General features: G+C 40.2%; 5 protein-coding genes and 1 long non-coding RNA gene across 9 annotated transcripts; 3 read left to right on the top strand and 3 right to left on the bottom strand.

Moving 5' to 3' along the window:
• Nucleotides 1–952: 952 nt before the first annotated feature.
• Nucleotides 953–3887, bottom strand: LOC111272176 (histone H2A.Z). The gene is made up of 2 exons (XM_022853465.2): nt 3793–3887; nt 953–2726 (listed from the first exon to the last, which is right to left on the bottom strand). Exons 1-2 carry the CDS (start codon nt 3793–3795, stop codon nt 2319–2321), a joined length of 411 nt encoding a protein of 136 aa, XP_022709200.1. The 5' UTR covers nt 3796–3887; the 3' UTR covers nt 953–2318.
• Nucleotides 3888–6655: 2768 nt separating this feature from the next.
• LOC111272175 (histone H2A.V) lies at nt 6656–9015 on the bottom strand. The gene is made up of 2 exons (XM_022853464.2): nt 8874–9015; nt 6656–7368 (listed from the first exon to the last, which is right to left on the bottom strand). Exons 1-2 carry the CDS (start codon nt 8874–8876, stop codon nt 6961–6963), a joined length of 411 nt encoding a protein of 136 aa, XP_022709199.1. The 5' UTR covers nt 8877–9015; the 3' UTR covers nt 6656–6960.
• A 1084-nt stretch (nt 9016–10099) lies between these two features.
• Nucleotides 10100–36800, bottom strand: LOC111272177 (uncharacterized). Of its 2 annotated transcripts, none has more exons than XR_015315618.1 (2): nt 36134–36800; nt 10100–11207 (listed from the first exon to the last, which is right to left on the bottom strand). It is a non-coding gene; the product is annotated as an uncharacterized LOC111272177 (long non-coding RNA). The 2 variants fall into 2 exon arrangements; XR_002687348.2 differs by lacking the exon at nt 36134–36800 and adding an exon at nt 12758–12860.
• Nucleotides 11078–24642, top strand: Flo1 (flotillin-1). Its single transcript, XM_022853461.2, has 8 exons — nt 11078–11201; nt 17001–17179; nt 17609–17776; nt 18402–18565; nt 18745–18913; nt 19155–19381; nt 20692–20924; nt 21294–24642. The coding sequence occupies exons 1-8, from the start codon at nt 11150–11152 to the stop codon at nt 21434–21436; spliced, it is 1335 nt and encodes a 444-aa protein (XP_022709196.1). The 5' UTR covers nt 11078–11149; the 3' UTR covers nt 21437–24642.
• Sirt1 (NAD-dependent protein deacetylase sirtuin-1) lies at nt 34551–44665 on the top strand. The gene is made up of 4 exons (XM_022853460.2): nt 34551–34973; nt 37926–38304; nt 38539–39563; nt 39819–44665. Exons 1-4 carry the CDS (start codon nt 34841–34843, stop codon nt 40097–40099), a joined length of 1818 nt encoding a protein of 605 aa, XP_022709195.1. The 5' UTR covers nt 34551–34840; the 3' UTR covers nt 40100–44665.
• Nucleotides 44666–51779: 7114 nt separating this feature from the next.
• Nucleotides 51780–60783, top strand: LOC111272171 (uncharacterized). 3 transcript variants are annotated; one of them, XM_022853458.2, is made up of 2 exons: nt 51780–52321; nt 59043–60783. In XM_022853458.2, exons 1-2 carry the CDS (start codon nt 52224–52226, stop codon nt 60571–60573), a joined length of 1629 nt encoding a protein of 542 aa, XP_022709193.1. In that variant the 5' UTR covers nt 51780–52223; the 3' UTR covers nt 60574–60783. The 3 variants fall into 3 exon arrangements, with proteins under 3 accessions (XP_022709193.1, XP_022709194.1, XP_086829309.1); XM_022853459.2 differs by having other exon boundaries at nt 51783–52433; XM_086973183.1 differs by lacking the exon at nt 51780–52321 and adding an exon at nt 52584–52859.
• The last annotated feature ends 582 nt before the right edge of the window (nt 60784–61365 follow it).

Genomic DNA, 61365 nt, shown 5'->3' with positions numbered 1-61365 from the left:
GTCACGTTAAAAAAATTACTTTTCGAAAATATCAACACAATAAAACCATTACCTTCAGATGACTAAATGTGACAAAATGACGGACGTTTACTTTGACGTAATCATTATCGCAGTATAGCGGTGAGTAGATTTTGTTTTGTTCAATGCAGATACCAAATGGCAGAGCTCAATTTTTCGATTTTGGACTTCGCTGATAATTCAAAGATGGAGACATCCGCAATCGCCAGATAAGACTGCACGACCTATGGGCATTGCGGGCCGCTTGATCACCTCGTACCTGCAGGCTCATTCAGTTGGCTGCTCCCTTAGGTTAACTAATAGACACCATGTAGCGGCGATGTGACTAAAGTCAACATCGTCGTAAGGCTCCAAACTTCTGCTAATCTAGTATAGAGAGGTAGGGCGACATGATCTTTCGTTCCGCTCTTTTACTATCATAGTGAATATGGCCAAGCGATTTTATGGTAAAAAGAACCTAATTCTGCTGTATTTTTAGATACGCAAATCATAGAGAACTAGTGTCATGACATGAGTTAGTCACTTGCGCCTATTGAGCCCAAATGAGATAACAAGTTGTAAACTCAACTTCTAAGCTTTTTGTTATTTCGCAAGTCCATGCGAAATATAAGGGCGGAGTTATACAAAACACTGGCAGGATACGATACACTTTAATTTAGTTAACATATATGTCTATAGGCATTTCTGAAACAGCTTTTGTCTATGCGATGCAGCGCAGTGTTTATCTATCACCAAATGGAAATAAGTAACACCAAATTCAATTATGAAACTGCTTTCCAGTATTTTGACATCTGTATTTAGAATTAACTTATGCCGAAATAATATTAATCATCAGCTTTTTTATTTCTCCATGATATCAGTGACTGTGTTTCATTCATTCAGCTAGTTCTGACGAATAATAAAAGAAAGAGCAAAGAAAACGATGGAATCCAAGTAGTTTTTATAATTTTTTTAAGTTTTATTTTATACATAATACACAGCTTTTCCTCCTGTTTCATTTTTTCACGTAATTTAAACCAGTGGTTGAATTCACAGTTGTCTGGTCCTTATTCTGGTTATTTCAGCTTTTTGTTATTGATTGTATGAGAGTAGAACACCAGCGAAATAGGTGAACTACAGATGTCTGTGTATATACCCGGATTTCGGAACCCGGAATCGTTTTCTTATTAGCCAGCGACCCCCTAATTTTCTGCCTTCCTTCTTTATTTCGTTCTTCCGCTGTTGCCTGTTTGCATTCACTCCCTTCTGGTGAGCCACTACCGCTGCTTCCTTCGATCCGATAGCAGCTGTTTTTATGTAACTAACGTAATAATTAATAGATAATATATTTTTCCTTGAATTAACGAACATCCGTTATTCAGACTTTTAACAATAAAACAATATACGAACTTTCCTTATCTTATCGCTGACAACAGTTCATACATGACATTCGGCCTTGTGTATATGGGCGCTTTTGTGTCAATGTGTTGCATATTTAATTTTGTTAAATGTGTGTATTGATCGTCACGAAGTCTTTCGGCAGAACGCGTCACTAAGGACGCGGGCATTTCGGACGGTTGCGATCTGCGTCGTCATTAAAGCGCCGTGTACTAACATACCAGACGTGAACTGGTAAACTTCTTTTTTATTGATTGCACTTGAGCGATCTCTTTTTTTTTGCTTTGTTGTTATCTTCTAGTTGCTTGTAATTCAAGCGACGCAATGAATGAACTGCAAGTACAATAGAGTTCATCATGCGATCTGACGATATGGTATTGGCTTGTTTCGAAAGCGTCACATGGAAATTCAATACAAATAAGTCTATATTTTGTTCACATTTTTATGTAAGTTGTAGTATTAATTATGGAAAAAGAAGAAAATGATTACTCGTATATAGTACTATCTATGGTCGTTGAAGTTTATGTGGGCCTCGCTTGCGTCGCAGCAGGCCTTTTGGTGAATTTAGCAGCTTAGGCCGCAAACGATTCCGTAGTAGACAAAAGCTTTCTTTGATATATAGAGTGTGTATACATGTAAATATGCTTACGTCATTCATACGTGTTGCTGTTCATAATTATTATTATCTGATACTTCCGTAATGCTACTTCTACGCCTTGTTTACAACAAGTCAGAGGCAGTGTGCTTATAGTACACAAAAACTAAAGGAAAATAGATGCGAGAAAACTATTTGGGAATTGGGAAACATTATCCGTTTGCCTGAGAACTAATAGGGGGTCTGAACTTCGTAGACAAGCGTCATCATCGTGGCGGAGTCAGCTGACACCTGTACCGCCACACGGTGTTACTGATATTAGATGCGTCTAGGAAGCTTTGGGTCCCTGGCCTTGAGGGCCTGGCGGGTTGCCTTTTTTGCCGATAAGCGATTTGTGAATATGCGGGATAACACCACCACCGGCGATGGTCGCCTTAATCAGCGAATCCAGCTCTTCGTCACCCCTGATGGCCAACTGCAAGTGACGGGGGGTAATACGCTTCACCTTAAGATCTTTCGAGGCGTTGCCGGCCAGCTCAAGCACCTCAGCAGTGAGGTACTCAAGTATGGCAGCCGAGTATACGGCAGCAGTGGCTCCGACCCGTCCATGAGCGGTGGTCCTTGTCTTCAGATGTCGGTGGATACGACCGACCGGAAACTGAAGACCAGCACGAGCAGATCGCGAGATCGCTTTAGTTTTCGCCTTCCCAGAATCCTTTCCTGCTTTGCCTCCGGCCTGGAAAAAACAACGTGATCAATAAAGTCTTCTAATTAGAATCCGTCCTGCAGAAACTTTATGGAAAACGACATATCGAATGTGTACATGCTCAGAAGGTCAACTTAATGCGACGGGCTATTAGAATTAATTTTTGCTTTCTAATGTAATATATAGATATTTCAAGCTCTATATTCAGTACGTCAATAATGGCTTCATTGCTTTTAACTTTTGCTAATAGGTAATTAATGTGTGCGTTGATATTCTGATATAAAAAACGTATATAATAGCTAAGCATAATATACATATACAACGAGTTCAAGACAAAGAGTGAGTCAATTATGAGTAAAATTCTATGAGGCTTCTTACAGTAGTAATTCTTTTTGAGTGTAATATCGAGCTCAGTTTTTAAGGCGTAACGATATGTAGACAATAGGTTTGCTCCGGATGACAGAAGGGCATAGGGTGGAGAGCCTTCGGTGTCCTTGACTCGCATGACTTCTCCTTGGCGCCAATGGAAATGCCCGCCAAAATAATCGAGTTCATCGAAACTTTTACCGTGAAATCTCTTCTCACACTCACGATTTACAAATGTCTTAATAAAGAAAAGACAACTCTTCCTAATATGACAGTGATGCCAGCTAATTAAAATAGCTCTGCTCACTATTATTACTTTTCCATCAAATTAAGCCAGGCACTTCTCGTTGACAGTCATGTTAATCACCACGCTAATTACTTGGCACAACAAATATTTACATCAAATCTCTAGACATTGTTAAGTAAAGTAGATTCTAATATCCATATTATCGGGTGAGCTTAATCATACTCGTTGACGTTTGACGCGCACTTTCATTGTTGACAGGCTGTGCGAATAGTTCAGCGCAACGGATTGGTACAAGTTTTTTGACTGGAGTGAGCCAGTACACACAACGACAGCTAAACCGTGTTTTCTTTGAGAAAAAATTCACTAATGTTACGTGAATTTTTCTGTGCACACAATTAGCACAACTCATGCAGAGGGTGCATTGCAGTCTCTGCGTATATATGGAAAGGGGTTAAAAAACCAAACGATGATATAAAAACTCACCATTTTTACAAATGTTTTACTACAGTTCACTCGAGTAATACAACGATCTCGCAACCGTTCATCAGTGACGCCATCCCAGCGGAAGGCCTGAGCAGCCCGCCAGGTTCAAAGCGACACCTGGTGGACTATTGATTTTCTAGTTACCAATTGTCATATTAGTAAAGGCGGAATTCTTATGATAGACTAATGGAGGCGTTCGAGTGATTTACTGAACAGGAACAATTATCTACAATATCAACGATAATTAGCTTCATTATTTACTATCCTTTTTACTATGCTATATTTTTACCTGCTCGATACATATGCAGCAAAAGTGGCGCTGCGATCCGCGCTGCCCCGTCTTTCTTTTCAATTGGACAATAAGGCGCCAAATTTGATTCCTATTTGAGCGCGCTTTACTAAATTCGACCGCATTCTGCCAGCTGTATTTCCGTGTTCCAAAAACGTATTCAATAATCCTGTAACTCCTGTGTAAGTCATACACTGAACGTAACAGCTAAGAGTTGACGGCGATTCAATCTTAAGGAAAATATTCATAAAGGCAGCATATTCATGATAAAGTCTTTACAAAAATAAATGTCAGTCAAGTTCGTGGCAACAACTAGTAGTTGTCAAATTACGAAGGAAGAAGTATTTTAAGCATACTCTTTCATATATATTTGCTTTCTCTTATCAGTTTTTTTTTGTTAATTGAATTTCTTTACTTTTACGAGTTATTTGGAACGATCTATCTGAAAGTAACTTTTTTTTAGAAAATAATGTTTTGTCCTAAGATCTGACAGCTATGTGCAACATAGTCGGCTTCGGTTATATTTTACCACCATTTTTGTCGCCTTTATGAACTTCCCTCAAATAAACAGTAGAACTGACGCTCTGAAATGTAAATTTCTTTATGTTAGAATCTCTTGATTTTTATTTGATTTTTTTTAAAGAGTTACGTAAGGTTAACGTAAAAATTAAAAAAATAGACACATAAGAAATCTTACGAATTGTGTTGTCAATAAATTAATAATGCTAATATTATAATAGTAAGAAACCTTCCTCGAGAAGGAACAGATTTCCAATAGGTTCAAATTAGCGGAATAAAACAAAGCCTGGGTATCATTTGAAAAGTGATTAAAGCCGAAAGAAAATGGAAGAAGGAAGAAGACCTTTCTTACTTAACAGAGCTCCTTTGCTGAGCAAAGAAGTAGAAAAAACTTTATGTGACACAGTCGCTCTGAATCTTGAAGAACAAAAATTCAATTTCATGTCTTATCGTGAATTGTCTTATATCGTGTATATATATATATATATATATATATATATATATATATATATATCGTGAATATCTTAAAGATCATAAAAAAAATATGGGCATTTTGTCTCTTACTTCGTCTTCTGTCATCGTAAGTTAAACTATGGAATCAAAAGTTTCCTACATATTCCATTTTAGTGTTGCCGACAAAAATATTTACAGTGCTTTGCCAATACCAAATAATAATACCTAACTAAAACAAATAAGCACGGCTATTGATTATTAATAGATGGGATATGTACCGCATACACGAATTAAAATAGAAAAATTCTACCTGTGAACATTTGAAATGGAAGGAGTTGCTCGCGGTGTTGCACCCTACTATAAGGTTGTAATGCAATTTAAAGCTAAAGGCAATATAAATAGATAACTAAATCAATGCAATCAACTAAAATACTTTTTTTAATGTACTTGAAATAAATATTTGCCATAAATAATTTCTCGCGTATTCAATCAGCAGACGTGCAGTGTAATAATTATGATGTCTGGTTCTCAGTCTTAACAAAGATGCAAATTGTTTACGACTGTATCTTCGAAATCCCCGAATAACGCTCCAGGAAAAGCCGTAAATCATTTCAGACCACACGGTTATCCAGATGTGCTGAGACAGAAGCTTAAAGTAGGTCAAACCTATACCCAAATCGCTAAGGTTGAAGAAAAAGAAGAGAGCTGTGTACAGCTAATGTGTGATTTATGGTTATTAATGGTATCTTGTGATTATCACATTATTTTATTAGTAGTATGTAATTATAGAAGAATAATCAAACTAATGTGATAAATGACTAAAGAAAAGCATATTTAACTGATAAAAATAATAAAATTGTCGTCAATTAGGTTTGATAATGTCCAAATTCTGTCAACATTTTAGAATTTTCTTGGCAATTATTAACGATGGAAGAAGGAAACAACATGATACCGGTAAAAAAGAGACGATCACCCGAAAAGGGCAGAAGAATTAGAAGAATTCCGAAACAGTGTCGTGATTATAAAATATGCTAGCCATTAACGCTAATTTAACGTTAAAAAACACAGACAGTTAAATGCATTGTCACTGCATTACGCGAGAGCCCGTCTTGCATTTTCTGATGGAATACGCTAGATCAAGCACGAAGTTACAAACATACTAATAGGCTCAAAGGTAATTCCTCAAATTAAACACCGCCTCTAAGATGCGCCGAAGCCGTAGCTAGACCACATCGTATCTGGAATAATGAACAACTCGTCAAGTTCTGCATTCGTGTCCTTTGAGAGCTATTTATAACCTCAACTAAGCTGCATTTTTTGCAGTGCAAAATGCAACTTTTGTTAAAGAACTTTTATAGCAATTTTTAAGCGTATTCGCTGTCCCTTACTCAACTCTAAACACACCTTCACACATATCTGTTCACAACTAAAAGAAGTTATTATTTTTGTGGCGTCCAACTTTTTCTGTTACTAGAATTAAAATTGGATATTTCATAAAATGCTACAGCACCTTATGGTCCCATACCACAAATATTCAGCCCTCTAACTAATTTATATTACACTAACTAGAAGACTAGACCAATAACAATTATGACAAACGAATATGTTTTAATTTAACTGAGTTTTGTTTTATACATTTGTCATTACTCGTCGCTTTTCTTTAAATGATTGAATCTTGTATGGAAATAATACACAATGAGATAGAGATGGATGATGAAATTACGCCGGCAGGATCTTTGCTAGTAGGCGGCCTGCGTGCAATGTACGATGGTCGAAAAACCAGTGGCAGTTATTCTGTTTTCGTTTTGCGTTTTTTACAATTGTTTTCATAGTGAGACGCCAAATAAGATGATGATTACGTCCATCCTACTTGTTTGACGTTTCGCGTGAAGAAAGAGTTATTGTCTCTACGAAGCCTTAGGTCCTTGACCCGGGGCAACCGGCGGGTTACCCTTCTTGCCAATGAGTGATTTGTGGATATGCGGGATAACACCACCACCGGCAATCGTCGCCTTAATTAACGAATCTAACTCCTCGTCACCCCTGATGGCCAACTGCAAATGACGAGGCGTAATACGCTTCACCTTAAGATCTTTCGAGGCGTTGCCGGCCAATTCAAGCACCTCGGCAGTGAGGTACTCAAGTATGGCAGCCGAGTATACGGCAGCAGTGGCTCCGACTCGTCCATGGGCGGTGGTCCTCGTCTTCAGATGTCGGTGGATACGACCGACCGGAAACTGAAGACCAGCACGAGCAGATCGCGAGATCGCTTTAGTTTTCGCCTTCCCAGAATCCTTTCCTGCTTTGCCTCCGGCCTGAAAACCAAATAATGTGAAAAGTATCAATTTAATTAGAATTAAGTTGTTTGACTAACACATTTTACCAAATAGCACTCCAAGGATAGTGGTTAGTAGTAGTTAACTGTAGTCGAGACAAGAATGTAGTCAAGGTAAGCCAACATAAAAAACGAACTGGTTTCAGTATGTTTTTTGGAACAGTTTCAACGACATTTTATGTGACACAATGTATATATATAAGCATAAGACCACCTAATTTAAAAATTAATGTTAACAACTTATAAAAACCAGTTGTGAAGAAACTAGGTGTACACGCATGGTAGTTAAAAATCTAGAGAAAGTAATTTCTTGGGTAGATGATAGCAGATTAGTAGTTTTGACTTATGTCTAACATATATTTAAGCAAGTAGAGCGCAGGTGACAAAATGACACAAGCAGCTGTTAATGCAGGGCTTATGAAAAAGGTTGCTTCATAAAAGAACAAAAAATGTGTAAACATTTTTATTTAATAACAATAATATTAACTATGTATCAACGCAATGAACGCTATGCCGTTCCTTTCGCATAGTGTAACAGCTAAACGCGAAAAAGTACGTGGTAAATGAGTACACGTCCATTGAAAGCAAACTTCTAAGCATGATGAAGTATAAAAGCATGCTAGAATCACCACATATTCAGATTTCCTAAAGATTAGTTTCCATAAAAAGAGACATGCCATTTAATCAAAGACTCCGTGTTTTCAAAACAATTTTATTGTCTGTCGTCATACTCGTGTTTACGACAAAAAATCCTCAACAATAAAAAATATACACTGAATTAAAAATTTAAATACTAATTCGTTCATTCATCAATGCGCGCCAAATCTCTGGGTGAAGCGGTTAGTTGAATGAGTTGCTCCGCTTCTCGGGATAAGAGCCATATGCCTACCTCACTATCTTTGAAAGCGCTAAATTAGATCAGGTCACTTAACCCTTATTAGAATATGTTCAGTAAAATTGCACACGGTATGCCACATATCATGAAACATATAATGACTTTTATACAATGAGCTAAGCGTCAAATTCCATTAGACCAGCTGAGAGTTACAGTAAAAGCAAAATTTAAGAGTTTCAGAAAATCGCCATTACAATTTGGTGATAGATATTAGCACGGCAACACGTGAATGGATACAAGCGAATAAAACATGCTTGAAACGGTGCATGTTGACATCTCTGTTGCACTCCGATTAATCTTAAGCAGAATCCGCGAAAAGCGCTTCGGAAGGACCGATATATATATCCCTTGACGGCAATGTTGAAGTCAGCATACTATGGCGCGGTCCGATTGACCGGTAGAGTAAAATTGCAGGCGGAGGACCGGCGGGAAAGCAAGTAGGTTTGCTTACAACTCCCGTAACATTACAATTCTTTGCTAATTGTATATATTTATAGAACCAACGTTTAGGTCTGATGACTCGTACTGCCTGTACGACGACAATGTGACCAAACACGCAATCAACACGTAACAAATCTCGAAATACGCACCATTTTCGCTGGAGTTTCACAACCGTTCTCTTTTGACGAAGCACAATGAACACAACGAACTACTCCTCAGAGCTACACAACGAATTTATAACCGCTCCTCAGTGACGCCATCTAACCGGAAGGAGCGACGAGCGCGGGCGATTTTGAAATTTCACTTGCTAAGGCGGGCGATCCTGTATATCCAACGACTGTTGAGAGAATTGTGGCAGAGTTCGTTTTAACAAGATTCCGCGGCTGAACATAATGCATGTGGGCAGTTTGATATGTAAGCGGTAATTTTAAGTGGCTGATTTTGTCTACACAGTAAAATATTTTAAATTAGTGAAGGGGCGCGAAATTTAAACGAAGCTAACTATTTGAATTCTTGCTTTAAATAAGCGAAATGTTTTTATTGACTCTTTTACGGTTGTTAAAATAATTTTGTCAGAATAATTTTCTATTTTGCTCAGTTCTTCCAAAGATATATTCGTGTTTTTACAATCAACAGAACTTTCGTGGTGTTTTTTTTTTCGCCTTTCAAAAGCGAGAAATATTGGGCGCGGGTGGTAGTATTTTGCGGGTTTCCGTCATACGTATATTCCATGGACTTTCTCATGCAGCTTTGTTTTTGTTGCCACCCAGTTCCTGGTCAACACAACGCGTATAATTTATTTTACTTCATGAGGCTAGATGCTTGAGTGTCAAACCGCCCCAAAAAAAAGCGCGGACAGATGCTGGATCGTCCGTTCGATTCCACCGTCGGCCGTGTGTCGCTACATCTTGGACGTCAGCTGACAGTTTGTAGTAACGACACACTATACAATTAATCACTTGTGTTATCCATCAGTCTTAGACAACGAGTCTTTGTTTTAACTGCTTATAGCACCATTGCGAATTAAGTTGTTACATGCGTTTCATTGGGTAAGAAAGTAAATAAGGGAAAATAACGTGTTAAAAACACCTCTTAGTGTTGAATGTTAGACGCAAAATAATAAAAAAGCTCCATATTTAGGAGCCATAACATAAAAAAGAGAAAACAGAATTATAGTTGTTGGTGCTACTTTGGGCACTCTAAATGCTTCTAGTTTTTCATGTAGTATAGAGCTTTTGCGCAGCTTCGCATATTGTCAGTATAGGTTCGTAATTGTTTAGTTATTATTTACTATTTATATATATATATATATATATTTATATATATATTTATATTTATATATATATTTATATATACTATAAAATATGTTGCAGAATGACATGCGTTTTCTTTTTATTGTAGATTTATAAACCTTAAGTCCACCGTATTTTTATAATAAGCGTGTTTCCTGGAGCATCATGGTAAGATTCAGTAGTTACCAATGCTTTAAAGATATAGCTCCTTATTACTTATACCTTTACGAAATTTACGTTTATTTTTATACTTATAATTATTAATATTATACTTGTCGAATATTTGGGTTTAAATTCCCATCCGTTTATCCCTATGCACGATAAATTGCTTGAGTGGGCAAGAATCAATGCTAGCAATTATCAGAACGAAGCTTGGTGTATCCCGCCGATGTGATTGCTTGTTTCCTTCGCTAGTTCGTCGGTTAGTTGGTGACTGCTAAGTGAAGCGCGAGAGCAGGGCACCCATTTTACAGCGGTAGCGCCTGCAGAGTCAGCAGCTGCTGAGGCAGTAACAGCTAACATCTATCAGGAGCCTGTCATCGTAAACTTTCGTCTAACTATTATACCGTTTATACAGCACCATCGGTGTGGTGAGGCAGAGATCGATGTTACTTTGGCGGCGCTATCCTGCCCAACCCGTTTATTTGAACATGCTGTGTCTCTGAAGCCCTTTCCTCCTCGGCCTGCGTTCGCACATACAGCCAGAGTGCCCTAGCTTTCCCCCTAAAAGGTTAGGATAGAGGCAGGCGGGGGTAGATAGCTAGATACCGTCAACCAGAAGGACGGGTATCAGCAGCGATTGTAGCAAAAGTAGTTCAACGAGACGAGAACGTTTACACCCGGAGAGGATTCGCCGCGTCTGTTCAACCCGCTGTCAATCTCCGCCAGCTACACTCGATCTACATAGGTACTAGTTTGTTGTGTAAGAGTGAATTTTTATAGGTTTGTGAATTTAACGAAATTTGGTGTATATTTGCCCGCCGTGCATAATTGAGTCCTGGTGAAGTGATCTTCAGTTCGGTTAGCGGTGAACTTGGCAATCGTGATTTGCTTTGAGGTGGGTGCGTTCAGCAGTGGAGGCGCGGCGCCTCCAGGAGTCCATTTATTTTCCAAAGACAAACGCTGCCAGCACCATGGTAGCCGGTTTTGTCGCCTGCGGTCCCAACGAGGCCCTGGTCGTGTCAGGTGAGTCTGAAAATTAACTCAGTATAAGGTACGCGGTAAAAAGGATACGTTTATTCATTAACATTAGAAGTGTTTTCGGTTGCAGTAAAATCTTGTAGAGAAACTCGCCAGCATATGCTCGAAGCGTTCGCGCTGTGGCGAAGGTACTTGTGGGAGCTACGGCATTTAGTGTCTGGGCGGGACCCTTTTACTCCATCGATAGTCGCTATTATCGCGCACATTCTTATGTGGATATTTGTTTCTTCTAGCTGCACCGACTGTTAAGTTTGCTGAAAGAGTAGCAAACAGATATATCAATTGAGTTACAGAGAGTGCTCGAAGCAATATAATATACTATAATAGTCCAAGGATTTGTGCCAGTTCTATATTCTGGATGGAAGCATTGCGCTGCAAACCTGAAATATGCCTTAGCCAACGATCGATGAAGCTTGCCGAAAAATTGCATCTTGGCGGAGGTCACGCGAGGCTTTAAACTCGTACGAAAACGTTGTAGTAATTTTGGTCCGACTAAAAGTATTTTAGCAGAGTAAACTTGCTATTTATTCATTTATGAACGAGTAATTATTTTGCGAGTAATGCACGATCCAGTGCATATGGGTGCAATGATTGCATATCTCGCTTAAGGTAGACATCTGTCGTGTCTTTGCACGGCGACCATGTATCGTATTCATTTGGGGATTAAAATGTCACAACAAGACCCCTTTTTCTACTTGTTCGATCAATGCCTTTAACCATAAAGTGAAAAGAACAACATGTATGATAAAGTCGTGCTGCTAAATAACGCAGAGATACATTGTATAGCAGGTACTGTTGTTCTTGTTGGTCATGAAGCATGTATGCAAAACCTGTATTTTTCACACCAATAGATCTATCAGTGAAACAATTAGAATGCTACATAGTGTTTGGCAACCTACTGACTCCTAACACGGATATTCTTCAATTATGACAAATGTCTTTGTTGACCAGTTGACAACAGAGTTGTTATCGTCACACAAGGTGTGTTATCTTTACCTTCCGTGTGCCTTAAGCCACACAAGGTGATCTGAGCAATCTGATTGAATTTACTACAGTTCCCGTGTAATTGAAATGCTGCTCTATCTCCAGTTCTCGAATTCACTGATTTTCTGAGTCAGTATTATGTGAATTTACGCTCAGTTCACTTATGAGTAATTCACAGGGAAAAAACAACCGCTAGCAAAAAAATCAGCTGATCTCTGTTGATTTTTGGTGTCTTACTATTGATTTTAGTGCCCTAGTGCTTTATGTGCATCAGTTAACCTAAGTTCTACCAGCGATCCACGATCCATTGTTTTATTTTTTCATTTATTGGTTCGCTTTCGCTTATTCATTCGTTCTAAAGATAAAGTTGAATTAGGCCAAATCGTGTGGAAGATCCTGCGGCTCGAACAGAACTTACGAAGCTAGCATAGGGTAAACTCAAGACTGACCTAATGCACTAGACTAGCCATCATTCTTACAAAGATCTACCCAATTAATGACCGAAGTGGAATTTCCATTCCATTGATACAAACGTTATGCGAGCACTTAATGCTTACCGTAACGGACAACCTGGACCACTTAACAGTTCGGTACGCACACGTATACCTAATACGTTTACTACTGTCTCGCAGCGTCGCTGCTGTCGCTTGACGTAATAGCAGAACTTTGTAAAGCACCAACCGCAGGTAGTTGGTCCATTTCAGTTTGTTTCTTGGATTGATTCTGGTGATAGCGAATTATGTTCGACAATTAATCATCAAATATAGTAGTCGCAATTTTCATATCAACGAAAAATATAAAATTCCAAATATAATATTTGTAAACGTTCAATTAAGTTTAATGAAACTTGCACAAATTTCCATGGATTTAGAGGCTGCTAGTTGAGTTAGAATGTCAGATATGTGGAGAGGTGCTAGACGTTTAAATTATGGTATTGAGAGAGTTAGAGGAATAAAATATTTGACACAGGAAGAACCGGTGGACGAGTATTGTAAATGAATATCGGCAGCTTTTAGGCATGACTAGAAAATAGTGCACCGTTTAACGTCTTAATTGGTTCCGCAACGTTTCTCGAAGTGTTCATTCATAGGCCATTTCAGTTTTTTTTTTTCAGTTCTGAATTCGTTTACGTTACAGTTTTAGACTGTCGTGTTTCAATTTCGTTTTTCACAGCATGTGTTTTTTTAATATATATAGATTTAATAGATCTACTACATTCCGCCAAAATATATTTATATCGACTATTCCATAAGCTGACTTGTTTTTTTTCTAATATTTACTAATTAAGCTAATGTGAATATTAACGCATATAAAGAGATCGGTTAATCAACAATATAAAGCGATAATATATACAATCCTCGACGATGTTCGTAGCTAATAAAAATCTACGATACAAGCCAGAGTACTTCCAAGAACGATTTGTTCTGTGCGGATTTCATGCGTGTCTATATTATCGGCGGTCCGTAAAGGCCGCCCAGGACAACTAAGTAAATAGGCGGTGTAAATGGAGCTGACTTGTGTTCTGCTTAGTAGTTATTGTTTGCCGGAGCTATTAATTGTCGTTTTTAGCAGGACACCTCTTTCGGCGGAGTCGTGATCAAACCACGATGGGTACGGCTCTATGCAGATCATTCGGACTTAGCTTGAATACGCTATGTCAGCGAAACGCGTAAAAACAATCAATTTTTATAAACGATAATGTAGTATGCCGTATTGTGTAAGATAAGCAATGGCTTCTTCGATTCGAAATAGGGGCATTCAGGGCCTATGCATCCTGAACGAATACAGAGCATATGCCATTCGAATGTTTAGTTAGGCTGCCTTTTCGATTATTAAGGTCTACTCGAGCATATTATATAATGATTGCCTGCTGCAGGCGCCACCTTGCCAGCCACAGTCATACTCCAATTATCTTATTATATACGGAATGACTGTTTTGCTCGAGTGTACACATAAGTCTATATTTCCTCAATAAATATTAGACAACGAATTAATTATGTCGAAAGAAGCTCATTTTACGCTTGTAATTATACCAGTTTTTCACGTTTTACCGCCCACTGTTTTAATACACAAAATAGTCTAGTTAAGCATTTTGACGTTCATTTGTCTAAAAATGATATATTTACATATGAATTTAGGTTTAAAAAGAGCAAAGCGCCTTTATACAGTTTGTTATTCCTCTTTTTCTTCACCTGTTAACCTAAATGGAGGGACATTTTAGTCATGAACGTTCGAGGGCTCGAGGGCAATGTTACGCTCTGTTAAGGAAATAACTGGCACATCAGGTAAAAATAGCAAAACCTCGTGAAGGACAGTTAAGCAGTTTTTGAATTGAGCGTTTGTAACTTGTGCGAACGTTTCAGCTGATGGACATAGCGATAGCGACATCATTGAGTGGAACGTTAGTTATTGAGTACGCATCGTACTAGGAAGCGCGAGACTAACCTGCATCTACCTGTTAATAACATTCGATTACGGTTCTTTTCAATAGAACAATGTATCCAAAGCTGTGACTGAAATAATAAAGTTCCGTGGTGCAAAATGGTAAACGTGAAGATCAAACGCGTAGATAGCGATTAATATGGGGCGGTCAATGATTGAGATGTCTTCCAAACCCAATAGCTTGCTGCCTTATAAGGCTAGTTTTTAAACGTTCCGAATTGAATAAAACCCAGAAGCCAGAACGGACCGGTAGACTATTCAACGTTCAATTAAATAAGGGGGCAAGAATGCAACGATAAGTAGATCGAAACTTGTTAATTCAATATGTGAATTCTGCCTAAACTTAAACTTGTAAATGTTTCAGATGGCATCCGAAATAAATTTGCATTGCGAATCTTTCATTTTCTCTTACCATCGTTTCAATGTGATAATAACACGTATGAATTCAGCAACTAGAATACAGAATTAATCAGAATGCAGATTTTGTTTGGAATCGTTCTTGTCGATATCATGATAATAGATGCCATGGTTCTATAGGTATTGACACTTGCCCTTTTATTATTTATCGGCCAAGGTAGACATACAGTCAGCACTGCGTTGAAGCTTCAGCTAATTGAGCGTCTGCTAAACGATATATTGACAATCGCCATAACGATCCGATTTTTCGGCGCGAAGAAGCGCCCTTTCGAAGAACAGAGTATCGGTAGACAATTCAGTAAAAAGTGTTATATCTGTTTACGCCGCTCGCGTCTCGACGATGTATACAAGAACGCATTAGCGTAGCATTGCTAATAAATTCAAATATACTGTACAAATGGGCAGGCGTATCCTTGTTTATAACACTAACAAAATGTAATAAAACCCAGCGATGTGTTATTTTGTCGTAACACAGAACTTATTTTATATTACTAACCCTTAATAAAAAGTACAAAAACAGGTGAGAACTGATAACACCAAACGTAGACTGTGGACCTTCATGTATGTCCAATCCTGTACGCTTTCCCCATCCTGTAAAAACTGTTGCAATTCAACAATTTCGCTGTATAAGACATAATGTGTGTTACATACTGAGGGCATGGTACTGGCAGGTATTCTATAACAGTAAAAAATTAAATATGTCCAAACTAAAGATACCTACAACAAATCGACAAATGTGTAATGAGCTTATTATATGATTCACCATTATACACATATATATATATATATATATATATAGAAGAAGATCTCAATTGAAAGACGAGTGTTCGACGTTTATATAGGCATATTGAGACAAGCAGCCTTTTGTTTCAAGTTAAGAGGGCGTCTTAGCATATACCCCTCTTAGGACTTGGGTCGGGTCATATCAACCATATCAGAATACATAGTTCTCTCTACGACAAATCTAGAGTATAAGATATAACCTGAAATGTTTATACTGTCGAATTTTTTTACCCTAATACTTTTCTGCGCGTGGCTGAAGTCCTTTAGCATCAATACTGCCACTACAGGCTTATAACCGAAGAAGCCCTTCTTCTATCACGAATGTTTCAATAAGGAAATGAATATGTACAAAGAGATAAAGAAGAAAGTTACTGTATTATAGCGTTCTGGACAAGAAGATCGATTGTTAAAAAGATATCAGTGAAGTCGCTAGAGGTGAAGCGTGCCTTCCTGTATCTTTTGCTTAGACGAAGCGTTACTCTTATGGGTGACATCACTCCTCACTGAAGTCGCGCTTGCTCTAGTTGTGCCCGACCCATTTTCCTTCCATGCACACTACTTGCACCTGTTTCGAATTGCCCAAGAACTCTGCGTTTTATCCATTGGGCTTGGAGCACTGGCTGAAGCCTAATATACGATTTGAATTGATCAACATAAAATAGTTAAGGCATGCTGAGGACTACGTTTTAGATGGTGCTCATGTAAAATATGTTACTCAGAAAGGAAAGAAGGACGCTCATCGTATCAGAGCAAAACATTTTGTTGATCCTTCTATATATGTAGACTTGATGTGTAAACACCTGCTGTCAAATGTATTTCCCTTAAATAGAGATTTACTTACTAGTCATTCAAACTTGTTCTTAAACCATTTTGCTTTACTCAGCTTTCTTGAAAGCCTTTCAAATTTAGTATAAGAACTAATTATCCGTCTCTTCATATATATGGTTCATATTTTGATATCACACTATAGTCTCTGAAACATCGGAACACTTGTGGCGCAATTCAGTAAATACCAACGGTATCACACATTCTGATTTATTCTATTCTACTAGCACATAAACCTTAATTTAGATATAGTTTACCTTAGGAGGAAATGAAAGCTCTACACTATTTTGCCATTATTAGTAATATTGTTAATTAATTTTTGTATTATCGCAGGATGTTGTCATTCACACCCGCTGATGGTGCCCGGAGGGCGGGTGTTTGTCTGGCCGATAATTCAACGCGTACAGCGGATTTCCCTCAACACAATGACTCTTTCCATAGAATCAGCGCGGGTGTACACACAACAAGGAGTACCCATCTCTGTGACGGGTATAGCACAAGTAAAAATTCAGGTATACCTGCGTCTAGATGTTTTTGCGAAAATGACCATTATCAAAACATTGTATCTAGATGTTTCAGCTATAACGTATCGAACCGCCATATCATATAACCATTGATATTACATCACATTGCTAACATGGCGCGAAACAAACGCCAATTCGAACCTGCACTATTAGCAAACTCGCTACGCACTAAACTACTATGTTTAATGCGAAAGATTGCATCTACTGGGTTAGAAATTGCTTCTTTGCTATATTTGTGACCAATAGAGTTGCCGCGTCAAAAAGCTTTATGGGTTAGATTTTGAAATATCGGAAATAATAATAAGTATATATAGCATATAAATTAGTATTCATACAAAACGGATTAATTATAGCGGTTGTACTTCTTATCACTTATATTTTCTATACCTTTCACAACCGAAAAAAAAACGATAACAGGGTCAAAATGTGGAAATGCTTCGGGCTGCATGCGAACAGTTCCTTGGAAAATCAGAAGACGAAATCATGTCAATCGCTCGAGAAACACTTGAAGGACATCAGCGAGCTATTATGGGCACAATGACAGTTGAGGAAATCTACAAAGATCGAAAAAAATTTTCAAAACAGGTATAAAAAAGGTCACTGACAACCGGATCATGGCAGTTCTTAGCAAATACACTCATATATTATGGATACTATTTCTCATAGCAGTAATCCGTTTCATGGTTTCTGACAAAATCAATTGATGAACGACTCAATCAGAAAGTTTCGGATTTAACTTTATTTATAATTTTCACAGGTGATTAAGTTGAACGAACAAATCTTAAAACTCAAATCATATCCATAAAATATGTAAGCAAAGGCTGCAAAAAATAGGAAAACGTGTCAATGTCCGTCGTCACAGCGCTATACTTGTTGCTTGTTGTTGTTAGTGAATAGATTACTATTGACTACTTTATCTAGTTAGTCATAGCATTAGACTACAGAGATAATTCTACGGAAATGGTGTATAAAACAATCTAGCGGCAATTTATGGAAAGACTAAATCGATCGCTCAAAAAAATCTTATTCCCTGAATACATATTTCTTTAAGCCATCTAACCTCTACTCTCTACGGCGTAAAAGCTATTTTACGCCGTTTTTATCAACAGGGGTTGCTTTGGGACAGATGGCATCTTCTGACGCCAGCACTTTTCAGTTGACACATTATCTTTGATACTGGTTCATTGACACATCCTATGTATGTATACAGGTATTCGAGGTAGCGTCTTCAGACTTGGTTAACATGGGCATTACGGTGGTATCGTACACGATCAAGGATATAAGTGACGATGAGGGATATCTTCGTGCTCTAGGTATGGCCCGAACAGCTGAGGTGAAAAGAGACGCGCGCATTGGAGAGGCCGAAGCTAAAAGGTCAGTAGCAGTATGATGTCGTAGATAATTCACTGTGTCTTTTTACACTATTCATAATGTGTTCAGCGGATTATAGATAATTGGTGTAATTTTTTATTTGATCAATTTATAAATCAAGTTATTGTGCATCTGCGCAAAGATCTTTTTTTAAATTTTTGTTTCATAAATTCGATTTACAGAGACGCACAGATTAAGGAAGCGTTAGCGGAAGAGGAACGATTAGCGGCTAAGTTCCTCAATGAGACGGAAGTTGCCAAGGCGAAACGGGACTTTGAGCTGAAGAAAGCGATTTATGACCAGGAAGTGAACACAAAGAAGGCCGACTCGGAATTGGCCTATAGTCTTCAGGTAAAACCTGACTTATGCGATACTTCTCCACCTCGTACGCGATACACGTCGCTCTAGAATTGTACGAGGCCCTTTTCAAGTTGAGGCTGAGCGTCAGTAAGGAGGGCCTATATTTTTGCTAGTGTTAGTTATTTGGCACTCGCATCTTTATTCATCCAGATAATTCGGCATCTGGGAGCATCTATATTGGTTGTATAGCCCAAACAATTGATTACATGAAAAAATAACCTGTTTTTTTTAGGCCGCTAAGACGCGACAGCGCATCAAGGAAGAACAGATGCAAGTGAAAGTGGTGGAGCGTACGCAAGCAATTCAGGTGCAGGAACAGGAGATTTTGCGTCGAGAGAAGGAGCTCGAAGCAACCATTCGGAGACCAGCAGAAGCAGAAAAGTACCGATTGGAGAAACTGGCTGAGGCCAACAAGAATAGAATCATAATGGAGGCTGAAGCTGAGGCCGAAGCCATTCGGTGCGTCTGATGTAATGTTCACAAGGGCTCATTGCTTCTATGGTTGTGATATATTAGGACATTCAGTACTAAACATGACATTGTAAACTCTAACCTTTCAAACCTTTTTACGGGCTTCGTTCTTTTGGTTTCAATCGAAATCCGGATAAGAGTCTATGATATCTCAAGAGGCAGCTTCGACACGCTGTTGAAATTATAATAACCTTCCTATCAGGATTTTGTAAAATCGCTAGTCTGAGAGATCCATGTCTGGAAAATATAGTGGATATGACAGAAAACTGCATCTTATGTATTTTTGCCACTACAGTTTTTCCGATGTTAGATCGAGCATTGTTGTGCAATATTAGCGGTTTACCTCTGTTCACTAGTCTTGGCTGCCCGAGTAAAGCTTCTTCATCATCTTCTCCGATTGCTGAGGTTACTCTAGCGGTAAGGAAGGGCTATAGCTAATGACATATGCGCTAAACCACTAAACAGACGCCATACGTTTTTGAAACTCTTGTGTATTTGCTCTAGGATGGCTCAGTGACGTCCACCTTTAATGTGACCGTCTACGTCTGTCTATTAGAGAACTCCGTCTCCATTATAAGTTACGACTCTCTCCACGAATGTGTGACTCTACTAACGTGAGACTAAAAAGAAGCAAACGTCTCGACGCCTTCGTTCTTAATCCTTGCTCAAATCATGCGACACTTATTTGTTCGATTCTTTTTCGATATTATTCCAATTGGAGTAAACAAGTACGCTTTCGTACGTGCACCAAATTTGACTCCTAATCGTTGCACACTTTGATATAGGTTGACTTCCACCACAGTTCTCAATTTTTCGTTATCCACCTACATAGTAGTTAACTGCGAGACACGAAATTTTCGTGTTCAAAGTTTTTTTCCTAAAATTTTTCCAACCAAAAGCTCACTATGTTGTTAATACTAGAACCTTTACCGAATATAAGGTTTCTACGGCAAGCGGCTTACGCCACTGTAGTTCCAAAGTGGAACTCATATTCATACAAGTCGCACGGTAGAATTCCGAATAACGATACCAAATAAACAACTCAAACTTTGAAAAAATGTCACACTGTTAAAATAGCGTATTATATATAAAATAGCATGAAATATTATACTGAACGACCTAATATATACCATCTGTATGTAATCTGTTTTGCCCTAATTACAACTTGAACTAAACACTTTTTTAAGATTATCTTTCAATTACTCCTATTGAGACATTTGTGTCAATCCGTCACATATAAATATTTTTATACTTGCTACTTTTGACCTAGATTTTCTCTGTTCTTTACCAACACACAGATTAAAAGGTGAAGCCGAGGCTTTTGCGGTGGAATCAAAGGCGAAGGCCGAGGCGGAGCAACTGGTGAAAAAAGCAGACGCCTTCCGGGAGTATAAAGATGCAGCAATCCTCGATATGATGCTGGATACATTACCACGGGTAGCAGCTGAAGTGGCTGCTCCCATTTCGCAAGTGAACCGCGTCGTAATGGTATCGGGAGGCAAAGGTGACGTTGGAGCCGCTAAACTTACTGGTAAGTCCAATAAGTAATGCAACTCGATTGTCTCCCTACATTATATTGAACTAGGATTAGGAACTTACTTGATTCATTACGACCTTGTCTAAGTAAAGTTAATGAAACTCCTTGAAAACTCATAGTCAGTTTTCTAAACACAACAGTCAGTTTTATCTCATTTATCCTTAGAATCGCTTATCATATTTATGATATACTGTTTGTACGGAGTCAGGAAGCAATGGAAGGAAGACTCTGTTTTGGCGCTTATGAAGAAGACAAGGTTTAAGTGCAACAATGTATCTGAAGCAAGCACGCCTTGAGCTATACGCTTCTATTAGTCCTACGTAAGCAAATACCAAACGTGTTATCTACCTTGACTTTGTGCAGGCGAGGTAATCGATATCATCCAGAAAACGACGACAATGGTCCATCAGTTGACAGGTGTTAATATTGGAGCGCAAAAGCCACCAACGTTTCCCTCCGGAGTTCAAACTACCCCGGCGATGAGGACTAGCCGGGCCGCCATGTAACTGCTATCGGCCACCTGTCGCATCACCAGTCGCGCCGCACACATAATTTTATGGCTGGGAGCCTGCCTAACTGAAACCTATAGCTGCTATTCGTTAGTTGGATCGGCGTATGTGCTAAGCTTTTGGTTTTTTGAATTACGACTAAGTACACGTAACTTAGCTATACCTTTCCTGATGACGTGTTTTTTTTAGATTCATTCTCCCCGCGACCTGCGTGATAGAGATAATAAAATGACCTGCTTGTTCCATTGATTGACTAGAGACCCTATAGCTAGAGCCGCCTCCTTTCATGTACAGTTCGTTAGCTGATAATAAATATATGAGGTAACTAAAATTCTATAATTACTGCTTTACTAATTACCACCAAATCCACCGGAATTTGGACGAAAATAATTCTGAATGAAACACAACCAGATAAGTGGAACTATTAGACCATTGAGTGACAATAATATAATCCTAATGGCAACGAAATATTTAAACCCCTCATGAAGCACGACTGTATGCGAACGCGTTAGCAGGAGTATCATACCAAGGGCGTCACAGTATCCCAGTTTATAAACAAACGGGCATCTTATTATTACCAGATATGGTAGAAATATTTCAGATTTATTTTTTCGATGAAAATTACTACCATACCCATGAGTAGATCATCGACTAGCCGATCACCAAGCAATTTTTACCTTAGGCTCGGTTCAAGATAAATCGGATGTTGCAATAATAAATGTAAGCCATATTGGTAATCATAAAGCAGCTCGCAGAACAATAGATGCTTATTTTATCTCGCTAGTTAATTTTATCGGATTAAACGAAGCGGCATAGGAAGCAATCAATTAATGACGGCCGGCGATGAGACAAGAGGCCCTCAGTGGAAGCATCGAAAATATATTACTTCAAGTTGGGCGTGTCATGTCCAACTTGAAATAAAGTTGCTGATTAATTGAACCGTTAGCACTTTTATCTATTACATGAAGATTTCGGTAAGATTGCGCCATCTACTGCCATGGCACGTGCAGAGTAAGAGATGACAACGACGACGAGATGAAGCTAGCAACCCAGATAAGGTATACTGAAAGACCAATGGGATGCGTGTGTAAAAACAAAATACGACATTTGTTTATTGGAGGGGATGTGAATAAGCGAAAGATGAACAAGGTGTGTTACGTAGGGCGATGCTTAATTATCAGAGGATGAAAGAATGAATGAAACTACATTAAACATAGTTTATTTTATGAAGTGCAGGTGCCTGCCTATGGGGCGAAATAAGATAAGCAATTGACAACTGTTAATAAACAGAATACGGTAGAGTTCCTCAATATATTTAGGAAGATAATTGTTGAAATGATAAAATAAGTATGCCAGAATGATAATGCCAGAAGCAATTAAAAACATTCTAGTTTTATGACTCTGAAGTGAAATTAACTGAACAGAGTCTGCAGTAAGTGAGAGTAAGCTTTTAAAAATCCACTAGCACACCCAACTGTATGCACACACGTTTAGCGCGCGCGTAAATATACCAGGTATATGTTTTACTCTTATTTTTCATATTGATAATCGAAGACTGTCTTGTTTGACACGTATGCGTACCTGTATAGATCATCACTAGCAATAGACATAACTTGTTAATATCCTTGATTAATATTTTCATTCAATTAACACAATGTTCATCTCAGTACCCTTTCTTGTAAGTCATGTAATTGGTTGGGATATTATTTAGGGACCTACAACACCAGACTGTGTGTTAAAAATCCAGCAACAAATAATTATGGCAATGTCGATCCCAGCTTCTTCAGCAATCCCTTCAAAAGTTCGTAACACGAAAACTTGCGTAGGGTTTTCGTTGACATTGAATCACAACTGACCATAACGACCTTTCCGCTTTGGCATACGATAGCTGATGAACATGGCGGTCCGATACAGACCTCGGACGCAGACAGTGGCTGAATAGAAAGCAGGTCCGACATCAATAACCAAACATCTATGTGAAGACTAACTAATGGAAGGTGGTAAAAAGCGCCTTAAGTAGTGGCGATGGAAGATGATATGTGTCCCCGTGGTAGACATGTATAGACGATGAACAGACTTTTCTTAGCCAAAAGTAACGTGCGACCACCGAGGCCTATGAGATTATCTGTATGAAAGGAAGTATTTATTATCGAAAGATGAGGTGTGGCAGTCTATGGTAAAAGTGGATAAAAAAGATATAAGAAAGTAGTGAAAGTACCTAACGTACGCTAATGACTGTCTACAGAGCAGGAAGCAAAATGGAATAACAAGAACTACTACTGCCTTACTACACGTATCAAATATTGTAATCTAGTCTAATATGCTACTGATAACTACAATCTATTTAATTTTCGCAAATAATGATAATAAAATTTCGAAAATAATAATAATAATGATAAAAGATTTCGCAATAAGATTTGTTTCAGTAGTCCTCCGCGTGCTCCACGTGCACAATGACGATCTAAGTGAATCTACCCTTTCATCTATTGCGTTGCTACTAGACCCGTTGTATCCGCGCTCGGTTTCCTTTTGTCTTAGATAATATTTTCGTATTAGATGTCATAAACCTCAATAGTAGAAGGAAAAAACAATACTTGCTGCAACCTACAGGCTTCGCCTCTGCCCTTTTTGTTATTGGTAAGCAGTAAAAATAAACAGGAAACAAAGAATTGCTGCGAAGCATTATGAAGACGCTTTAATTAGTAGCGGTTGACCTTCTAATGATATTCTTAATAATGATTTTTACTGAAGTCTATAAATGATGCCGACCGTCGATAGCTTTTGATACTGATATACAAATCTCGTTGCAACCTGTTAGATTACAGAAGATGGAAGACAAAACATGCCAATCTCTCGCTCTCTCTCTCTCTCTGAATATATACATGAGCATGAGTCAAGGACGGATAGCGCGGTAAGAAAAACTTACCGCAATTGCATAAGAGACGTAGAACCGCTGGATGTACTGCACTAGAGTCTACGTGACTTACATATTTGAGAAATGGATAGGAAAATTTTACGGCCAATATGGATAACTCAGATACAAATGTATCATTACCGCAAGAGAGAAGGAGAGACAAATGAACGAGAAACAAATCAAGTAAAACAGTTTACAACGGTAGTTAATCAAGCCGCTGCGTATGAAATGTATTGATTGATGAATCATTGATGAAAACTAATAAATTCTATCTGTCAAGACAAATCCAGCCTTTAAGTGTTTACGATAATAAAATAGGCATCAGGTTCCGCAGTAGATGTCTCACAGTCAAAAAAATATTGTACAAGGGCTATTCTAAAGCTGTTGGTTTTGCATGAGCCTTTCTTACTCGCACATATAAGTTCAGATTATTTTTATCTCAAGAACTTTCGTTGTTCACACAGATGTGCACTATTCATTCGTCATTGACCAGGCTCGCAGCCTTTGCTAGATACAGTTTAATGAATGAACTAAGCGTTCAAGTGGGTACTCCAACGTGAAGAGAAACTGAGCAAAATCAGGAGCGTAGTTGCAATTGAGCATAACTCCGCACGAAAGTACCTTTGAGAATAGGAATACGGAGCACTACAGTCTTAAAAAAAATGACACTAGAAGCTTTTTCAGATAAATTAGTAAGCCTGGAAAAACGAGTCAAATATGGTCATTTTTATGTTGAGTAATGGTGTGCTTTTCCGCCCATAATTTCCTGAATAGCAACAATTCTTATGCAAATTAAATAACTTTCCTCCCTACCTGCACTAATGCTTATACAAATACTTGTAGGAAGAGGCTTAGAGACTACAGTAATTTCGTCCTATAGTCACATGCACGTATAATTTAGTAATCACTTTTATTACAAACTTAAAATAGTTATAGTTAGAAGTCATTTCCCACAGGTACTTCATATGATTTCACTGTCAAAAGAATACGGCGTCCTCCTGTTTAAACTATCCATATTGATCATAATTTTTAAGTAACCGTTGACAGACATGAATGAAGAATGAGACATCTAATCAGTAAAACAACTCAGTCACTATTTGTACGCTTCCCATATTAGGAGCATTGGGTGAGACGACTATTTAAATGACTCATCTAGATGTTACACGATATGAAATATTTGCAAGAAGCTAACCTGATTAACCCCAGACTTTAACAGACCAATGTTCCCATTTGTCTTGTTCACTGAACATCGTTACTAGCAACACAGTCGCGTTGTTGATGATCGTATACAGAAAACTATCAGCCATCATTCCTGGTTTTAAAAGTACTCCTACTCTACTTACGCTTTCCATGTTTTCCCCTCAAATGATTATATATTTGTGATGTGTGAACGTAAACTCTGCCCCCCCCCCCCCCCCCCCCCCCTACCTTTCTTCTGTCAAACTCCCTACCTCCTATCATTGTTTTCCCTTGAACCAAGAGGCCATTTCGACCTTGAAACTTCTTTCAGGCAATTTGTTTCTTTATTGTCAATTCTTACATCACAGCGAACCAAATTGATTATCATAGGACAAAAACATCAGCCGTAAATGTTAGTAAGCGCAGCTGCCGGCCTCATTATTATCTTATTATTCATCACGTGTAAATTCAATTTCCTTCTATATTGCAAAGGTGTTTCACATGGACACGGGCGAAAGAAACCTGTAAATATTTCAGCTTGTGAGGGCTCAAAGCCCAGTATTAACTACCATCCTTGTTGCCAGAATGCATTAGAAGGCAGGTAGGCTAGCAGTTCGAGAAGGACAGAAACGAAATAAACAATGATAGGTGAGAAGCGTCAGGTTCAACTAATACAATTTATGTCACCTGAAGACAATGAGCTACTCGATTTCGTCCATGCGCAGCTCCCGGCAGTGGGGTAGTTTATGGTTAGGGACAGAGTGCACTTGAAGCCTACCTCGTTTTTCGTCCACGACTAATTCTATTAAACTTTAACAGTGTTAGAATCAAAGATTTCCTCAGCCTGGACATCAGATTGCAGCATCACGATTGAGGAAGGGAGTTATTGAATAGCTACAGCAGATATGATCTCGCCAGGAGCAGTTCGACCAGAAATTACAAAACCTCACTAAAGGACTGTTAAACTGTGCTACAAAATATAGTTATTGAGAGATCTCTCAGACCGGCCATACAACGAATATCGCTGCGTCGTCCTGCTTTTTCTTTTCTTTTTCTGTGACTCCACCTGCAACATAAACATATCTGCACGTATGACTGATTAATAGTGGGTGTACCACATCATACCGCGTCGCATAGACGTCTGAGTGCTTATCAATGTTGGAATTTATCACGTACTTCGCAATCATTATAACTGAGCACTCTTATAGTGTTATTTTATCGTCTGAAAATAATGTCCGTTAATAAGTGACGTGGCTTCGTATTTGTTTGGTAGAATAACAGCGGAATACCAACGGACATTATTAAATAACTCTAGGAATAATGTAAACACATCCGCAGCGTATATTGTAGTAAGTATAGTAATTAGTAAGCAAAACGTCATCTACATATTCGGCATAAATTGCTTTTGCGCCGTTGATAGTAAGCACTGATAGACACAAAACCTTTTGTCCGGCTTTGTGATTTACGCGTTAATCTTGCTATAGGATTTGATATCTTTTCGGCTAATGTTATCGTACACGAATGACTAAGTGACTGTCGCAAAATGGAGACGCCCATAGAGCGGCAAAAGTTCTACCTGTTTCGAGAATATATATCGACTTGGAGATCTCACGATTTGTGGCTCTCGAAGCAAAAAGCAGTGAATTAAACCGCAACATTCACTTGTAGCCTAAGGTTATATTCATAGGAGAGTGTAATACCACTTGAAGCTAACAAAAATCTATTTTTGAAAAATTGAAGAGACATTGGAGCGAGAAGGCGACAGATCATAAAATTCTAGGAGACAAAGGGGTGAGAGGGTCCTGCATCGAAAGATTAATATCATAATTTCGTGTGCTAATATTTATACACATGTCTTTAGCTAGGTAAACATGAATCTTAGCAGAGTGATTATTTCAGTTATTTGGCAGTAACGATAACTTTTGATGCCTTCTTTATCTTCCTTATCTATCTGTCGAACCCAAGCTTTTCCTCCCTTGAGAGAAAACTATGTATGCGTTTAAATATAGGGAACAATAAGATGGTAGTTAGCTAGAAGGCTTAATGATAGGTAGTACCAATATTAAACCGAATTAAAGGTCATAGCATATGCAGAAGTTATTGTTGGATCTGTTTAGATGTGGTCTTAACGTTCAGTTCCCAAACTGGAATAAAAATTTAGTAAGATCAAGAAGTACTATTGGAGGTTGTATGGAGACCTATTAACACTGCAGCGATAAACTTACCACTGCACCAATGGAATAAACTAGTGGAGTCGTCACTCAAACTGATATATGACAACCGCGAATTAAACACTAGAGACCCTCAACATACGTAATTTCTGTCTCATGATAATTATAATGTATATTGTTCAATACTTATTAGGTCATAGTGCGAGCCTACATTACCAGTGTTAAACAAAACACGTTTAGCACGCTTAGCGACTGACACGCAATACTACATAGCATGACTATATACCCAAATCAATCGTGCACCTGAAGCGTTACGACCGACTCTGTTTAAAGCTTTAACTATCCTTAATATAACAAGGGTACTCACACTTACGTAGCTCTGAATAAAACTATTTTTAAAGTTCCGCTACAACTAAATATTAACATGACCTTTTATTCAGCTTACTGAAAGCGTTGTGTTGTTCAAGTTTAAACATATGATCAATTTGTACCGTCGCTATAGCCATAGTGTTTCTGTGATGAATTTATTTGGTCAAAAATATTGATTTGCTGGGTTTTTGGGGCATCTGCCTATCACGAAAACAATTTCAATTCGAATTCCACTATCTTTTGCTACAAATCTAACTTCACAGCCCAGTTCACAGAATTATATTAGAGAACGATGTATCTCTATAAACAATATTGCCACGTGGCTGCTACCAGGCTTCAGCAAAGATTATAGAAAAATCTACTTTTTTTACATGCCCACAACAAAAAAATTCTGCTTTTTAACAATTCCTATGCCAGTCTGTGGGCCTCTGCGTTTGCGCGTGATCGAAAAAGTGGATCTGCAGGTTTAATAGCTATGCTGTGAACGAATCGGATGTTTTCGGCCTTGCTAGTATGTACTGAAGTATAGGGTTTAAGTGTGCGAACATACTCGTCTTAGTTGCGATTCATGCATAGGTCCATGTCTTCCGAGCGTCTTTCATTGTCACACTCTCCTCCTTGCAAATGGGGAGCTTGTTCATATATATATATATATATCACTGCTAATCGAAACTGTTCGGCAGTTGACAATTTAATTATTAAACAGTGGTGATCTCTTAAAGCTCTTAAAAAGTTTTATTAAGATTCTGTTTTTGCAGGTGGTTTGCAGGAGCACTGTAGGCAACGAAAAAAAAACTAGAGCAGCTAGTTGTTCCTTGTCAAATGAAAAGAAATAATATGCTCGTCCGTAGGTCCAGAACAGCTTGCTCGTTTAGAATCATGGCGTTTAAGACTAACGTCGTCAAAGTGCTGTAAGAACGACGGGGGTTTCGGCAACAGACAACACACGACCTAGTTTGTCATTAATCTTGATAAACGGTGCGATTTTAGCATCTAGCTAAAGATACACGAAGACTATTGCTGTCAAAATCCCTTTTCGTTCAAAAACGCGGTTCGTATTAATTGGTACCCGTCGTTTCATCAAAAAATCCTTGCATACTGGTCTGTATAAAGACGAGTACGCAATAATTTTTTCGAAAAAAGGTGCTTCGATGTTTTCGACAAAGGAAACACTTAACATTTTAAAACTAGCTTTAGATCTGTGGATGGAACGACGATTGTTATAAGATGCAAGGTTTACCTGTTGAATTTGGGGTCAAAGACCCCATCGCAAGCATGTTATACGATGCGCATTTGGATGGCGTTTAATAAATTTGTGATGTCGTTTTTATTTTACGAGAGCTCCATCTAAATGGATGGATTATAATTCCATTAATTGCGGTTTGAATTAGTAGACGACCAGCGTGATGGCGGAAACGAACAATTCGCGAATGCAGTTAGTTCTGCGCGTCTCAAATAGAACGCACTAGGTAAGTCGCCGGCCGCTGACGCCACAGGTGGCCGCTGATAATCAAATGGTGACCCAGAGAGGTTTTGTTGCCCGCCTGGCCTTTGTTCGTTCAAGAATGTCCTTTTTCTTCTTTTCCGTGCGGACCTTCACCTCAGCTCTGTTTTTGAGAAGTTGACGGATTTCATTAAAGTGCAACAATTTTTCGAGGAAAACGTTGGCGAGTTTACCGAAAATATTTAAAGCTTAAATAATGCCGGATTAGAACTCTAAAGCGTTGTCTTTCGGGGTGGTCGAATTAGTCACACTAATAAACTCCATTGAGTCGCAACTATCCTTCCCAACTTCAGTTGCTGGACTTCATCAGACACACAATTCCAGCGACGCACAACGAAAGCTGCTTTGGCACAATGTCATACCTTCGTCATATTGTCAATTACATACTTCCATCATTGTACTGATTAAACGACATGCGCAGAGTTATACAGTTATGTTTATCCTTTTAGACCGCTACAAATGTCGTACAAGCCTACTACGGGCGATACTAAGAGTTCTTTCAGACCTCCGTAAAAACGACTAATGACAAATGTAGGTAATACAGATAAAAGTATCCTTACAAAATCTTAAACGTTGAAGCACACATATGTGATAAATGCATTCTGTTATGTCCGTTTGTGACCGAGAGGCCTCTGTGTATTTCTTTTTACCTTCCTTTTATTTAATTTCATCTAAACCTCTGGGATACCTAAAGTTATCTTCATCCCGCGCTAGAAAATTCGCCAGGCTGTATTTAACCTACATAGCCTAAAGTTGCTAATGCTATCAGCTGTATCACTCCCACTGGCACAGCCATCGCCGCCGCGCATGGTTCGTCTGAAGTTCTACTCACTTGGCCCAAGACAAAACAACCAAGTTTGACGTTGTTGTTAAGGTATTAGCAAAAGGCAACTGTCTTGATGATAGTGGTTTTGCTTCAGTATCGTTGGCGTTGTAATCCGATAGGAACGCCCATCACCGTTGCCTTTACACCCGTCCTGACAAAACACTCATCTCTGTGTCGGTTGGACGGACAGCTTGCCCGACCGTTCTCCTTTGTCATCAGTGGACTATTATTACTCACATTTGCAAAAAAAAGTTGCGGATCTCTCTTTGGGGGACACCTCTCTGTCACCCTCGGTGAACATACAAATTTAATTTCCTGATATTGTTAACTGTATGGTTGATGCCACTCTTTACTGTTTATTATAATATATAATATTGAATGTCATTATTATACTCTGTGTATAATGTGTGCGCGCATACATCGTACATGTCTACGTGGGTTGTTTTTATTGTTGTCGTTGCTGCTGCTGCTGCTGTTGCTGTTGCCGCCGTCGTTGTAGTCGGCGACTTTTATTGCTGTCGTTCATTTTTGTCCATTGATGGCAGCAGTCGAGCAGTGGTGGTCTCATGCTGGTGGTTGACCACAGTCAACCACAATCATCACAATTATCAATAATAACAACAGCTACAGCTGCAGTAGCAACAACATCGAACGCCATCGACGGTCAACGCACTCCTCCCGAAGGCTAGTACCCTCCCCGTCGCTCCTAGCGCCGGCAGCCATTGTCGCTAGCGGCAGCAACAACAGTAGCAGTGACCCAAAATATCTAGCATAGAACGTAGCGCGAGGCAATGACGAACGCACGGCGGCAGTGGCGGCGGTGGTTGGTTTGCGTTGTGTCTATGACTACGCCCAGTGCAAACAAATTCGTCGGCAGGCCGACAGGCAGACAGGTGAAAAAGGAGGCAGAGGGCCTGACAAGCCGGTTGCCAAGCTTTGCTATCAGCTGTTAGCTCAAGCGCTGGCTGATTTCAATGTATGGCAACAACACACGCACGGCACTGACGAGTTATATGAGGCCCACCGGCCTGCAACGGCCTCAAGCCTACTAGCGCCGTAAGCTCCACCATCACCCTAGAAAAATATTGCAATTTTCGCGGGTCGTAGTACGCTGAGGGCTCGACTGGTGACCGTTCGTCGCGCTGCGTATGTTGCTTTTTTTTGACTAACGCGACGGAGTTGTTCCACCAGTAGCAGCAGCAGTAGCAGCGGAACGAATTTCCCCAACACTTGTAATATATATATATATATATATATATATATATTTTAGCCAAACATACACATGTGCGTAACGCTTACGCATTGCATACTATACCTAATATCAGTATGGACAACACCTCCACGATTCAAGAGAGACTGAAAGGTTGAGAGCGTCAATGAGTCGCTCGGTTACTAAAAGCGAACGGATGGCGTACCGAATGACAAAGATAGAACTGTGCCTGTGAATCGAATGCGTTACGAACTGACGAAGACAGCGTCAATGACTACCGCTACGACTACTACACACTACTACTGCTACTGATGGCTTTATGTGAATCGCTGTTTCTTTTTTCTTCTCTTTGTTTTATGCGACCTCCGCTCTGCACCGACGACTGCTAACGCCATCACCACCACGACTTCACTGAACGCCACACCTCCTTCCTCTCTACGATGCGTTCGCGTCCGTCCATCGCTCGGCAGTGGACGGCGAATTGGCGTTGCCGTCGGTCGCGATTAGCGCGCCATGGCTGCTCACACCGCCTGCCATGCTGTGCAGCGATGCTACAGATTGCAGCTACTGCTGTATTAGAAACTACTATTGCTACCATTACTTGAAAACCGGACGACAGATAAAAGCGTAGAGCAGCACCATCTGAGCCACTTGCTCATGCTACTCGCAGAGGCAAACTGCAGCAGCAGAATTGGCAATAGAAGTATCGCGGGACCGCAGAAAGCCGACGAGGGAATGCTGTGGCTTTCACGTACTGCTTCACTGCACAACACACACACCCATCCTGATAACTCTTTCCCCTTACACACAGGGGAGGTGGACAGATGGGCGGCCGGTCTGGCTAACTGGCGCGCAGTGAGCAACGATCGCGCACTACGGAGAAGCCGGCAGCACACACACGGAGGCAAGCAGGCTGGCAAACGCAGCAGGCATAGGCTTGGCGCCATGAAGAGATCGAGAAGGCAATGACACGACGAGCAATTGGAAAGGCACCCGAACCAGACGGGGTACCGCGGGAGGCAAAGAAACTTATGATTACGAAACGGCCAAAATTGCTCAAAGGTATGGCCAACCGTTTTATGGTAGAAGGACATTTCTCCTACTCGTAGAACTAGGCCGACCGGGTTTTGGTGCCGGGTAGAAAAATACTAATAAACCTCCTTAATACTACTGTAAAAGTGATGGAATATGTCATTATAAACAGAGTGGTAAAAAGATAGAAGAGACGAGAGTTGTCTTGGGAGCATACTATGGGTTCCAAGAATGGAAATCCGCAACAGATACTGTTAAAAAGGTTTTGGCCAAGTAAGAAGCATTTCGACCGTACGAAAGTCACGAACTTCGTTTTGCTCACCCTGTTGGACATAAAGTCTTCCAGCGCTTCTACTCAATGAGCTAAAAAGTAACAGTGGAAGTTCTGGAGAGAAAGCTTACATCGCCATACCTACGACTGATTACTTTGTCATACTTCTTCAACGGCACACTAGAAACCGGAAAAGTGAGGATAAAGGTACCGGCTGGGGTCCTCCAGGACTCCCCGTGTTAAGTTCAACCCCTTGAAACCTCGCTCCTGATGATTTTCTGGAGGTTGCTTATCCTTCATGGGGCATTGAGTACCACATTTACGTAAATGACCTGGCTTTCTTGATCTCCGCATGGAGGGAAACTGGGCTAGAAAGAAAAGTTAATGAGGCATTTAATTTCAAATAAGTATAAATTAAATAGCGCTGTCTCAAGGTAGCTTCGTAGAAACGTCAAGCAATAAACCTCACAAGCAGAAAAAAACTTAACGAAGTTAAGTTTATTCTTAAGGGAATAAAAATATTAAAAAGAACGGCTAAGTATCTGGGGGTCGCACTAGGAGGGATGGTGAGCTAACAGTGACGCCGCGTACACGGTACGCAACTGTAACGGCACATCATATCAGCGCATAGTCTAGTCCGTCTAATGTCGAGGGTGAAGTGAGGCTCCTTTAACCCTGATAGCAAAGTCAGAGACATTCTCCAGATCCTCAGTATGGGCTTATGCAGTTCCAGTAGCAAAAGTTTATTAGACCTGCAACATTCAGGTTAATTTAGAAAACTGGGTGGCTCGGGCGTGCAAGACAGTATCGTCTACTTTGACACTATGCGAACGATACCCTGGAATCTGCTGGCAAATGAACTTGTCTCGTTTTTACGGCAAGAGAGAACACGCTGCAAAAGTAGCAAGCCAAATGGACCCGAGAAAGCGTCTTGGAGCTCGCCGGCCTTTCATTCCGTTTGTGGTTCAATGGATGTGGGCGTGGACATGTTAGTGAAAGCTGTCTTATTACGTAACTAAGTTGCTTAGCGGTTAGGGTCAGTTCCAAACGTACGTGGTTAAAGTCAAGAAGAATTCTGATGACCTACGCGCTGCTGAAGAGTCGGACGGAGTGGAGCACACACTTATGCTGCAGTGCCTCTATAGAGAATCAGAACAGCGCACGGAGTCAGTCAAAAGCATTGTTGAAGGGGTGCTAAGTTCGCAAAAGAATGGAGAGCCACAACTAGGCTTTTTGAGGTAATCATATGATATAAGAAGGGCCAGTCCAAAAGTATTTAATTTATCCCAGGAACGGCAACAGAGGGAAGACGGATTAGGAGACAGGACATGGGTTGCCCTCCTTACCAGTGAACCTGCCGGCACTGGCAAGCGACTGCCCTAAGTAAAACGCAAGTAGTTTGAGATAGTGGCCGAGGTTACCGAGACCGGGATTTCAGTGGTGTAAACCTCACAGGACCAGCAAATATCTTTAACATGAGGCTTAATATGCGGTCAGGAACTTAGTGCTCGATCTCCTGAATAAATAGAAATGAAAACAAAAAAAAAAAAGCTTGGCGCCATGGCGCCATAGAGCCAATGGGCACCCAAGAGAGTCACACACACCCAACAGCCTCTTGCTCTTTTCCTGTTTTCTCACTCATCCAGCCAAGCAGTAGCACCAGCGATAGCACAGCTAGCCGTTTCAAAAACTCCCGCCGCTCTTTTTGTTCGCGGCCTCTCTCTCACCTTATCTATCTAGCGCCGTGCTGAACAGCAGAAGCAGTCGTTATTCGGCGCATAGAGTTGTATCTAAGTCGTAGCAGCATTGGTAGTTCTTGGCGCAACCACAGAGGTCGCGTTCGGCGATCGACAAGAGCGCCCTCGCGTGACTCATGGTTATCGCCATCGCTGTGGCAGTTCCAAGCCAGGAGCCAATGTACAAATATGGCTGGACCCGAAATTTCGCAAAATGCTCAAATTTACCCACATTTGGATGCCGCTGCGGAACCCCCATCGAAACGGATGCGTACGTGCGACGACGTCTGTGAGCCCCCGAGTGCCCCCGACCGCCTGAATGGTAAGTACGTTGTCCCCAAAACCCCGTACTTGACGCCCGCGTCGCCCAGGCGCTAAGGCGTCGGATAGGCGGCAGCTAGGCCTAACTGCATTGAACGAGCGATCCAGCGATGGCTCATTCAGCCAGTTAAGCCTAACATACGCTTCGCCCCGGGGGATACGGCCCGATGGGAGTCTTGCCTTTCTCGGCTGGGGCGATTTTTGGCGTTTTTTGGGTTCGCCTGGTGTTCCTAACTGGGGGTTTGGGGCCAATTCCTTATGCCTCGTTGGTCTCCAGCGACGCCACCGCCCTCGTCGGGCACGCATGCGCCACCGTGGTACCGCTAAAGAAAGCCCCGAACAGCAACCACCAGCAAGTCCAGCGCCTGGTTGTGGCCACCAATATGGCCGCCCTGGTAGTTTTTCGTACCCGTGTATTATATGACCGTGTAAGCTTGTGTGCGAATATGGCTTGCCGAAGCTTCGAGAAATAGCAAAAGCGCGACTCGCCGGTGATCGCCGCCTAATCTTGCTATAGTTGTTGTGTTTCGTTGAATAAAATTCGATCATTTTTAACTATCCAACAACTGGTGTCGTTAGTTCGCGCGCGCCTAGAACGTTACCTACAACTATTCACTGCGCTTATGGGCTCGTTTTCCCCACCCCTAAACCAGATCCGCGTCGTCGTATACTCAACAACTCCTGGTCTGTTAGGACTTGCCTCGCCGCATGTGGTACGCCCTGATGGCACCTCTGTGTGGCACTTCGAAGGATTTCCACGGTGTGGAACAACTACAGTTGAATGTTGTGCACTGACTGGAGCGTGTCATATAAGTACGGTGTTGTCTGCTAGCAGTCGCTGTTAGTGTGGCTGCAACTGCCAGAATGTGTCTAGGTCGTTTTGTTGTGGTAGTCAAAGAAAACTGCCAGTTTTGTGAATTCGAACACTTACGAGTAAACGAGTCTTATATATTGAGGACAACAGCAACAGCTGTACCGGATCAACATCTCATTAGCACAAATTCTTATAACACTTCAGCCGATTGTTTTTGAAATGTTATTGAAATTAAGTGCAATGAAATACTCAGTTATACGATAAAAAAACGATGGAATTACATATATTACACACATTTCGTATTGCATTCTCTATTCTGTTGTTTTTACTTTTAGTGTGAATTGTACCTTGATGCGTCCAGTTGGTGGTCCACTGTGTTCAGTCGATCTAAATTGGTAATTGTTTCCTTATTACCACTTCACTTATCGTAGGCTTTTTTTGTGTTGGTCCATGATCTCATGCTCTCACTATACAAACACGTCGAATAGACACAATTTGAATGTACTTCGTTCGTAGAGCGGAGTTCACAAACGAAAGGCCCAGACTGTGTATCCATATAGCTAGCTGGTCACCGGATTAGAATAGATGGGTCAGCGTTTATTTCTGGCGACGAGCCGCAACACGGAGATGTAGTTCCATAGGCTTTAATCTATAGCCGGCGAGTGTCCTGTAAGATCGTTAGATTTTTGCTCGGCACTCTTCGCACTGTTCGCAGTTATATTGTCGAACTTCTAGGACGTCAGCGCGACGATGTAAACAAGCACGATATTGTTGGTGTTTGTAATTTGTTACGAGCAGACGACAGTACGTTGAGGGCGAGTGCGCAGTATAAAGGGTGCGGGTAGCGGTTGTTGTCTTCGTGATAATTCTCTGTTAACGTGTTTGCCTACTAAATATAGATGCAGGTGAAGTGATCCAGGTTCGAAACAGGATATAGACATTGTATCCTGCTGGGATTAACCGTCTGAAGCGGTGTTTAATAACGGTACCGTACGTAGAACTTCGATAGCGATTGCTATGTTGCTTCTGCTGGCGACTCACGCTGTTTTTTTCTTTTTGTTTGTTTAGGGGTGGAACCCAAAATTAAATATGATGGAAGTGATTTTGTCCCCATAGCAGAAAGCTGCAGTGCAGCAGCAGGTGGTAAAAAAATGATGGGATGCTGGCCAAGCAGTAGTGCAGATTAGATTTATCTCTAAGGCTCGTCCCTATTTTACCGATATATAATCGGAAATTTGTTGTTGGTGTGAAGGCAAGTGTTGCCCGCTGGGGGTAGAGGTGTGAGCGTTACAACATGACACATGGCGTTTTAATGATATGTAGATAAATAGAAGTTGGCTATATGGAACCTTTGTGTTGTCGATGCAAATGACAATTATTGTTGGCGTTAAACCAAATCTTCTGCTTTCATTACTTCTGAATAGAAGTAAAGGAAGTAGTAGAAGGAAAACCTCACTAAAAGATCAAAAGGATCTTAAACTGCGCTCTGTATTCAGATCAGAACCTTTTATGGGAAAGCTGTTTTCGGTTCATTAGCTATGTTATGCGATCTAAGTATATATATATATAGAGAGAAGGAGAGAAAAAATTAGTCGTTTGTAAAATATTTGTTTTAAAACACTTTATTGAACACCCTTTGTTATATTCTTCAATATATATACAATAACACCGACAACTTCATCGAGTGTGTGAATTACTCTAATACTGTGAACGAACACTACCTATGTATGTATTCAATATAAGGGGTAGTGTAATACTATATAATAGTATGTCAGACTCCAAACCTAAAAACATTTATAATGTCGTTTTTGGCAGTACAAACTAATACTAAATTTATATCGATTCTGTACGCGGCTAGTTTAGAGATATTTACCTATTTAGAAGTGGCTGTGCACGATTTTAAAGTGCAGATTGCATATTCTAGATTTCTAGTGCTATTGTCCTTGTTGGATCAAATCAGATGGCAATAGCCTAACTATAGGTTCAGTTAATTAATCTTAACAACTATATTCAAGATTAAAAAGGTATAACAACAGATTTAAGGAAATATGATATTTTCTGAAGTTTTTCTCACCATTGCTTCTATCAATAACTTCGATGTATGCTATACTCTTCGCACATTATTGTTGGGGTTTTTAGAGGTGGGAGAAGCGGTGTCATCAGATAATGGCGACTCAGGATTCCACGATATTGGTGGCCGCTGCGATGATTCGTCGGCCAGCGAATGTGACGATGTCGCTGTTCCAGGCCCTGTCAGCGAGCCCAGCAGCGACGGCAGCCTTATCAGTGACACTAGCAGCGGGGGTGTTGACTCCGTGCACGCCCTTAGGAGTACGCGCGACCCACTCGCATGGATAGCGGCCCGTATGCAGGCAGGCGTTGATCCTCGCCCTTTGCTCGAGCAGCTCCTACCACCCAACGTGCGTCTACCGAACACCATTGAGCGGATGACTATGTGGGACATTATCATAGATTTACTAGGTGAAGAGGAAGAGTTCCACAAGCCACCAAGACAAAGGTGGGTATAGATGTATGGTTGTGTTAGTGAAATTTTTTAATACCACAAAGAACAATTTATATAATAATAGCCGGTATTTCATTATGTATTGTGACTGTCTGTTGAATTTTACACTTAACAGTGCTCTCTTATTCAGTGGTTTCTCTTAGCAGAACACTCTTAGTATCTTTAAATTGAAATTCAGAACAAGTTTCGAGCTGAGCAATTTTCTAAGTACTGGTTGTGATATTGCAGGCTTCCAGATGTGTCAACAATGGAAGATGCCCTTCGTCTGCTGTCAACTTGTAAAAGGATAGTGGTGCTCACTGGGGCCGGGGTATCCGTGTCCTGCGGCATCCCTGACTTCCGGTCAAAAAACGGTATATATGCGCGTCTGCGACGCGATTTCCCCTCGCTTCCCGATCCACAAGCCATGTTCGACATGCGATTTTTCCGACGAGATCCTCGGCCGTTTTTCAAATTTGCGCGGGAAATCTATCCGGGCCAGTTCGAACCATCGGCATCTCACTACTTCATTCGAGGTCTTGAGCAGCGGGGTCGGCTTTTGCGGAATTACACGCAGAATATCGACACTCTTGAGTACGCCTGTGGGCTGGAGCGTGTTATTGCTTGCCATGGAGGCTTCTTAACAGCGACGTGTACGAGATGTGGCTACCAGGTTGATTGTGAAGCAATTCGTGAAGATATTTTTGCGCAAAGAGTACCTCTCTGTCCCCGATGTCCACAACCTGAAGTCCAGCATTGGGAACAGTCAGAGCTGGAAAGCCCGAACGGTGATGCGAGTATCGATTCGGACCTCGAGTCTGCCTATATGCGCTCTGGACCAAACCAAATGGCTGTAATGAAGCCAGACATCGTGTTCTTCGGCGAGGGTTTGCCGGAGGAGTTCCACGAACTTATCGCTGAGGATAAGGACACTGCCGACCTTCTAATTGTGATGGGCTCATCGCTTAAAGTCCGTCCAGTGGCTTCGATTCCTCAATTGATGGAGCGTCGAGTGCCTCAGATCTTAATCAACCGTGAGCCGTTGGCGCACATTGACCCATTCGATGTACAGCTACTTGGCGACTGTGACGTGGTTATTCGGGAACTGTGCTCGCGTCTTGATGGATGGCAACACGAGGAATGGCTCGATCGGGGTAGACCTGCATCGGAACCGATTCATCCTTACTCTGTAGCCGAGCTATCCCCAGGGGAGCAGGTACCCAAAGACCAGCCCTTCTTCTACCGAGTAGCAGACAACACATACGCCTTTTCTGGTACGTTTAATGATGCCAAATTACCATGTACCCCATTTTTTGACATTTAAATTAGAATGAAAGGTCCTATTAGACTGCAGTGCGTGAATAACACAGTATTTTACGTGCGAACATTTCGATAGAAAAAGCTGAAATTGTCTGGTCTCCAAAAATGTTTGCTTTAATTATATTTACTAAAGCAGTTTCGGGCGGTTTGGTTTGTACTGTATTTTTACGTTGTTCGACGTGATGTCCGGTGTTCATTTTGCATCGCAGGTGCCGAACTTCAGTCAGCATCATGCTCGAGTGACGATGATGAGGAAGAGGACAGCGAATGCCGCGATTCAGAGCTCATTGAATCCCTCGTAGACTCTCTTGTCAACCAAGTGGCTGGCGAGAACTTCAATCTCGACGAGGATGAAGTGACAAATGATCAAGATCAACAACAGCAAATAGAATCACCCCTCGGACTTCTTCAAGACCTAAATGGTGATGACTCCAACGACGTTCGGCGTACCCAATTCGATCCGCTTGATGATGAGTGGGAAACCAACTAACTTAATGAGGCAAAAAGGAAGCCTTTTGCTAGACGCTCAAGTAGGATTGATAACACCGGCTCCTCTCCAGCAACTATCCCTAATGGAAATATATGAGACGGCTTAGCTGAAAGGATGTTCGGTCGACGTTATTCACACCGAATGAAATCGTGAAAGATTTCATGCGTCAGAACTGAATTTAACTTCGCTGCTAAAAGAAGGAATGATCAGAAGAAAGCAGACAAATGGAACATGAAAAAGGAAACACATAACAAAGAACACAACAGGAGCACAGGGAGACACGGAACTGCTGCAATTTAAAAGGAGCGACTTTGTCGAAAAAAGATCTGTGTAAAGAAAGCTACCTTTAGCTAGTAGGTCTACTAATCGCTTTTGTTGCGAACTGCAGGCGGCCGACAGCGGATATTAAATCGACAAAGCAGTGACCGTACTGCATTGTCCTAGTTGTGCCATGTACCCTAACGTGTAGCGTCATGTAATCAACAGATGGACAACCATCTTTCTGTTCCCTACGTATACAGCACATATGTTGCAGGGAACGTCGTCCTTTATGTGACAGGATCGGCTACCTAGCAGATACGTGTCCATCTACAAACAGAAACCAGAGAGCGAAGGTGTGGCGTTTATCAAACCGTCGTATGTAATTATCATGATATGATAAAATACCATCAGCATCAACTGAATCACAAAACAACATATTGCAAATGAGCTGTCAGATACGTAGCAGCCAGAGTGTTCGATTTCTGTCAGTCATTAATGCTATAGTGTAACGATTATACTTATTTCCGTGGTTTCGAAGCAAACACACAATGCGCTGCGGGTGGTACTAAACAATGAAACATGCTGTAGGAAACAAAGAATCTGTATATTATAAATTTGTGTGTTCGCATCAAAAAACAGTGGTACTTGAAATACGTTTCCTATGTGAACAAGCGAATTGATGTTAAGACGACGACAGTGGTGGAATTCTGGTAGCAGAAGCGAACGTAGAAACGAAAAAACTGCCTAAGAAATTTTGGCGGCAACAGAAAAAAACAAATCTAAACACACCCTCATGAATATGATTATAAAATCATCAGACATGTACGGTAGCCCATATCTACCATATATATATATATATATATATATATATATATATATATATATACACATACTATTATACAAGGATCTATAATATTATTATCATTGTTATTGTATTCTATTTACTAGGGTTATTATTACTCTAGTAATAAGCATGACTATTATTATATATCTACGGGATGCGATAGACTAAGAATAGTAATAATAATATTAATGCCTAGATTAGCATGATATTGAGGGTGAAGGTGATAGTGAAGTGCAGAAGAGGCTAGAAAAGGAAGCAAATAATAATGATAATAGTTCGATAACGTGTGTGTGAAAATGCTTTGTTGAAGTCCTAAGCTGATCCTTTGCTGCTTGAGTACCACCATACCAGAACATCATCTAACAATATGACCGCTAAGAATAATATAAATAATGATAATATAATAATTCCTATAACCATCTTCTGATATGGCTATAATAATAATGATGTTGTACGATAAGCACACCACAATTATTGCTACAAGTATAGTATATCGCTACTACTATTGTTACTATTTACCTCTATTATATATCTCCCTATTTATACCAGCAACGAACAACAACTGCGCTTAAAATAACAACTAGGCGTCCCCTTCGATGATAATAATAACGATGACGGCTACAATAACAATCTAAGGAAGAATGAAACTAATAACGTAAAGATCATAATAGTAGTGTCCGCATATGCGTAACGTAGACAAATACACGACTTAAGTGTATCATCGCCTATAGGAATGTGCTGCGAAAGGATGTAGCAATAAACCTGACAACAGCCTACGCGACATATGTGCGATGATGTAACTCTGGATTGAGTCTAACCAACTAGAAGCAACAACAACAATAACAACATTGTTAGGATACAGCCTAATTGGGTTTGTAAGAGCCGCGGTAACTCGCTAACGTTGGGCAAGTGACCCGTCGAGGGGTGTAAATGGATCAGTTACTATACTTTTGATAGCCAGAAAACAATTGATCTTTCGGCTTCATATTTTATTATTTGGCTTAAAATAATGTTAGGCGTCGATAATCGATAAGATAGAACTGTGGGACGATCCAGCGGTCAGTCTCGATAAAGTTACTTTGCACGAGAAGTTACGACAGACAGAACAAGGGAGGGGTGCAAGCTTTGCAGTTTGTGTTGCAGGAAATAATAAACTGATAAAAAAAAGAGGGGATGGGCAAAACTAAAAAAGGTGAAGAAGAAAGAGCTGCAACAAGTGTCCACACGCACATGTACTTACATGTACACCGACCGACTATCATTCACAAGAGTTCATACGTACGGAGAAGTGTAGAAAAGAAATTAAGTAGTGGAAAGATAATAGCTGAATGAAGAAAAGTGGAACAGTTGCACACGATTATGAGAATTATAATAGAAATAACACTAACGAGAATTAGTAACGGTAACTGTAAATCTTCGAAGTCGATGACCCTATGTATTGGTAAAGCTTGAAAATGGAAGCAGGGAGATAAATGAATAGGTGGAACCCCGATAGTTATGGCGATAGGGGAGTAAAGAACAGGAGAGCGGATATCGTTACTGCTTGTGGCAATAATAATAACAACAGTAATACTACTATTAATAATAATAATGATGGCATGAGTATAAAGTAATTATATTTGGTTACCCTTGAAATCGGTACAAATGTAATGTAAATATGTGTATAATAGCGTGATAAACAAAACAAATAGATACATTACGTGAAAAGCAGACAGCACATTACAATAATTATTATTGCTTACAGTAATGTCGAGACAGTTACGTTACATGCCGAGACAATACAACATTATAGTAACACTGTGGTGACTACGATAACAACCAGGCGACGACGGAAATAAAACAAGCGAGTCCCGCGAGATGAGGTAATGGAAATGAAGGCAAAATACGAAGATAATGTGGAAAAAATGAGAAGAATGATCACGGTATAATGATTTCATGATTAAACCATAGAAAAGCTAGTGGCTATGATTTCGGCTATGATGACAAGAAAAAAAGTCCAAAAACTGAATGACTCACCATATGAAAGCAGAATTGAATAAATCAAGAGTGAAAGAAACTGCGAGAAAGCGAGCAGAAGAGATAATAGCTGGAACAGAAGAAAAGATGATCTCTGGGTTTTGATATGCTGTTGATAATTGTAAGATAATGATTGATAATAATGATATATTGATATTATTAATTATAATATTAATAAATAGCCTAGATATTAGAATGAACGAGCAGCATGATGAGCGAAAAAAATTTTTGCGGCTCCTAGGCCTCAGCTAGTAAACCTTCAAGGTCTAGAATGGGTAGATCAACCGTACGACAACGGTTGTCTTCTTTCACTTTGTTGGTCAACTGGCAGTCACCTAAAGGGACAAAGATAGCTCCAGCGATGAGCTAAAAATAGAAGGGCGTCGATAATGAACTATGTTTGCACAACATATAATCGGGTAATTATTACGAAAAAACAGAGGAAACGGCATGAATAACACTCATAGTATTACCCATTGGCTCTTGGAAATAGATGACAAACAAGACATGTCACTTTGTAGTGTCACCGTATATAATAATATTGTAATCATTATTATGAGAATGTCATGTGACGTTAAGAATAATAATGCGTTATAGAGAAGGTCGGCATCAGTCTTAATCTGAACAGATGTCAGGTAAAACGGGCATCTGCAAAATCATGCTAAGGTAATGAAAAATAACAATGACAATAATTGCAAAAAAAAAGAAGAAAAAATGTAAAAGCGACAAAAAAGCGGTTTGCAGACACATCAGACACACCAATGCATGCAAAACACATGGAACACAAAACAGAAACAACAAAAAAAATTGACACTACTTCAGGATGACTGTAATAACAATAACAATCATAATGAGAACATCGGGTGTGGTTTGAATGAGAACAGCGAAAAAAAGCTAAAACAGAGCGAATGAGCGAGAAAACGAAGTAACACGAAAGCTTGACCCTAAGAGTGACTGAGTATGTGAGGATGACGATGGTGGGATCTTTGATGGGATCTAATCGTACGAAAAAACGAAGCCAGGCTCCTTAAGAATAAATGGAAATGAAGTGCAGGATGATGTTATCGATGAGCGCCGAGTGGGTCAGGGTGTACAGTATTTCGAATAAAAGCTAGCTGAAATGTAAGGTGGGAAACACGTCTGTCATCAGACAACTGGATATATATATATACATACACATATATATATATTCATTATGCTAATAATAATAATAATAATGAAATAATTAACAACTAAATACACAATTATGACAATAACGGATGAAGGATGTTGCCTAGCGCCGCACACAAGCCAGGACTATACTGAAGAAGGGAAAAAATTAAACAAGAGAGGAGACAACAAAAGAAAACGAGAAATAATAAAACGATGAGGTAAATAAATAATACGTTACGTTGGTGCCTCGGTAAATGTTGCACCGAGACGCGCCGCAAAAAAAGAAATAATAATGAATCATGTCTTCATTCTTAGTAGCCTGTTACATTTATCAGAACCTAACAACCATGTTTGTACTTCAATGACAATTTTATGAGCTTGTTTTGAATTGAATGTCTGTATTTCTCTTGATCACGTTATTTAGATGTTCGATTTTAGTAGCAAGAGTTCCAGCCGAAGAAGTAATCTCAATTTAGCATCATTTCAAAACTGTCTGAAATGTATCAAACACTGTACATCTAGTAGTTGTTGATGCTTGCCAGCAAAACGGATGTATCGTAATATTTTCAATCTAATTGGGTTAAAACCTAATATTTTTGTAACAGTTTAGACTTTGCGTTGGTAACCCTGCGCTGAGTGGTAATGCCTGTAAGACGATAAAGACTAGTTTAGACTACACTGTAAATACGTAATGTAATTAAATTAATATTGGTCAATCGTAATTGCTTGGTAAGCACAAAAAGATGAACTCGCGCATTAACATTTAAAACAGTTTCTGAGTCTTAGCGGAGAATTGCATCCGAGACCTCGCGATTATGAGTCCGGCATCCCGCGGTGGCTGTGAAATTTAAGATCTAAGTACTGTACACTAATACTCTTTAATACAGCGCAATTTCGTATAAGCATTTTTCACCAGTGACTTTGCAGTAATTTTACATATTTTCTTATTTTTTACTAATTATTAAGGACGAGATGCATTTTAACTAAACTGCCAGTGGTTTTAAATAACTGGCCAACGTGGCTTATCTAGCCCCTAGAAGATGCATGTATAACTACTTTTTAATTGTAGTTATTTCTGCAATAGAATTCAGTATATTACATCACAAAGTCCCACGGTATCAATTAAATCGGCAGCCTATAACCCGAAACACTACTAGTCATAAGTCAGTCTTTCTTTTTTTACGGTGATGGATTTTCTGACAAAATGCTCAGCATACTTGGTAGTAATGCATTAACTCGCTAATAGTATCTAGCAATGACTGAATCACACAGGTATGTTCGCCGAAGCAACATACATCATATTGAACAAAACGCCTTTATTGATATCGTAATATATTAGACTACTTTTTACACTCGTATATTGTCAAATATTTTTTAGAATTGCCGGCTCAGCGCACTGTCATTTTAAATGGTGAACGACACCATGAACAGGATAATCGAATTTAAGTATTCAAATAGGTTTGTCAGCCCCTGTTGGTGATGTTCACATTAGCAAGTATTGCGACGTTGTAGAATTATTTAGTGCATCGTTTGCAGTACATATGCAGTAATTTAACTTCTACAAAAAAAAGGTTGATTATAAAGCTTGATACCTCTTAACCATAATACGAGATCCATAACATACAGTGTAAAACATCCATTAAGTTTTGTTAGTTGGAATTAAGCAGACGCATATACCTTATTATAGTTACAATCAGTTGGCCCAGTCAGCTCATATAGTTGAACCTAATATTTCTCGCTGTACATCAAATTCACTTATATAAAGCACGGCTAACCTATATTGTGCGTTCGCATAATACTTCTAATCAAAGTTAGATTTTTTTCACGAATTTTCGCGGTACAGATGGGTGAGCAAATAGAAGGTACTGAAAAATATGTCCCTTAACTTAAATGCCAGGAGCTTTATTACCTATGTTAGTCGTATGGGAAACAAAAAAGAAAGTCGCACTCAGCATACAGCAGTAAATGCAAAATATGTGTAGCCAATTTCCTCACACTCCAATATTGTCATAAAGCTACTGACGACCGCATCCAGACGACAGTTTTGAGAGGTGAAACGATGCAACGGTCTTTGCGGAGCCTATTGGAGCAACTAGAAAGCTTTTAGTGACCTCTTTACTTTTATTCAAATTGTAGCAGGCGTACATAAAAAGTATTCAGTTATTTTTTTATCCACTATGAGAATAGTTGTAGTAGGAGTAGATTTCGGCTGCCGAAAAAATATTGACCTTTTTCAGATTTCTCTTTGAACTTTTATCTTTATCTTTGAACTCGGATTTCTCGGGTAATCTGAGTCTGGTCGGGATCAGCGTTGGTGTTACTATAACACTAAAATTTACCAGCAGTAGATATAGGCGCTTTAAAGACGACTACAATCATTGTAAAAATTTGCCTATTCTGTGATTTCATTTCGGGAAAGGCTCAAATGCTCCCCAGGCCCATCAAAAATTGTGTTGTTTATGGCCAATGTGTGCCATTGCCCTGAAGAAGCGATGCGAAGATGGCTCAGTCATTTTTGTTTTGAAATTTTCGGTGTGGAAAATTCCTTTCGCACTGGTCAGCCAGCTACGGAACAAGATGATGAAATTATTGCGGAAGTCGAGCAAGAGCAATACGTGAGTAACTGTGATATCGCCAAGGAACTACACATACATCAACAAAGAATTTTGAACCATTTGAAGAAAACTAGCTATAAAAACAACTCGATGCTTGGGTGCCATCCGCCATATAGCCTGGACTAAACATTACATTAGCATCTGTTTCGTTCTCTGCGGAATTCCGTTAGAGGTATCACGTTTGCTTAAATGGAGGGATGTAAAAATCACTTGTATTTTGTTCTAAAAACTGTTGTTATAAGAGAAGTGGCAAAAAGCCATCGAAAAAAATGGTGCGTAGTTGGTTTAGTAGTAGTATTGTAAAGCATGAAAAATATGTGTTTCAATTTTAACATATACTGGTGAATACTTTTTCGACAAACTAATGATATCACCTAGTTTAACAATATATAGGGGTTACGTGGTACAGCTTTTTACATTAACCCTCAGTGTCGAAGTGCTCTGTCTGAGGAGGATAATGCTTGGAAAATGCAGCAGGAACGAGATTATACGGCGCAAGAAGTAGCTGAAGCCATACAGTGATTTTTAAACAATAAATCCCAAAGCATGAGAAAAAAAGGGCTGTCCCAGGATGTGTGATTTTTCTATGTTCCTGTACAGGAAATATACAGCCATAACAATGATTGATATATAATGGCTACATACGGCTATATTAGGGCCATTGGCATGCTGCAGCCAATCACGATCAAGAGTATAACTTCAAGGTACCACGAATTAGCGCCAACTTGAAACGCTTAGGAGTCGCTCGTAATATCGAGGTTGTCCTTGCAGCAACCAGGATCTCCACGAATGAGCAGCTCCATACCAAGCATTGCCAAGAGTGGCACTGATATCGTTGACCTAACGTTTGGCACGGCGCCAGCGACGCAGTCCGCTTAGAGGATGAGGTCCACACATTTATCATAATCTGTGTATGGACGACAGCTAGCTGTAACATGTGCGCATGTGGCCTTGACTGCCAAATAGAAATAGTCTAACGCGTTATCACTGATTTTATTACTGGCTCCCATGTGAGTAGTAACAGCCATGCAGACGCCCATATCCAGAGAAAACCGGGTCTCGAGCAAGACAAACTCCGGGTCCATAAACATTGTCGAAACATGCGCCTCGTGTGATAAAGGCCAAATGTAGACTTGCATATAGAATTAAGCGCCTAACATCGTCATGACCAAATAGCTGGAATAAAATACAGATGTACTGAAGTGCGACTGGCCCTTTACTGAAGAATCCAATTTCTACAATGAGGCATCGCAATGTCATCGTAAGTAATAAAATTTTTCGACTCGAAATTTTTCTCAAATGCGCAAAGTTTGAATGTATAAACCGTATATATATATTTATATATATATATATATATATAAATGATCGTAGATATTGCCGCAAGTGAGCCATGACCATCAACTTTTCCAACTAAACTATATGAGCTTGAAGGCGAGCCTACATATGCAGGTGATGTCGACAACAATTCACATTATTAACACCTTAAAGAACCATATTACAGCGCGGATTACCGCAATCGTCCAGGAATATGTGGAGTAAGTCAAGGATTTAATCGGTGGAGGTTTTTAATCGACTCAATAATGTTACTTTGCCAAGTTAATTTCACAAATAATAGCGCTTACTGTAGTAATAATAATTATAAACTACATGAATTAGAACCAAAAAGAAGAAATTTTAGTCTAGGCAATATGTGTGCCACTATATATTATAGATATTTACCCGTGGTTATTATTCACGCATCAAAGCTACCCCTTAACTTTGCGACGGTTACTCTAAGATTGGTGATATTTTTGCATTCAGTGCTCTTCCATTCGATTATTAGTCGTAACAACGTGCCCGTTATGCTCCACATAACGTACACAGAGTTACAGGGGGTTTGGTTAGACCCCGCGGGAGTTGTGCAGAGCATCAGCTTCGGAAAAATTAGAGACAGGCCGCACGATGCACTAAACAGAACCAAAAGGATTGCTAACAGCCTATTGTATTCTTGAACGAGGCGGGGAGGTCATTCATATTTGAGGTACTTGCCAAACAAATACAAACCAAACATTTGACATGCAATGCAAAAATAGCCTAGAAAGAACGTATATCTCGTTGTGCAGTTAAGTGTATAAGACTGAATATGAAAAACTCGTTTTAGAAAAAGAAACTTAGAAATTCTCTTTTTCTAAAACGAGTTTTGGTGGTATTATTTTCGAAAAAATGAGTGCATGACGCGTTGTGATAAACCTGCAGGAGCCTACGGAAGCATAAAGACTTTCAATTTTTTACTCTCCCTGTTCGTCCTTTACTTTATTTTTTATGGCATTACAGTAAGGAATATGAGGCCATGGCTTACCCCATTATGCTATTTTCAAAATAACTTCGCGTGTTGTGTGATTGTTTCAGGTTATCTGACGTTTGAACCGTTCATTTCGTTTGCGGTAACCGTTAGATGGCTCACATGAAAGTTTTGAAACTCTAAACCATTTTGCTAAATTAGTGAGAAAGCGTAGGCGTACTAATTACTCATTTTTTAATTGTGGCAAAACCGGGAATCATTCTCGATCATTTCGTGCTCGTTACCATATGTTGCCCCAAAAATAAAACAACGTAAGTCCACCACTAAGGAACGGATGTAGTAATGTCTAGAGGCCAATAGTGTGATAATAGATAAACGTTTGTCAAAACACCGCATCTAATGGATCAGCTTAGTAGTCTATTTAAGAATTCTAAAACACCTGACATCGATGGGCCGTGTTCAATTCTACATAATGATTTAGTAGACTGAATAGCGTCGTCGCAGCCGCTGCTGCTGTTGTTATCGCGATCCGCAATCTTGATATGTCAGAACGAGAAGCATATGATTCACTAAACAAATAATTAGAATGATATTTCCCACTAAACGAAAATACTAATCTAAATAATATTTATTTTTATTTATTTATTTATCTTCGTTTATTCTCCTTCGGTTCCAATCGCTTACCCTTGCAAAAAGGCAGCCTTTATTTTCTTTTTTAATGCTGGGAGCTTCTTCCGCTTTTTCGATGGTGGTATATCAGCTCTCATTTCTTATCGCATTCAAACCTCTGACAATATCAAAACGCACTTAATACTTCGAAGAGAATCAAGCTTTATTTGAAAAGTCTTCTCGTCCGGCACTGGTAGTGATACGTGCTTCGGATTTTGTAGAAATGATTAATGACTTCGCCTGGAGAATGTTCTTTAATGAATTCAGCGAAGGCTTCGGGAAGTCGCAATGCCATGGTAGCAGGGCATGTTTTGATTATGGTTATAGTCATAATATAGTATGTATTTGATATCATATTTAATTTCTTTTTAAGGCATTTCGTCACGACACTCACTGAGTAAGTTAGCGCTACCGCAAATCACACGCACAGCTGCATTAGAATTTATTAATACATTCGAAATTTTGACCTGCGTCGCTGAATAACGGATTAATCGGCTAAATTGGATTTGAATATATCATTACTGTAACGATCTTAACGATCATTGATACGAAAGTGAAAGAAGGCTAATATAGCCATAAGGAATTGAATGACCATATTGGTCTATTCAATTGATTTTAATTCTATTTGGACATCGTTCGTCTAACCACATGGTTGTGAATGAATGTTGATTGATTAAGGCGGCTGCTCCTCAGTTTTGTCAACGTTCTCCTTCGAACCTAAATCCTCAGGTATATCTAACTTTAGTACATAAACACGTGATCATTGCATCATCATGGGTATCCACGGGTTCATGTTTCTATTGAGTCATTGAACTTAAATAGCTTCTGTTTAGCTTAATAACATGTAATGGTATTTCTTATGACTGGACCGATAGGATTACTCGACTACGCAAACTTAAGCAGTCAGGATTGACGATATAAGGGTACTCGTAGGTTTCAAACAAGATTATATAGTTTGTTATAAAATTTCCCGCCCATCGTTAGATCTATATGAGTTACATGTTTCTGCTGTCCTTGTTTGGTACATCCGTGTAGATAATGCGCATCTGAAGTAACGTACATCTCAATAATCTACCATGATTTTCTTTCTATTTGAAAAGCGGTAGTTGTAATTAGCTCTGATCGCATTTGGAAGGTTTGACAAGTTTCATTCTCACTGTGCGATTTCAGCCTTCTCGTAATTTAACCTGACCACGATTGGAAGGCGCCGAGAATTGAAATTAGATCAACCGGTCTCGTGGCATCAATTTACGAATTTTAAGCTGAAGCTTTAGCACTGTCTAAATATTCCTGCTGTGTATCCTTGCGGGTTCAAAATAATCGTCGATCTTTACCTTCATCCGAATCATGGATCGCAGAGAGGATTAATTCTCCGGTTGATCCACACGATACACATATCTGATTCCACCAAATTAATTGCTCTACAGTAGACCACTCAAGGTTAAGCTGAAAAGTAAAGGCTGACGTACTTTTACATAGCCCTTAGTAATTTTGTTTCCTCGATATTTTAAGAAACTATTTGATATGCATATATAACTAGACAGTATTTGCGGTAGCAAGTTTACCTACATCTTTATTTTTTTTCTAAGGAAAGATAGAAAGTAGATTAAACTGCAAGCTACTTTAATAATCCTAACTTAGTTGAAGATATGAAGCGTGAATCTTGAGTTTTCATGCTCTTCAGTAGCTACAGCCATAGGAGCGTTCTAAAGCATGTGTCATACATTCCATACTAAGATTTGAACACCTATATCATCATCAGCGAAGGCTCTTGTATAAGCTGCCTAAACAGCCTTTGTTTCTGTGACATTACAGCTTGTGTTAAGACTCCAAACTTGATTTCATTAACTAAATTATTTCGTGCTTGCGGTTACTCACTTAGATGGCGTTGTACTTACATTGATATAAACAAATATCGAAAAGCTATCCGCTTTTTATTCCTCTTGGTTTTCGTCTAACGGTCTACACACCTATGCTCCGTTTGTGCGATGAAATGGCTTTAGTTAAAGCTTTTTAAAGTTTGAAGTGATCGATGCACATCGCAGCGATCTCTTAAGCTTCGCGCGCCATTTCGGCGCTGCTGAGACGCATGCGCGATTGACCTCACCACGATTCCTCTCCGCGTTGCCACCGCCTATTGTCGCGCCACCGTTCGTTCTCCGGTAAGCGCTTACAATTGCTCCGTCCGTTCACTCGTTCGACCCCGGTAATAGATATATAGGAGATCGACATGCTATTCTCCTAATCGCCTGGCTGGGTCAGCCCAGCCATCGTGTGTGCCACTGTATGATTGATACATTGACTCCAGTTGAAGTATTCCTAGAATCCTTGCGCGTGACTCGGCTGTCGCTCACATCAAAAAGCTGGTACCTGAATTATATTTGGTATGTAATTTTCATAAAAGAGAGAGTGATAAACTAGCTTTGTTGTGAACTGTGATTCATATCTGGGTTTTCGTCGTTTCGTCTGCTAACCGATTCTATATAATTTACGAAGGTAAGTGAAAATGTACCAGTGCACACAAGCATAGATATATTACGATGAACGACGGTTTACGGTTTGAGTTAACGACCCGATTACTTTATAAGCTTGAGCTAAATTTAATGCAAGATTTATTGGAATGTGCTTGGCATAAATACGAGTTGTAACATCGATGTCGATGTTTGATTAATTATTGCTCAAAAATGGGGTGGCGGTAAGCGATGTGGTTACATAATGTTTTCCGAGTTAATGATGAAGCGCGATTCCGTTAACATGTTCACTTTCGATTTTGCGTCGAAAACTTAAACCGCTTAGTCCAAAGCCAATATCAACTGATTATATCTGGACTTACTTTTTAAACGTCGGTTCTTTCCTATTCCACTTAACGTTTCACTGTAGGCCGTCACCACTTACCGGGATCAGGGTGAAGCATCCTAATGTGTTAGTATACATTACCTGTATAATTGAACTTTTTCTTCTTAAATATGTGATGTACCTCGTAGTTAAACTGTATTTTCAAATTATTTTCTTCGATTTGTTTTGAAAATTACAAGGTGCCGTAGACTAACATGGAGAACAAATTTTGGGCGGACTGTTGAGACAGATTCGTAGTTGTGACACTCATCGAGATTTTTACTATACCTTCATTTTAATTAACGGGAAAGAACCAGATGTTACTAGTTTAGGCCTCTGCATACATTGAACTTAGTGCGTGATAGCTTACAAAAGCATTTGAGTGAATAGGGATCTGAGATCCACTTCGTTCGATAAGCGTATAATTTTTAAGTTAAGGATTACTGACATCGCCTTTCTATTGAATCTTTTCTTCTTGTTTAACAAGACCAACCGCGAAATCGCTAGTCCGAAAACCCGAGGGTAGTGTGGAACATGTTCATCATTTAAAGAGTCTATGCTTCGATTTCTAGATTGAGGGGATGGAGCCCTAGGACTGCTTTCATGTTGCTTCAGGGCCTCCATTCCTCCCCGCGGGTACCCGTCACACTGGTCTGCTACCACAGCCCTAAACACCTTTGACGCCACTGCTTAACATAGCTGAGGACCTATGACTCCATGACCCCCACTTCTTGGGAAGTTAATCTTGTCCTTCTTGCAGCTTTTTCTCTTACTGACCCTTTGTCCTCCTTAGCTCTGATCCTAGCTTCCACGACACTAGACAATGCATTACATTTCTCAGTGCCTTTCAATATTAGTGGGAGGATATTATCAGCAGTGAACCGCTGTGGAGCCGGAGTCTGAAGACTGTTACTGATCTCTTGGATCACCGCCATTTCAGGAAGCTGTTTGTCAGTGAAATCGCACAGCAAGCTCTCGGGCGAGCTTGCCTTGCCGATCTTCTACAAGTACTCTTCAGTACTCAACCGTATTAGTCCAGTTCACGATACCTAGAATAAGCTCCCCTGTTTAGTGGTCAGTCCAGTATGGGCTAGTGATTTCCACAGCGACAGCTGATGCCCACTCCTCCTGCCTGATGCAAAGTGTCTGCTCCCTTGTGCGGTTGTTTTCTGCTGAAATTGTACGATATCCACGACAAGTGCAAATCGTAAGCTGTCGCTGAGCGCTCCTTAGAGTCCTGTGATTCTAGTCACTCCGAAAACTTGTCTTTCGCCAAATCGGCCAGACGTACAAGATGATGAATTTCACAACAGGTGACAGCAGCCGTCTTGGCCTTAGTTTGCATCCCCAACCCGCAGCATAATCCTCGACAGGCGGTTGATCGCATTGGCTGCCTTCTAGTTACATAGTTGACATGCGGAGTAAAAATCAGCCTTTGATCAAGGATCACTCCGAGATACCTGATTTCCTTCTTCAAGGCAATGATGTTACCATCGGAAGTGACTGATTTTTCTACACCTCCTTCGATCTATTAGCAGTGTTGCTCCAGACGTCTCCGAGGCTAGCGCCAAGCTCTTTTCCTTCATCGAGTGCAAAACGCGATCAAATGCAGTGTTTGCCTTGTGCTCGGTCTCCTCTGGCGCTATTGTGGCAACAACCACCATTAAGTCGTCGGCGTAGGCAGTGGTACTGACTTTTTCCGGCACTTAGAATTTCTGCACCCAAGGCACCACAATATCAGCCCCAGAATGGCCCTCTACGGCAAGTCCGTGGTTCCTTTGGGCTATAGATCTTATTTAATCAAGTTGAACTCGATCCTCTTGTTACTGAAATAGCCCGCTATGATCCAGCGTAAGTAACAGGATATCCCTTGTCGCTTCAGAACGCTCACTAATATAGTCCAACTGATAAAACCAACTTATCCGTCCAACCCTTTTTAGAGCCATACTGCTCCTCCGATAGAATGTTTTTTTCTTATAGTTCCGCCGTCAGTCTCTTAAAACGAATGCCACAAATGCCTTGGCGGCAGTACTTAGTAGACTTGAAGGCTTGTATTATCTGAGACTTGAAGGCTTGTATTATCTGAAGTTTTCAAATGGTTTTCTCGGCTCCAGAATTAGCGCAAGACGCGCTTTTTTCCACTTTCGTCGTGGAAATCGACTTCTTAGTAACTTGGTAATTACATATCGGAAAGTGCTCGGCCTGTGTTTTTGCAGGGCTCATACTGCTTCCGGTAAGATACCATTTAGCCTTGGCACCTTACCGTGAGTCATACTCATTTGCCGCGGTGATGGTCTCCTGTTCTATTACTTCTGGGAAGTAGAGTTCTGCTTTCGGCATCTTCCTCTCTTTAGAGTGAGCATGAAGGGCAGAACAATGGAATCCCATAAAGATCGGCCAACAGAAGTGTCAGTGTGCATCCAATCTTTTTAATAGCAATTTGGTATTAGGAAAAACCATATATCCCTTTTGACCTTTTCGCATGCCATTTTTACTTTTTTCTCTATTTGATGCGGACTTGAAACTGCTTTCTGATATTAATGCATGCGTCGTGAGCTTGTTGAGCTGTAGGCGCCACGGTCTTTTTCCAAGGTTGCGTCGCGTCGAGTTCTTGTTTTGCCTTTTAATGTTTTTGTTATAGTCGCCTAGCCCTATGCAGCTCTTTCTTGCTTTTGTAATCGTACAGTTCTACTAGTGCTTAGGTTTCTAGCGAGTTCTCATTCCAATTTGCGATTTCGGTGCTGCACCCATAATGTCTCTTGCGTCGAGATTCTGCAGGTCGTCACATTCCTTTGTTTTTACTTTCTTACAGTTAAACTGTTTAGCGCATCATCTTTCGCGTATCTCAGAGTTTTCCCTCGCATCTGCTTCTACGTGTGCTGCTATTTTAAAGGTGGGATTACAGTGATCGCTGAGGGATCTTTCTTCGTCCCTCAGTCGTCCGCGCGTGATGCGATCAGCGATTCCTTTGCCACACAGGGTCAGGTCCAGGAATGATTCCTGTCATTCCGGCCCTCGTTTACCATGTGCAAGTTTTTTTAAACAATTCATTAAAAAAGCTCCGCATACGTTGATGCGTAGTGTTACTGCCTCATTCGGCGGCTGCCTACGTTAGTTACAATGTCGCCATAGCCTTCAACCGTGTCTTTTCGTTGTTGTCGGTTCATCAGGCTTCCTCTCAGCGTGTCTAAAAAGTGGTCCCTATTTCACGTTAGGGGACTTGTAGCTGCAGTATAGCGTATCCCTATCTGTGGCTGTCCAGGCGAACTTCCCGTTTATTAAGCTTGAATTAATTCTAAACCCTCTATTGCAGACCCTTATCCCGACATCGTCGCATTCGTCTTCTTCCTGGGAGCGAACTCCTTGTCAAATTCTCTTGTCAGGCAGTTGTGAATTTTCCACGTCACGGCAAAGCTTTCTAACTAGTCATGTGCACCGTGATACCTGCTGAGGTTGACTTGGAGAACCCGGAGAAGATCGAAAAGGTGTTGTTGATTTTGCTCTCCAGTCGTCTCATCTACCTGGTGAATGGTGATTTCCCGTTCTTCCTAAGTAGCCTCCTTTGTGCGATGCTTCTTTCTATTCTGGGTGTGACTGTTGGCTCCGTTTTATCCATCATTTGACGCTGCCGTGCGAATCGTAACTCTAGAAGTTTGTGTCGCTGCCGCGACCTTCTAAGTCTCGATTTTTTCAAAGTTTTGATACACTTTTTGGGCTTCGAACAAGAAATTAAGTTGGCTTAATGTCCTTTCACTTTGCATGCAGAGAATGTGGGACTATCCTGCGTGCAGTTTTTGGACATACATCCCTTAGTTCCGCACCGGCACTAAATGTTTTTGCCATTTTTTCCATCCCTACTGTCCCCAGCAAGGTGTCAAAAATTCCACCAGTTGTAGCTTATTGTTAACATATATCATATACCATTTCATCTTGAAATACCTCTTTGCACACAGGAGGTCAGCCTCCCGTTTCAAAAGGTGAATGATTTCCCTCCATGTCTTGAACCGATTTTCCTTCGATGAGTTAATCTCGAGGTTTTCTATTTTCTTCCTGAGCTGCTCCACGAAGGCCTTGCCAATCTCCTCCATAACCGCTGTTTCGTACAGTTCTCGAAGAGCCATCGTAACTAGCTTCGGTGGGGTAACCTCTTTTGGATCAATTAAGCATTTTCCTGGATGCGTTTAGCCAGACTCTCTTTGTTTGCCCTTCTTGACTTCTGGCTTGTGGCCGCCGTTTTTTATATCCTTCGGAATCTCCACGCCTTCAGCATTGCGGTCAACCGAAGTCTTTAGACTTCGGAACAGAACTACGTAGCTTTTACTCGCTTGGTTCTTGGTGGTAATAGCTCCTATCTTTTCAGCCCTTTTGATCGCTGTCTCCGCTCTCTACCCTTTTTTTAGCGTTTAACGTAGAACTTAGCAGTATAACCGTTTCCTAGCGTAAAAGAGTTGTGCTCCAACACTTCGCGGGCTGGTTCCATCGGCATTTGCTCTCATTTCCTTCACGCCAACTTATTCAGTGCTGTTATTAGCTCGCTAGTGACCAATTTTTCGAGCGTGTTATCCGTCAGCCATGACACCTTGACAACAATACGATACCTAAAAGCTGGGATGCTCGCGTCCATTCGGGTCGTTCCTTCAATGTCCACAGTACAATGTGACTGCGGCTACCTGTCCGATTTCCCAGAATTAGCCCAGACTCGGGCCAATTCTGGCAACTGTGATTCTAGGCGTTAGAACGGCTTTTGGTCTTTCTTATCTATCCAGTCCTTCAAAATACGACTCCCATTTTCTCGGTCAGCTTGAACAAGCTTTGTACTCAATTCTATTTCATAGACTCGTTAATGACAGCAATTTCCTTTGCACTAAACAATTTTTTTGTGAGCTCGGTTGTCTTGTGGCAGCTTGTCAATCATTCTGGGTACCCAAATCTGAGGTTTCAATTTTCTACAATACCGAGTTCTTTTTCTTATAACCTAACAGTTGTAAAATCTAACATTTAAAGTTTTATGCATGATTCAAGTTGGACTATCATTATCATCAAGAATACACATTGTAATGATTGCAACTGTGATCGCATGCGACAACCCTTTTTACACCTCATCGTAAAGTTATAGCAGTATATATCAAATTGCTGAACAATTCTATTCATTTTAAGCTCTCTACTTGAAAAAATGCATGGCCGGCGTTGGCATCTTTAACGAAAACAATAAGCATATATCAATGTGGCCGTTGAATTTGTAGGGCGCACATCTTCATTAACAAGTGCGTCACGAATTAACTAATCATTTGTATTTTTTTTTTTGTAAATGGGAAAACAGATCTTCTAATTATTTTCTGTGCACGTTAAAGACTTCGTTTATTTAGGAGATGTTTTGAAAAAAAAACATACCACGCATTGCAGCTATTTAAGATGATGGGAATTTCGAAGGTTCAATTATAATTTGTGAAATACTCATGAGCATATCCTTTACTAGTAAGGACATTGCACCTAAAACCATATTCAGTAGTTATGTATATATGCTTAAATGAGGTCTTTCTGATGAGGGTAAAAATGGCAGTTGTACCCAAACGAAAAATCGTTCATTATATCATAACTGAAAATTTTGCGAAATTTTCCTGAAGCTGCTCATTGTACAAATCCACTACAGTGGGTTTAGTTTGCATTTTGCATTCTGAGGGAAAATATCCACCGCTTAGCTGGCGGTGCCAGCTGTAAGTAATGATAATTGACACAAAGAATGAACTGACTGGTGGATGAATTTACACCGCATATTTACACAGGGATATTTGCTAGACGTGAAATACATATATAATAGAAACTTTTACTAACGAACTTCTAATAAAGCGTTAAGCCATCAAAGCCTTGCATAAAATTGGTTTTGAAAAACACCGGTGTTTGCCAAATGCGTTTGTACAGGAGACTAGTCTTTTGGCATACGAATAAAAAAACATTTTATTTATACAGGTTATGTGTATTATAAACGTATTGGCATATAAAAGCTTGTACTGATAAGCACTTGGTTAAATTATATAGGCGCGTTTACCGTTATTGCATTTATTTATAGTGGTTACTACTGCGTTCTTCACGCTTTCAGTTGCATCAAGAGAAAAGGGTAGTTCACAGCAACGTTTTGTAAAAAAATGTGGAGGCTTAGTTGATCCAGTAATTAAATACTCGTACGGAAAGTCGGTATTATTATATATGACATGTGATATTTTTCTTTGCTACATTCAATAATGTTTTGCATTTTTGCGGTTTTCATTTCAGTGAGTTTGTTAACAAAGTAAGGGCGATGTACTCGATCCGTCTTACAAATCGAAAAATGGCTGTAGGAGATCGCTTGCTCCAAGTGGCATTGGACGCTGATGGACTTCTTCCAAGTGACTTTTGCCTTGTTGCGGGCAAGGATGGCGGTCGACGTGCTGTGCATTCGTTTGTGTTGGCTGATGCCTCGGACTATTTTCGTACATTGGTAAGCAATAGTGAGTTTATCGAGTCACGACGTCGAGAAGCCGAATTGCCAGTTGACTCGGAAACTCTCAAGCTTATGCTTGATTGGGTCTACACAAGAAACGAAATGGTGATGAGTGTCGACCAAGCCGTTCCTTTGTACATCGCTGCTCAACAGTTCCTTCTTGAAGATCTCTCTCGGCCACTTAGAGAGTTCCTACTTGAAGGTGTGGCCGTTCTATCGTTTCTTGGGTCGGACGTTTTTCTCAACTTCACCCAACTTGATATTATGAGCCTCGCCGATGTTCTATTAGCCGAAGAAATGCGGCCATTTCGGCCAAACGTATTGAAACATTTGCACCGTTGGGTTACGCATGATCCGAGCCGTCGAATGGATTCCATATTTAAAGTCTACGATGAGCTGGCGCGGGGCGATGAAGCTGAATCAAACATGTACCTTTTTGGGGCATGGTCGGTCGAGTCAATGGACTCTTCGCAGGTTTTGTGTTTTCGTTTCTCCAACGATCGATTCGAAGAGCACACACTTATGGCCCCTAACTCACATTTAGCCGTTTGGTATGGCCACTTGCCGGACAATCTGTGCTTCATGCAGGATGGTCATCTTACAGTATTGGACGACTCCAAGGTGAAAGTGATCGACTGCTCCACTGGGCGCATCCTTCGTGAACTAGCTACACCGCTGGACTATGGGGATCGAGGTGATGTTGGACTAGCGCATTTTCAACGAGACCTCTTCCTCTGGATAGGGCTGGAAATATTTGTACTACAGGACGATGGTACATTTATGGGGATTGCCATGTCGCGGGAAAAGATTCGCCGAATGTATATAAGACGATACAAGCCTGGTCTTCTAGATTTCATTATGCAAGCTGAGGTCAAATTAAATGATAATGAGCAGCCCATCTACGGTACAAATCCCATAATTGAGAGTCTACGAGATCAATGGACCGTTGTCGAGCCGGGATCACTTGATTTGCTACTACTTGGTGTCTGCGGAGGTAAAGCAATCATATATCGAGCTGGAGAGGTGCTTATTAAAACAGGCACCGAATTGCTGGGTTCGATACCAGTTCCTCTGCTCAAAAACGGTCACTCTATTGCGTATTCTAATGGGCAGGTCCTTATTGCTGGGCCGGCTACTGTCGAGGTGATTGATCTTCAAACCTTCAATAGAAGGAGCATTCCCTTTTTGGGACCCCGATACGCCAACCGAATTCGTGTGGAGACGATTACTGCACTACCAGGAGACTTGAACCAGGATTCAGCACGACGAACTTTCGGTAAATGCTGCCGAAAGGCATTGGCTGACGAAATGAAACGAAGTTGAGCCTTGAATGAGTTTTGATGGTACTTTTTTAAAAACGCTAAACAAAATTAAGCGTATAATATAGGCGCTAATTAATTCTAAATTCGTTTTTCAATAATCGGTTTTAAGGAACTATTAACTGAAGTGACTTACGTATACATATATTATATACGAGGTACTTCTATTAGTAATAAATTATTAAAAAAGTATTAGTTCATTAAATATTTATAATTGCCTTTATAATCCTGTTTTTCGGCTTATACTCGCAACGTTATAGATATATAGTAGTCTCTCTAGATTTTGTCTGTTTTTCGCAAGTTTTTCCAGGAGGCTGACTTGGGACTACTTATGCTGAAAGCCTTCTCCTGGATGACTGCCGTAGTAATAGTTCGTACTCTTACTAAAACTAACAAGGTTATACAATTGAAAATGCCATTAGATTTCCGTTTCATGCAGCTCCCTACTAAACCTTGAGCTAGTACTTATTGAGCACAAAAGTCCACCTTTCTTTGATCAATTTTTAGAATTACCTATACATGATAAAATAAAAAACAGATAAAGATAATATAAAAGTGACCGTTTCGTAACCGGTAAAAGTGCACACAGTAGTGCACGCTTTTCGAGCACACCTTCTGATTCAACATAGATTTTTGCATAATTTTAACAGGTGAGTTGCCTTTAGCAATAACCTGTCAGACGATTTTAAGCACAGTCGGGAATATTCACTGCAGACTGGTTATCCGTTGACGCGCCTCTAAGTATTTCACAAAGTGCGATTCTTTCCCGGGGTTATTGTTTTTGTCTCTCGAGAAT

Source organism: Varroa jacobsoni, unplaced genomic scaffold (assembly GCF_002532875.2).
Source record: "Varroa jacobsoni isolate VJ856 unplaced genomic scaffold, vjacob_1.0 contig01726, whole genome shotgun sequence".
Classification (NCBI taxonomy): Eukaryota; Metazoa; Arthropoda; class Arachnida; order Mesostigmata; family Varroidae; genus Varroa; species Varroa jacobsoni.
Note: the sequence above shows the minus strand (reverse complement) of the source record. Positions and strands in the feature narration are given on the sequence as shown.

Coding starts and splice junctions, on each gene's coding strand:
- Flo1 (XM_022853461.2), top strand. CDS start 11,150: ATGGTAGCCGGTTTTGTCGCCTGCGGTCCCAACGAGGCCCTGGTCGTG. Junction 11,202..17,000: donor CGAGGCCCTGGTCGTGTCAG/GTGAGTCTGAAA, acceptor GTATTATCGCAG/GATGTTGTCATTCACACCCG. Junction 19,382..20,691: donor GCTGAGGCCGAAGCCATTCG/GTGCGTCTGATG, acceptor ACCAACACACAG/ATTAAAAGGTGAAGCCGAGG.
- Sirt1 (XM_022853460.2), top strand. CDS start 34,841: ATGGCTGGACCCGAAATTTCGCAAAATGCTCAAATTTACCCACATTTG. Junction 34,974..37,925: donor TGCCCCCGACCGCCTGAATG/GTAAGTACGTTG, acceptor TGGGGTTTTTAG/AGGTGGGAGAAGCGGTGTCA. Junction 39,564..39,818: donor CAACACATACGCCTTTTCTG/GTACGTTTAATG, acceptor TTTGCATCGCAG/GTGCCGAACTTCAGTCAGCA.
- LOC111272171 (XM_022853458.2), top strand. CDS start 52,224: ATGATTGATACATTGACTCCAGTTGAAGTATTCCTAGAATCCTTGCGC. Junction 52,322..59,042: donor TGGTACCTGAATTATATTTG/GTATGTAATTTT, acceptor TTTTCATTTCAG/TGAGTTTGTTAACAAAGTAA.